Source organism: Meles meles, chromosome 21 (assembly GCF_922984935.1).
Source record: "Meles meles chromosome 21, mMelMel3.1 paternal haplotype, whole genome shotgun sequence".
Lineage (NCBI taxonomy): Eukaryota > Metazoa > Chordata > Mammalia > Carnivora > Mustelidae > Meles > Meles meles.
Genome location: NC_060086.1, coordinates 5,350,543 through 5,422,631, shown reverse-complemented (window position 1 = coordinate 5,422,631; position 72,089 = coordinate 5,350,543).

Below are 72,089 nucleotides of genomic sequence, written 5' to 3'. Positions count from 1 at the left end.
GAGGCAGAGGGAGATTTAACACACAAACAGAGGAGAAGACATGAGAAGGCAGAGAAGAGAGGTTTGAAGATGCTAGCCTTGAAGGTTGGAGAGACATGACCACAGTCCAAGGAAGGCTGAGCCATCAAAACCTGGAAGAGGACAGGAACAGGTTCCCTCCCACTCCCCCTGAGACTCCACAAGGAAGGTCATCTGGCCAACACCACGATTTCACTCCAGTGATATTACTTTTGGATTGTTGGCCTCCAGACCTGCAAGAGAATCAGTTTCCATTGTTTTAAGTCACTAGGGTTTGAATTTGTCATGGTAGTCCCAGGAAATTGTACAGCATGGAAAAACAAAACAAAACAAAACAGGAAAATGTGAAGGCGGTAGAGGGAAAATAGCAATGCTATATCCCTTGTAATATCCATGCTTCACCTCCTTATGACATGAAAGGGGGTTTTGCATGCCAAACTGTGGGGTTTTCAGAATATCCAGGCACGTTATTAAAACTACCATGAAATAGGTATGGGCATAGAGTAAATCACTCCCTAAGCACAAGGAAGTCTGGCAGGGCCATTGATAAGCCAAAATAAAAGGACATCCATCCCAATAAGCTACCTCCAGTGTGGCTTCAGGGAGCGAAGCCAAGGACACAGTGACGTGGAGAGCAGCATGGGTTCTTCCAGCTCCCTGTCCAGCCACCGAAGCAATGTCAAGTTCTGTGTTTTGCCAATGTAGCAGTAGGACTCTAGGCTAGTAGGGTCCACAAGATTTGTTCATGGTATATGATTGCCACCTGCTTTATCGTAAGAAGAAAACACAGACCAAAAAAGTTGAATATTCATAAAGTTTTTCAGTTGAGTCCTTTGGGTCAACGTTGGAAGGTGCCAGATGATACACCAACGAGCCAGGGTTATGACAAAAGTCTGCACGCACATTTTCTCCCCCAAATTAGAACTTAATTCCCCTATGAGAACAGAATTTGAAATCAGAGATTTTCCATGCCATGAGAGAAAAAAGGAGACACTCTCTTCTTATTTATTTATTTTACATTTAAAAAAATTTTTTATACTTTTAAATTTTTTTAAATTAACATATGGGGCACTATCTTCTTAGGCAGAACCTAGGTATTCGAGAATAAATGAAGCAGATAAAAACCAAGTAACTGGCTGCCAGGCAGATGCTCACGTTTCTGTTTGAGAGCTACCTCCAGAATATAGAAGACAACTTTAAAAATAATCAAGAGGAGGGCGCCTGTGTGGCTCAGTGGGTTGAGCCTCTGCCTTCGGCTCAGGTCATGATCTCAGGGTCCTGGGATGGAGCCCCACATCGGGCTCTCTGCTCAGCGGGGAGCCTGCTTCCTCCTCTCTCTCTGCCTGCCTCTCTGCCTGCTTGTGATCCCTCTGTCTCTGTCAAATAAATAAATAAAATCTTTAAAAAAAATAATCAAGAAGAATGTGCCGAAGGAGATATCAAAATATTGTAATTATTTGATACTTTTATTATTATTATGTTTTTACTTTAAAAAGATGATGACATGGACATTAGAATAAGAAGCTCCAATCTGTTAATAAAAAGATTCCCTCCTCCCCAAAAGTGATCACCGTTCCTCTAAAAATAAAGCAACCAATTCAAAATTTTGTCTTTAGAACTAACATAGAAGAGAAAAAATCCCAATCTTATAAAAGATCCGAAGGTTAGAAATCAAGAGGACGAAATAAGTTCAAATAAACAAGACAAATCCCTTCCAAAGATTTTAAATTTGAGGGATAAAAAGACAATCCTGTGAGCTTCAGGAAAGCAACAATTTGCTTTCAGAAGAGCTAAAGCCAAGTTAGTTTCTGATTTTCTTTCTGGCACAATCAATACCTAAACATGCAGTTGCTGAGCATATGTCAAAATCTCAGGCCTTGAAAGGCCTTCTGAGGTCTTCAGAGTCATGGATATGTGTTGCCCCAAATGCCTTTTGGAAACAAATAATAAACAAATGAAACCGGAAAATATTTGAAACAATGCAGAGATTACAGTTTCTAAAGAACAGGAGATGGTTATTGAAATAGTTCTTATATGGAATGGCAAGCTAGGAAAATAAGCCCATTTATGGTAGCATCAAAAAAAGTACTTAGGGGGACGCCTGGGTGGCTCAGTGGTTTAAACCTCTGCCTTCGGCTCAGGTCATGATCTCAGGGTCCTGGGATCGAGCCCCGCATCGGGCTCTCTGCTCAGTGGGGAGCCTGTTTCTCCCTCTCTCTCTGCCTACCTCTCTGCCTATTTGTGACCTCTCTCTCTGTCAAATAAATAAATAAAATATTTTTTTTAAAAAAGTACTTAGGAATACACTTAACAAAAGACGCGAATTCACAATGACAACTACAGAACATTGCTGAAAGAATTAAACAAAATGCAAATGAATGGAAGTTTGTCCTGTGTTCATGGACTGGAACACGTAAGAATCTTAAGATGTCTGGACTACACAAGAAGTCTACAGATTCAAAAATCCAATGACATTTTTTCAGAAATTGAAAAAAACACATGCTGAAATGCATATGGCATCTCAAAGGACCCTGAATGGCTAAATAATCATGATAAAGAAAAACAAAGCTGGAGGACTCACACTTTCTGATTCCAGAACATCGCAAAAGGACAGTAAACAAAACAGTATGGGACTGGCGTGCCAACACACATGTGGACCAACGGGACAGAATAGAGAGCCAGAAATAAGTTGTTGTGTGAATGGTCAAAAGATCTTCCACAAGGATGAAAGGCTGCACAATGAGGAGAGAATATTGTGCCCAACAAATGATGTTGGGAAAATTGGATACCCACACATGAAAGAATGGATTTGGACCCTTTTTTTACACCATACACAAAAATCAACTCAAAATGGATCAAAACTGGAACTCTAAAACCTGGAACTACAAAATCCTTAGAAGAAAATGCAGGCTAGAAACTTCGGGACATGCGATCTGGCAATGATTTCTTGTACGTGACCCCAAAGTCACACGCACCAAAAGCAAAAACAGACCTATGGGTCTACCTCAAATTTTAAAACTTTTGTGCAGTGGAGCAACCCATCAATCCAGTGAGATTGCAACCCAGGCAATGGGAAAATGATCTGCAAGCCACATGTTTGATGAGGAGTTAATATCCAGAATATATAAAGAACATTCACAACTCATCAACAAAAAACAAAGAACCCAGGCACCTGGGTGGCTCAGTGGATTAAAGCGTCTGCCTTCTGCTCAGGTCATGATCCCAGTGTCCTGGGATCGAGCCCCGCATCGGGCTCTCTGCTCCACAGGGAGCCTGCTTCCTCCTCTCTCTCTGCCTGCCTCTCTGCCTGCTTGTGCTCTCTGTCTCTCAAATAAATAAATAAAATATTTTAAAAAAAACAAAAAGCAAAGAACCCAATGGAAAAAACAGACAAATGACTTGAGTAGATATTTCTACACAAAGGACTAGCGAGTTTATGAAAAGACGATCAGGTGTTACTGATCATCATGGGAATGCAAGTCAAAGTCAGAATGGGCTATCACTTCATGCTTGCTAGAAAGGCCACTTTCAAACAAACAAACAAAATAAAATCATAAATGTTTGCACGGATGTGGAAACATTAGAACACGACTGCACTGTTGGTGAGAATGTAAAAAGGTAAAACTGCTATGAAAAGCAGAGAACAGAGATTCCTCCAAAGACTAAAAATAGAATTGCCATATGAGCCAGCAGTCCTGCTTTTGGGTGTAAGTCCAAAATAATTAATAGCAGGATCTTGAAGAGATATTTGCACAACCATGTTCATTGAAGCCTTGCTCAGAGTAGCCAAGAAGTGGAAGCAACTTAAAAGTCCATCAACAGATGGATACAGAGAATGTGGTGTATGCTTATAACGGAGTAGGATTTAGCTTTAAAAAGGAAGGAAGTCCTGTAAAATAGACAATAGACGAAGTGAAATAAGCCAGTCACAAAAGGACAGATATTGCATATTCCACTTAACGAAGTACATAATGCAGTCAAATTCTTAGTCAATACAAGAGTCTTTGCCAGTGGCTGGTGGGAAGTTGCTCTCTTGGCATAGAATTTCAGTTTTGCAAGAGGAAAAAATTCTAGAGATCTGTTACACAACAATGTGTATTATATAGTCAACACTACTGCACTGTCCAATTAAAAATGCTCAAGAGGGGCTCCTGGGTGGCTCAGTTGTTAAGCATCTGCCTTCAGCTCAGGTCATGATCTCAGGGTCCTGGGATTGAGCCCCTCATCGGGCTCCCTGCTCAGCAGGGGAGTCGGCTTCTCCCTTTCCCACTCCCCTTGCTTGTGTTCCTTCTCTCACTGTATCTGTCTCTATCAAATAAATAGATAAAATCTTTAAAAAAATGGTTAAGAGAAAATTGTGTGTTTTTTACTATAATAAAAAAATTGGATTTCATTTGTCCGATATAATTATGATTATGACAATTATGTAAATACCAATCGTGAGGACATGACGTGTTGAGAGATTGCTGGTAGTATTGTAAATAATTTATTTTCACATCTTCGTAATGTTTTATGGCAAATAGTATTGTATACAGTAAGTGTTCAGTAAATGCCTCCTGAATACACGAATAATATGCTTCGTTCATCAGAAGACAAAAGAGATATAATAAAAGAACATAAAATAGGATTAAAAATTTCATAGCAAGAACAAAAGTTATAATCAAGAAATGAAAAGTACAGCGAATATAGTCAATAATATTGTAATACTGCTCCACAGTGACAGTTGGTGACTGTGCTTATCATGGTGAGCACAGAGTAATGTATGGAATTGTTGAATCACTAAGTAGTACACCTGAAATTCCGAAAAGAATTCTTTGTACCTGGACCTAGGTCTCTGTAGTCCCCTAATGAATTCCTTCAATGAAAAAAAAAATCCCTTGAAAATTGTTTCCTTCACTTTTGGTGACCTTGAGATGTCTTGGGCAAAATTAGGTGAGAAATAGACAAGGAATGGGCAGTGACACTTGGCCATGCAGAGTTAGACCTACTAAGAGCTTCTAGAATGAGAAGTTACCTTGAAACTAGTAGATTAAAGGTCATTAAATCAGGAAAATGTCCATCTCATGGAACCATAAAATTCTTTCCTGTCCCTTCAGTCACAGACTATTGAAGGAATTACTGTGGAGACCCCCCGGATGTTGAGAGCGTGTCCCTACACCACCCCCATGACAAATCAAAGGGTCCCTGGCTCTTAGTGTGGGATGCCAGTAGGAGCAGAATTATCCGGCCATCTGCCCCTCTGGGAGCACTGAGAGATGACGGCTGAGTTCTGAGGAGAGCGCTCCGGCTGTCTAGACACTAGGTCGCATTGCCTTTTTCCTTCTAACTCCAGCTGGCCAGCATCAGCACAGCGGCGGTAATGGAGAAAGGCGATCTCCTCCAAGTCTTCAGGGTCAGTGTGACTCCACAGTTGAGGCCCGTTCAGTGGGAATGTCAAGTGGCAAAGGGGCTGGAGATAAGGAAAAGAACTTTGGTTTGACTGAATGTTCTTCTGAGCGAGCCTCTGATTTTTATAGCCACATGGATTGCAGAAATCACTGGACTAGACTCAAATATAAGTAGGAAAGAGATGGAAAATGTGATGTTTGGTCTGGTGGTTCAGCTTTCAGAACAGACTAGCTCTGGGCTTAGCCATGGCTGAGATGACATTCATTGTACAGGCTGATGATTATTACAGTTTTCTTATCATAAAAGTATCACATATTTCCTGCAGGAAATACACTTTGTCATTATGCTTGATTTTTCTCTATTTTTCAGTTGTTAGCTTCAGTTTATCTGAGGAGTTACCTAGAGAAGGTAGGGTCTAGGTCACCTAGGCTAAGATGAATTTTGCTGCCAGATTGAAAGAACCATTGTGCACAATTAATGTTCCTTGACTTTTGGTGATGAAGAGAATCAAGAGGTTGGTTTTTTGTTTTTTTGTTTGTTTGTTTTGCCTTTTTTTTTGGAAGAGATTCATTAGGGCGAAATATCCATGCGGAAAAGTAGGGAAGGAAAAGGAAGTCACAGTCTACCATGGGAAGGCAGAGCAGCATTTCTTTAGAATTTGCTTTAAAATTGCCCCATGGAGGGGCGCCTGGGTGGCTCAGTGGGTTAAGCCGCTGCCTTCGGCTCAGGTCATGGTCCCAGGGTCCTGGGATCGAGCCCCGCATCGGGCTCTCTGCTCCGCAGGGAGCCTGCTTCCTCCTCTCTCTCTGCCTGCCTCTCTGCCTAGTTGTGATTTCTCTCTGTCAAATAAATAAAATGTTTAAAATTGCCCCATGGAGCCCTTCTGAACTCCCTGTGAGAAGACAGCAACTTTTCTTGCCTGAAGTTACATATTTTGAGCTTTGTAACTAATGATGATGAAGACTGTTTAGGAATGTTTAAACTAATTCCTCCAACTCAACTGCGTTGTATAAGTGGACAATGTCATCTAAGAAATGATAGTTCAGAAGCCCTGCAAGTCACTGAAAGATTATTGATAATATACTGGACCCCAAAGGTACTGAATTGCCTAATAGGCATAGATGTGCACTCAGGGATGTTCCAAGGAATACACATTGCCCTAAAATATCTCATTTAATTCTCGCCATGACGCTAGTGGTCATTTTATAGATTACTTTATCAAGGCTTCAAGATATCTAATATCTTCGTTAAAGTCTCCAAACAAGTTAGCAAATCCAGCCCCAAAGCCTCACTCTTAAGGAGTTTTCCAAATATTTGGTTGTGCTATATATAGTCTGGAATAAGTTCTTGCTGCCAGACCGTATTTTAATCTAGAAGCACAGTTATACTCCCTAGAGATCCAGAGCATTATAAATGAAGACTTAATAAATCCAGTCTCAAGAAGGGAGGTTCCTATTGCAAACTTTGGCATAAAGTACAGAAAAGATAGAGTTTCTTTCTTTCTTTTTTTTTTTTTTTTTTTTTTTGCATATCTACCTATGGATGCATACCAGCAAAATGTTAATAGATGAGCTGACTTAAAGTGTTCCAAAGTATCTAGTCTTCTGGACTTCTGTTCAACTTAGCATAAAGCTTTGGAGGTCTCTCCATGTGACTGTGGTTTAAGTTAGTCTATTTCTACTTGTCATGTGTCCCAGATGGAGAGACCACAATTTGTTTCTCCACTCATCAGATCATGGACATTTGGGTTGACTTCAGTCTTCTGCGCTTATAAATAATTCATCTATGAACCCTCATGTACCAGTCTTTATGTGAACTTATGTTTTCATTTCCCTTAGATAATATTTAAAAGTAGAATTTCTGGATCCTCTCAGGAGTGTGAATTTAACTTTGTAAGAAACTTCTAAATGGGTTTTCCAAGTGGCTATCGCATTTTGAATTTCCCGAGGCGAAGTGTGAGAACTACAGTTTTTCTGCAATCTCACCAGTGTGTGATACTATCAGCCTTTCTGAATTTAGGCCACTGTAATAGGTCTGTGGCGGTATCTTATTGTGGCTTTAACTCTGATTTTGCAAATGACTAATGATGCCGGCATTATTCATTTCTCTACTGGCTATTTGTACCTCTTCTAGTGTCTGTTCAACTATTTTGTGCTTTTTTTTTTTTTAATGATGTGCTTTGGGGGACTTGGGTGGCACCATCAGTTAAGTGTCGGACTCTGGGACTTTCAGCTTGGGTAGTGACCGTGGGGTCATGGGATTGAGCCCCATGTCAGAGCTTCACGCTCTGTGCAGAGTCTGCCTGAGTTTCTCTCTCCCTCTCTCTCTGTCCCTCCCTGACCCCCTCTCTCATTCTTTCAAATTACTACAGAAATCTTTTAAAAAGATTGTTTTTTTAAATTATTGAATTAGAAGTGTTCTTTATATATTCTGGATCTTTTGTAAGATGCATATTTTAAAAAATATTTGTTCTCGTTTATGGCTTATCTTTAATTTTTGCTATTTTTATCCTAACTTTCTGTCTGAAACCATCTGACTTACACAAAAGTTACAGAAATTGTACTGACTTTTGTACACTCTTCACCACACTTCTGCTAAGGTTAAACTCTTATATACCCACAGAAGAGTATCTTTTGAAAAACAGGAACTTAATCTTGATGAAATCCAACTTATCACGTTTTCTTTTTAATAGCTCATGCATTGTTGTCTCCTATAAAGAAGTCCTCAACTACTTCAAGGTCATTAAAATTTTCTACACGTTTTCTTTCTAAATAGGTCTATCACTGATTTTAAGTTCATTTCTCTACGTGGTGTGAGGTAATAGTTGAGATTCAATTTACGTGGGTGTGGATATCTCTGTAATGTTTGAGAAACATGAGTCAGATTGTCTTGACACCTTTGTTTGAAATAAATTGGTCATATACGTGAGCACTGTATTCTGGCCCATTAATCTGTATGTCTCTCTATATGCCAATAACGGTCTTAATTACTCTGGTTTTACGACAAGTGTCAAAATCAAGTATGAGATTCTTCGATCTTGTTCTTCTATTGCAAACATTTTGGGGACAGGTTAGGTCTTTTGCCTTTATATATACATTTTAGGGTCAGTATCTAACACCCTACTGGGATTTTGATTGACATTAAACCCATACGTCTGTTTGGGAAGCACTGATGTCTTAACAGTGCTGGGCCATCTCATCCCTGTATAAGATCTATCTCTACATTTAGTTAGGTTTTCTTTGATGTATTTCATTAGTGTTTCATAGTTTTCAGAAACCAAGCACATTTGGTTAAAGGTTGACCCAAACATCCCTTTTTTTCCTGCTATTGTAAATCGTACTTCTTTAAAATGGCATTTCCGTTGTTCATGGCTAGTTCCTAAAGTGTTATTAATTTTCGAACATTGTACTTATATCCTACAAATTTGCTAAACTCGGTTCTAGAACTCTTTTTTTTCCCCCATATTCCCTGGGATTTTGTACTTAGATAATCATGTAATCTGTACATAGAGCCCATTTTGCTGCTTCCTTTCTAATCTATCTGTCTTTTTTGCACCGTCTTCGCTTGCTAGGTTAAGACTTGTAGTTCAATGTTGTAGGAGCGGTGAAAGTAGGAATCTTTGCTGTGTTCCCAGCCTTGGGATGAAAACATTTAGTTTTTCCAGAAGCCCTTTATCAGGTTCACTAAGTTCCCTGCTAAGCCTACTTTGCTAAAGTTTTTATGAACATTAATGAATGTTGAATGACCAAATGATTTTTTTTAATTTTATTTATGTATTTGTCAGAAAAAGAGAGAGAGCAAAAGCAGGGGGAACAGCAAGCAGAGGGAGAAGCAGGCTCCCCCCTGATGAGCAAGTATCCCAATGTGGGGCTCGATCCCAGGACCCTGGGATCCTGACCTGAGCTGAAGGCAGGTGCTTAACCAACTGGACCACCCTCTTTCTGGTTACTTTTAATACTTGGTTCAGAGTTGCCTTTTTTTTTTCCCCCAGAAATACTTCCCTAGCTGCTCCAATTCTACTTCTCACTCTCCTGACAGATGGACCATAAGCTCCTCACCCCCAAGCTTGTGGCCAGTCGAAGCAACGGTTCCTGATTCCATGTGCACAAACTCGCTTCAGAGTCACCACCCAACGGTAAGGTAAGCGTGATCATTTCACTTTCCGTGGACCACTTAACTAACGTTGGGTCCGTTATCAAAGGAACGAGACTGAGACAAAGAGAAAGTTATGCAAAACCTTATTCTATGCCAAGCATTAGAAGTCAGACTGACCAGCCAGGGCCACCTCCGAAGAGAGCGACCCCCCTTTGCTCTTACAGGCTAGTTTTATAGGGCACAACCACAGACCTCTACATACGTGGGTTTGGCTGATTGGATGTCTCCTACCTGTGTGTTTTAGTAATGGTTACCTGGAACCCATACTAGTAACTGCTGAAGTGTTTATTAAACAACAAAATGGCCTTGTTTTAGGTCTGTGTTTTAGCAACAGTTACCTGGAACTGATATCAGTAACTGCTGAGGCATTTATTAAACAACAAAATGTCTACCTGGGCAACATGGAGTCACTATGGCTAAGTAGGCCCAGGCAGGCCCTAGGGGTTTAACAGGTTTTAACGTGGAATCGGCCCCAACACTAAGACTCAGATTAAATTTTTTTTTTAAGATTTATTTATTTGTTTTTGACCTGGAGCTCCATCCCAAGAACCTGAGATCATGACCGGAGCCAAAATCAAGAGCTGAATGCTTAACTGACCCTTGGTGCATGGAGAGATTAAATTATTTGCCCGAAGTATCACATCTGGTGTTACATAAAGACAGGACGTAGGTCCATATCCTCCAACTCTTCACATCCCATATTGCAATACATTACGTATAAAATAAAGGCTTAGGGGGCGCCTGGGTGGCTCAGTGGTTTGGGCCACTGCCTTCGGGTCAGGTCATGATCTCGGGGTCCTGGGATCGAGTCCCGCGTCGGGCTCTCTGCTCGGCGGGGAGCCTGCTTCCCTCTCACTCTCTCTGCTTGCCTCTCTGCCTACTTGTGATCTCTCTCTGTCAAATAAATAAATAAAATCTTTAAAAAAAAATAAAGGCTTAAATGGAGGAAATGGGAGTATAAAAATAGAAGAAAACTCACATGGCTCTTTACCTCTAGATGGAAACAAAAAGAATGGGTGAAAGACACAGGATATTTTGGTGTAAAATCGCACTGGGACACTTGCCGATTTAAGAGGCATTTAAATTGCTCACCATTTTACCTTCTCAGGGACAGTCCTGTGATGAATATCTTTTGGCATAAACTTTCCCTCCCTCTCCCATCTTGCATTATTTCAAGTTAAAGTTTTCAGAATTAGAATTTAGGAATAATATGTGTGTGTTTTTAATATTTTAAACAGATACTTCTGAAAACGTGGAACCAATCAATATCCTCACCAGCAGAGGACACGTGACGATGTGCATTGCTTGTATGTTTAATAAAATGGAGATCGTGGTTTTTTCATCTTTGCTACTTTTCCTAATTTGCACTCAACGATGGCCTCTGACTTTGTTGTAATTTTTTTTTTTTTTAAATATATTTCGGGTGTGACTACATTGTTGTAAAAATTTATTAGGACTTGCTTTATGTTTTTTTGTTTTATGTGAAAAGCTAAGAGGCTTTTCTTTTTCTATTATTGACCTGATAGTGAAGGTAATGAAGCATTAAGGACATTAATTATTTGTTAAATATGTTGCAAAAATTCCAACAATTTAACTGAAATTCTCATGCAAGAAATGAAGCTTGCCTTAGTAAAGCCATGATACTTAAACAAGCAGATTAGAAGAAACCAAGTCAGTATGTTCACAAAATTAACTTCTCTGCGGTCAGTTTACTACATCTGTTAATTCTCCAGATTTTATCTTGTAGGTAACTGGCTTCCCCCGCACCTGGTTTCCCACCCTTCCTTTTTGAGCTGACACTCTTCTTTAAGTGGGATTTGAAGCATAAACAAATGGTAATTGTCTTTGAGTTCCTCCTCATTTCTCCTCCCCCCCACCCAGACTCTTACGCATTTAGTATGATAACATTCACAGGATGGGCCTGCGAACCATCTGCTGTCAGACAGAGAGAGCATTTGAGAAGAAATCATGTATGAATTACAGGCTGCCTCCTTCTGCCTCTTAAACAAGCACATCTTGGATTCTCACTGTAGCATAAACGAGAGAGGTAAGCTGAATGGCCAGGATATTTACGTTGCATGAAATTAGTGCTGGGTGGTGGGACAACTTCTCCGAAGGGATCAGAGGGAGCATCTTTCCTTAGACGGCTCGGTGGAATTTCCTCTACGGAATGAGAGGAAAAGCAGATGACAGCAGTTAAGCCAGGCAGAAAGCTGGAGACAGGGACAGAAAATAGTCCTACACAATCTATTTTATTTTTTAATTTTTTTAAAAAGATTTATTTATTTGAGTGAGAGAGAGTGTGTGTGTGTGTGCGTATATGCTCACACGAGTGCTGGGAGAGCCAGAGAGAGGGGGAGAGAAGCAGATTCTGCACTGAGCAGAGAGCCTGACACTGGGCTTGATCTCACAACCCAGGGATCATGACCTGAACTGAAATTGAGCGTTGGATGCTTAACTGACTGAGCCACCCAGGCACCCCCCAAATCTATGTTAGATGGCCATATCCCTGCCATGTGAAAAAGCCCTTCATTCATCCATGCACTCACTCTTTCATTCAACACACACACATGCATGGCATGTTCTGGCCAGATGTTGATTGGGTTTTGTGTGTGTGTGTGTGTGTGTGTGTGTGTATGCAAAGTCATGGTTTCTGCAGAGCCCCACAGTCTAATGAAGGAGCAGACAAGGAAGTAAAGCGTGGAATACAGTAACGGTAGCCATGACCTTTGTAACTGACACATCTCAATTAGAACCCCATCCTGGGAAACAAACTGACTGCAAACCTGGGCTTACATTTTCTGAGGCTTAAAGCCATCATCTGTAATCCCTGGATAACAACATCCATCATTAAGGAGTTTCTCGGGGTTAAACACATAATAGAAACCTCGGGCCTGTACTTAATAGGCATTTAATAGGTAATTTAAAATAAATGTATGTCCAAAATACAATGGTAATTTGAAAGAGGATATTTAACAAGAAGAGACTTGCCAAAGGGCAAAGGAGATATCTGACTGCATTTTGAAGGAAATATCAGAGTTCACAAGGTGGCTGAGGCAGACGGATTTCAGGCATACAGATAAGCATGCACAAAGTCTGAACAGAAGGAAACTGTCACCAGTCTGGGGTGATGTTTGAGAGAAGGCATGTGGTAAAGGTAGAAGGTCATCAGGGAAGTGCGACAGGATAGATGTTGTGAGACTTCGCATGAAGCCATGGTCTGTAAAAGGACCCTTTAGGCTGAGCAAGCCAAGACACTTGATTTTTGTCAGTGTACAGTGAGGGGATTCACTCTTTAGAGAGACTCACATTAGCTCAACTCCTGAAAGACTGATGTATAACCAGAAAGCCTGTGTTCATTTCCTTTTACAAGTAAGACTGGAGTGTTTCCCTCGGCACATCAGCACTTTGTGCCTCTGTACACACAGCTTCACAGAAGAGAGATTCTCAGCTAAGACAGCTTGAAGCACACTCCTCCCTAACAAGAAGAGGCCCAGGGGTTCTTTCCCTCTTGCTCTCCCAGAGAGGGATGTCACCAAGGCTAAAGGATGCCTCCCTGACTCTTCCCATCCTGAAGAACACTTGCCCCTTCTGGTTGAAAATAGAATGCTAATTTTTTAAATTAATTAATTTATTTTTTCAGCAAAACAGTATTCATTGTTTTTGCACCACACCCAGTGCTCCATGCAATACGTGCCCTCCCTATTACCCACCACCTGGTTCCCCCAACCTCCCACCCCCGCCCCTTCAAAACCCTCGGGTTGTTTTTCAGAGTCCATAGTCTCTCATGGTTCACCTCCCCTTCCAGTTTCCCTCAACTCCCTTCTCCTCTCCATCTCCTCATGTCCTCCATGTTCTTTGTTATGCTCCACAAATAAGTGAAACCATATGATACTTGACTCTCTCTGCTTGACTTATTTCACTCATAGAATGCTAATTTTTTGACATTGCTAACCCATTCATTTAGATTATGGTTGTAATTTGCTTCTGTTGGGGGAACCAGTCAGAACCGTGAAGACCCTGTGTGTCTTTCCTCTGAGCCTTCAGCTATCCTGTTCATCCCTGTACCTACACTTCTTAGAATGGTGTCTCTCCACTATCGGCACACAGCCGAGATCTCTTACGGAGTCAATGAGTTATTGAGTTTACTCTATTCTGATTTTATACCAAATCTTCAAGATTCTACCTTTGAGGCTGAGATGACCTCGACTTTGGCCTCTTTTTTCCGTGCACCTCCTATGACAGGGCAGACCTAGAATTTAGAAAGGCTGGGTGGGGAAGGGGCGGGGCTGATGGGAGACTTGGTGTCAGAAGGTTAGGGGATGCAGACTCTCGTGTTTTAAGCCAAGGAAGAAAAACTGGAGGTTTGAATGTACTGTACATTCCTCTTCTTCCCGGAAACAATGACCTTGAAGTCTGTGCTAGATGAGTCCAGCTTCTGTCACAGACAAACCCTGACTCTCAGAGTTTGTGCACCATGAAGCTGGTTTTTCATTCATGGTCCGGGGTGGGGGCTTGGTGAGTATCTTCTAAATGCCGATTTGAGGGGCGCCTGCGGGGCTCAGTGGGTTAAAGCCTCTGCCTTCAGCTCAGGTCATGATCTCAGGGTCCTGGGATCGAGCCCCGCATTGGGCTCTCTGCTCAGGGGGGAGCCTGCGTCCCTTCTCTCACTTCCTGCCTCTCTGCCTACTTGTGATCTCTGTCAAATAAATAAATAAAGTCTTTTAAATAAATAAATAAATGCCAATTTGGGGATCCACATGCCTTCTGTCAAGGGCTCTGCTGCCCCCGACAGCAGTGGTTCCTGGCCTGCGGCCCCCTGCCCAATGGCAGCCACAGCATCGACCTGGAACCTGCACGAAATGCAGGTTACTCAGACCTAGAGACTGAGCGGCTCCAGGGGTGGGTTTAACAAACCCTCCGGGTGGTTCTGACAAACACAAATGATTTGGAACCATTTCTGAGAGGGAGGTGTGATTTTGGTGACTTCAGTCGGAATTCTTTCCAAAAAAATAATACTGTGAGTGATTAGATGCGGTAGGAACGGTGACTGTACCATTATTCAACACATATTTGTTGAAATCCTTGTGTGTTCCAGACCCCAGGATAGCCAGACCCTGTGTGGGTTGAAGACAAAGGGGGTGATCGGTAACTGCTCTGCTGTGAGAATTTAGATGACATGGCTCTTGCTGGCTTTTCTGGGTACTTAGACTGATACCCGAGGAATAGACATTTAGGCAATTAATAGTTGTTTATTAAAATAAAATGGGGGCGGGTCGCCTCAGTGGCTCCGTGGGTTAAGCAACCACTTCTTGGTTTCGGCTCATGTCATGATCTCAGGGTCCTGAGATTGAGCCTCACATCGGGCTCTGCCCTCAGTGGGGAGCCCGCTTAAGGTTCTTTCTCTCCTTCTCCCTCTGCCCCTCCCCACTCATACTCTCTTTCTTTCTCTCTTTCTCAAAATGCGATGAGTAAAAAAATAAAAATTTTTAAAAAAAGAGTAGAAATGAGAAACTGTTTTGTATGAACCCTCTGTAAGTTTGCAAGATAGCATGTAATTGTAAACACTCATGGGAAATGCTAAAAAACAAACAAACAAAACACCAAGAAACAACACACACACACACACACACACACACACACACACTCTGCCTCCAACGGGAGGAGGGAAGTGAATCCAAATTGTGCCTGATTTATTACCAGGCATAATCAATAGTAGTCGGTCCATATCAATTTTATATCTAATTTAAAAATTTGAGGTCTCAATGTGCTCATTAAAGAATATAATGGATTTACATATTTTAATTATGTTTTATGGATTGTGAACATAATGTAATTAAGAGACTTTTCAGGAGGCATGATGAATGAACGGGGCCCAACATATGGCAGGAGACTGCACATGGCGTGGACACGGCCAGAGCAGCCCAGCCCCACGGCTGACGGCCCAGGCCAGAGCGTCAGGGCCATGTTCACGGGGACGGCAGCCTAATGGCACCTCCAGGCAGGAGCGACGGAGCAGGAGGCTGGGTGCCGGATCGGCGGGGGAGTGCCAGCCTGCCATGGCGTGTCCTTCTTTTCTGTCCCTCTTCACCTTCCTCTCTGTTTCAGCCTCGGTCGCAAAGCAACCCCATCCGCTTTCCTATTTTATTTGTAACTGTGGTAGAAAACCACACACACACGCACACAGTTCAAACACACAAACATACATATAACAGACACACCCACAAGCACAAGAAAGCTGACCATCTTAACCGTTTTTAAACGCACGCTCCGTCAGGTTAAGGAGATCCACGTTGCCGTGCAGCTGGTCTCCAGAACTTTCTTCGTCTTGCAAAACGAAACCGCTATGGCTGGAAAACGACGACTTTCCGCTCTCCCTCCCCCAGCCTCTGGCAGTCGTGACTCTGCTTTCTGGGGCTCTGGGTTCGGCTTTCGCACGGATCTCATACAAGTGGAATCACACAGTATCTGTCCTTTCGTGGCCGCCTTGGTTCACCAAACATAAAGTCCTCAAGGTTCAGCCATGTGGTAGCGGGGGATAGGGTGTCCTTCCCCTTGAGACGGAAGCATATTCTGTGGAAGGGATATGTGACATTGGCTTTATCCCTTCACCCTTCGGTGGCCATGTGATGGTACTGTGAACTCACCTGCTGGTTGTGCTGGTCTCAATTCAGATTCCTTAAACTCACCCCTGCCAGCAGAAGGCTCTTTCTAAGAGGACTGGGGTCACACCCTGGTTTAAAATCTGTTGACCTTTGGACCTTTGTCACTCCTTACAGTACCCTCACCACCTGGCTCCTTTGCTTGCCGTTCTGTCCCTTCTTCAGCCATGCGGGTCACTTGTCGCAGGGAGGGCTCCTGCGAGCTGGCATTCGCCTCTCCCAAACACATTTGTACTCCATGTTTCAGAACATCCGGAGACTGTGCCTGGGAGTCTGAGCCCACCACTTGTGAGGTCCGATCCCCTAGGACATCTCTCAAAAAACAAACTTAAACAAAGACTCTAGAACAGAGATTGGCAAACTACAATCCGGGGGCCAAATTCAGCCTGATTTTATAAATAAAGTTTTATTGGAACACGAGCATGACCATTGTTGATGTATTGTCTGTGGCTGTTTTCCCACCGAAATCCAGAGCTCCATAAAGGAGACCATTTGCTGACACACACCCCGACCCCCCGCCACCCCCGCCGCCCCGCTCTAGGTAATCACTTGCGTTCAAATCTGTCTCTGCTGTTTCCTAGCCATGACCTTGGGTAATTGAACATTCCTGAAAGGCAATAACACATAATACCCACTTCGCAGCTTCACCGTGAAGGCTGAGATAATATGTCCGATGACCCCAGCACATAGAGGCCGGGTGGGCAGACGAAGAAACGAGAGTGTCTGTGTTGGATAAGCAAACGGACACCACAGAAGGCTAACTGGGGCCGCAGCCCAGACTTCTCTTCCCTCGGAGGCGGTGTGACGAGTACCCAGAGCGTAGGCTTCTGGAGTTGAAAAATTGAAGGTCCAAATTCAAGATCACCTCTATTTTTAATATGAACTTGGGACCCTGATTTTCTCCCCCCACGATGTGAGGAGAGTAATGAACTCCTAGCCTTCAGGCTTATTGCGAGGGTTAAAAGCAGCCGGCATTTAAATTAGGATTAGGGGTCCAAAATGTACTTTACACTAGGGCTGGAAGCAGACACTCAGAAGAGGGTAGTCTCTTTTCTCCTTCCCTGCAGCATGTCCCGAGGATGAAGTCCACAATTTCCAGCCCTAACAGCTTGCTTTGTTAGATATTTCTGTGACAGAATGAACTGTGCGTGGGCCTCCAGGCCTGATGCCCCTGGGAGCCCTCTCATCACTTCCCAGGTGTCCTTGTATGTCTCATCTCTCCTCCTCTTGGGGAACTATGTAAGAACTGTCACTCCTACTGGCCTGCAGAGTCTCATGCTTTCCCGTCCTTGCAACTACTCCTGGCCTCTAGGGGGAGCTCAAGACCTCATCATCCTTGGCCTGGACTCAGTCAACCAACAGGTACTCAGTAACTATTTGCCGAATGAAGGGACACATGCAAGGAAGGATGGATGTCGGCAATAAGGTAAAGCATGACATTTGAAGGCTTTTTCTCTGTCTTTATCCTGGAAGTAAACAGAAGGAAGGTTCCCCAGAGGAAAGCCTAACTCATGGTCATGAAGGCACCAAGGAAACTTTCTTGTAGGCGGTAAAGTCAGAATTGAGTTTTGGGCACGAGTGAAGGAGGAGTATGCCAAATGGATTGCATGGGAAGTACGTCCCCACGCGTGGAATAGCATGTACAAACGTAGAGAGTTGTGACAAGGACCAGGACGTGATGTGTTGATGTTAGAGATGGTTGAAGCTTGGGGTCTAAGGGAGGAGTGGTGGGAGATGAAGATGAAGTGACAATTAGATGGGTTTCACAAAATGGCGGGACTGGGATTCATTCTCTCAACTAGTGTTTTTTGAGCATCAACCATATGTACCATTCTGGGGACTATGAGTCTGCAAACAGCAGACTTACTCCTTGCCTTCAGGGAGTGTGACTTCTACCACACGACCCAGGGATGGTGACTACTTCCATCCAAGGGTCCTGGGGGAGTCCTCAGAGAAAATGGTGAGTAAAATGGCCCACGGGATCAGAGTTGTGTTTCAGGAACATTATCGATATTGGCATGGAGGGTGAAGCGAGGATTGGAGACAGCAGAGGTGGGAGGCCCCGCAGTGACAGAGGGAAGAGATTACTGAGGGCAGATTGGGAAGGACAAAACCAAGAGAAAGATTTGGAAGTTATTTCAGAGGTAGATTTCAGAAGTATATTTGGAAGAACTTGATACTGTTTTATAATCCATTGGATGTTGGGTATGAGGACTAAAGGAATAGCCACGTCGACAGAAGTCCTGAGTTGTGATGTATAGGTATAGGGTACGATACATTTGGCACAATATACCAAGTTATATGGTAAAATACACCAAAGTAGACAAGATAGCGGGTAAAGAGGTTTTCTGGGAGAAGAAGGGTTTTGGACACAGTGGGTTTGCCATGCATGAGTCCTTATGGAGATGTATCTGGTAGGTGGTTGGGTGTTGCCCAATGCTCAGGGACCCCTCCAGGTGGGAGTTAAAGACTCAAATTTGAGAGTCATGAGGGAATTGTTCCAAGTAGCTGTGAAGAAGAGCATCAGGAAAAGGCAGTGTGGTTAATGACCCAGAGGAAAGAAGGAAAGGACAGAGGGTCTATGGTGGGGGCAATGGGTGACTAAGGGTCCTATACTCCTTGGAAGGAGTGGATCCAAAGGTAGAAAGGACACTGGTGGCCATGGACGGACATGCCACTGTCCTGGAGGCGGGGAACACCATATTGGCATAGCCTGAGGGAACAAGGAGGGAGAGAGGGTAACAGGAACTTGGGAGAAGAGTATCTCCAAACCGTTGGGTGAAGAGAGATGGAGGTATGGGTTGGTGACTTGAGTGACAGGAAGGGTTAGGGTTGGGAGTTTTTTTTAATGATGGTAGCTTGCCTTCCTGTTCCCGTGCAACCAGGTGAGGATGTCGTCCCGAACATTTGTTTCCTTGCATCGGTCTTCTCCAAGGCTGGCAGCTACAGGTGGAGTAGGATTCTCAACGGGCTCTTGCACTTGTCTGTCTCAAGCGTTGTGTTATGTGGCAGGAATATCTGTGAGAACCAGAGTATCTGCAGTGCTGAGAACCTTCTGGAAAAAAAACTAATTTGTCGAGCGATGGCCTTTCTCACGTGTGGAAATCAGCGCAGATGGAAACCCTGCTTCTTGACTTTCGCGGGCCTCTGAGACCGCCACTTCCCAGCTATGTGACAGAGGGCCAGCTACTTCCTCCCTCTGCGTCTCCGTTTCCTTATTTATAGAACGGTGACAATATGTCATTACAGGGACGTTTTTGGAGGTGTCCATTCCGCACCATTAATTTCTTGGAGCCTAGCACAGTTAGGCGCTCGGCAAATGTTTGCCCGCTCTTTCCCGCACTTTACCAGCATTTGATTACCGTGCGTTTGATTATTTTGGCCTGAGCCAAGTCCCTTAACGAATGTTTCCACCTTAGATTAAAATTAATTCAAAGACAGGGACCAGCAACACATCCTGTAAGGGACTAAGAAAATGGCATTAATTTTGTAAATTAATAAATATGCAAATGGAAGCTTTGTATGAAATATGCTATATAAGCAGGAAGTCAATTGTGTTGTAAATTATGCATTGCCATATGGAGCAGATACCCTTGACTTAGCATGCAAGACAGAGAAAGCTGCAGCCGACCTCGCCATAATGGCTTCTGAGAATGAGTGGCATGCTCGTCCGACGGCAACCCCGGGTGCTGAGTCATGCAGCTGGTCCCGGCGGTGCAGCGGGACCTCCACGGTGAGCGGGCCGTTACCCAGCCACTGGTGGGAATCGTCTAGGGGAAGACCATCCCATAGCCGCCAAGACAATGGGCGAGCATGGGCTCGTATGGGATAGCCTGCTTGCACTGAGCACGATGCCTCGGATCTGGAGGGGGTTTGGGGAGGGGGCGGCATTCGCATCGTGGGAAAGCTGTCCTGGACTTCCAGAGCCTTGCCAAGCAGCAGAAGTACTACAGTCCCAACTCCAAGGCAGGTGTGGCCTTCCTGGGGTTACTGCGGGATTGACCCATCAATCATCAGAAAACAAATAGTCTGAGGACAGGCCAGGTGTTCTACATTGTGCTAAAGAGTTGCTGGAGGGCAGGGGTTCCCCCTGATGACGGCTCAACAGACTTACCCAGGGAACTTTGTAAAAAGAGATTCCTGGCTCCTGCCTCTGGGAGTCTGATGCAGCAGGGCTGGGCTGGGAACGGGAATCTGTTTCCAAACTCCTGGCTAATTCCTCTGCTCAGCTCGATTTAGGGGTCACGGTGGCAGAAAGTGTTTCTCCTTGGTCCCGGGCTTTAAGGGTCTCAAAATATAATTGGGAGAACAAGCTTAGGCTTCCAGACCCAATCCTGGCTTGTGTTCTTACTGCCTACGAGCTTAGTGGTGCGGCAGGCAGTGAGCCCAAGGGAGAATTTTCTCAGAGCGAGGCAGATCAGGGGAGGCTTTTGGGGGGTGTGGGGGGAGGGTTGGCCACGAGCCATGGCTGGCCCTGAGTAGCAAGGGTGGAAGAAGGCAGGGAGGCATTTAAAGATGAGCCAGCTGCCACAGGAGACGGGGTTTGGGAGTTACCCTCTGGTGTGGGGACAGGCAACGTAGAGCCGGACCCTGACTGGACAGGAATGCCAGCTGGAGATGAGCTCCATGCCTCTTGGGGTTTTTCAGGTGCTTTGTTTCTGGGTGTGCTGAGCAGTGCTACCGTCAGGTGTGGTTCCAGGCCTGAGCGCTGTGTCGGGATGCTGACGCTATCAGCCACGTAGTTCGGACCCAGACCGCTCACACAACCAAGAATCATGTAGAAGAACCCCGGGTCTCTTCCAAAATGAGGAAGGACTGGAAAGACCGAGGGTTCTCTTGCGTTGCTTTCCACTCTCTCTCTACCTTCAGCCTTCTCGAAACCACACCTTCTTGCTCTCGCTCTCCTCTTACTGCCCGACATTCTCCTGCTTTCCTCAGGACCAGAGTCAAAGGCTGGTCTAACAGGGATGAAGAAGACACGAGACTGGCCAAGCCCCCGTCCTCTTTAAAGAACAGGGGCTTGGGGCACCTGGGGGGCTCGGCTGTTATGCATTTGTCTACAGCTCAGGTCATGATCCCAGGGTCATGGGATTGAGCCTCCCATTGGGCTCCTTGCTCCACAGGAAGCCTGCTTCTCCCACTCCCTCTGCTTTTCCCCCTTTCTTGCTGTGTCTCTCTCTGTCAAATAAATAAATAAAATCTTGAGAAAAGGAAAAATAAATAAAGAGCAGGGGACTCTTGGAACTCAGTCACGGCTGGTGTGTCCCCCAAGTTGGAAACGATCCCCAGCATTGCACATTCAACCCTGGACGGGCGCCAGGCATGGCGGTTGCAACTCTGGTTCTCAGGGAGGCGCTGGTCAGTTTCAGAAATGCACACCCCCAGCTTCTCCCTGGATTGTGACCTTGGATGTAAGTCCCCAAGACTCAGTTTCCTAGTCTGTGAAATGGGAATGGTGAGAAAAATGATCTTGCGGGCTGGACACATAGACTGAAGGCAGAAATGCGTTCAAAGGCAGAGGGGTTTCTGGAATTAATTAGGTGTTAGCAAGTGTTGCCCTGAGCCAAGTCTCCCCCTGTAAGACTTGTACTGGACCCACGTACCCATTCTGTCCTCTGGGCCAACCCTCGTCCACTTGTGGGTCTGAAGACCCTCCCTGGAGCCTGCCCCTCCTTATCTCCTCTCCAAGCTAAACGTCCCCGAGGACGCGCAAGAGCCGGCTGTGTTTGCCATCCCCGGAGGTATCTCATTTTACAGCTGGGCAAACCCCAGCATGCCAAGTTCACGTCCTTGCAAAGTCATGCAGTTACAGAAATGTCTGGGCAGCAGGTGGCAAAATGGTGTTGTTATCGGAAGCACACAGATAATCACGCTTTGCTTCTAATTATTCTCCATCTAGTCCGTGTTTTATAATTTACGAGGGTCTGGCACATCCCTTAACTCGTTCAGCCCTCCAACGTCCCTGTGCGTGGGCAGTGGGGAGGGGGTAGGATCTAGTACCGTGATCCCCACGCCCTGCCCTCGGGTAGCACGCTGCCCTTTCTGAAACCTTTCTATGTCTCCTGTTGCACTGGGTCTGGGCACAGCCTCAGGAAATAAAAAGGGCAGGCGTTATCAGATGAAGAAGCCACAAAACAGACAGGACAAATGCTGGTCCAGATCTCACAGAGCCACCGACAACCTTCAGGTGTCAGAGTAGGACGTGGGGTCCCTTCACACCTGTACTTGTCCTTGGCCTGACTCTCTACTCCTTTTCTAAACAGGTGAGCTTCTCCCCTGCCTTCTGGGGTGGTAGGATAAAACTAGCAAATAATACCTGAAAATTGTGCTTTAGTCAATAAGAATTTTACAACATCCAGAGCTCCTGCCTCCCCACCCCCGCCTTTTTTTTTTTTTTTTTTTTTTTTTTTTTTTTTTTTTTTACTGAGCTGAGTCATTCCATCCTCTTCTCAAGGGGAAGGTCTAGTCACCAGCACCACAGCTGGGTGCACCTGCCAGCTAGCAGAAAGCCCCAGAACATGCATTTCTGGGCTTTCAGGGCAAACAGGATGGCGACTATGTTCCAGGCTCAAGTCCATACTGAGTACTCCTCCACCAAGTAAGGCTCAAGAGACTTGGCCATCTGTGGGCTTTCTTCCTTTTGCCTTCCGCTCAGCGGCAGACCCTGGGGTTGGAGCTTAGTGGTTGTGAGCCGGTCAGCCTGCCCAGTGACTCCTGCTCAGGACTTGGCTGGCCTGCCATTGCCTGAGGGAAAGAAAAGACACAAAATCCACTTAACCTCGCGAGCCTCCCACGTCACGGATGGGATGGCCCAAGCTGCGGTTGGAATCCCAGCACAAATGATCAGAAGCGGAGCATTCTCCCCTCCCTCCTGGTTGGAAGAAGGGGAGGTGGAAGCTTTTGAGACAGAATTACAGCATGTGGGGAGACCAAAAGGGGTCAAGGACTGGGCAGAGTCTGACTGTGTCCATGGTGATTGCTTCAAGGAAGTCAAGGGATGAAGGGTCATTCCTTCCTCTTTCCCATCCGTATTGCAGGCTTCTGTCTTTTAGTCATTGCGGGCACCCTCCTCTCGCTCTGGTATTTTTGTGGTAAACCGTGGTCTTCAGTAAAGTTTACCTTTTGGATTCTGTGGGTGAGATGATGGGTCAGGATGTGAGTTCAAGAAGCATGAGTGACTCCAGGAAAGGTGAGGTCAGATTGAAGGGAAGGTGGAGGAGGAAACCATGCCCCGTGGCCTCCGGGGAACCAACAGGGAACAGGTCCGGGCAGGCTGAGGGAGGTCTGGTATGCCCGAGCCATGTCTTGGCGACGTTTGTAAGCTGAGATGGACTTTTCCTTTTTCTTCTTTCTCTCAGCAAGGTTTCCCAACCCTTAGTACACTGTCCTCTCCAAGATACACCCTTCAAGGGCTAATGTCTCCAGTGACAACGTAACGAGAGCTAGCCGATTGGTTTCCCGAGATTGGAAGTGCTTTAGACAATGTTCAATCTCCGGCAATGTTGCAGGAAGGGAAATATCTGGGTTTTGCAGGGCTGGATGAAGTCTGGGTCCTACATGGGTGGGACTGGAGGGGATGATGCTGAGTGAAATAAGTCAAGCAGAGAAAGCCCATTATCATATGGCTTCAGTTACTTGTGGAGCATAAAGAATAGCATGGAGGACATTAGGAGAAGGAAAGGAAAAATGAAGGGAGGGAAATCAGAGGGGGGAGACGAACCATGGGAGACTATGGACTCTGGGAAACAATCTGAGGGTTTCCGATGGGAGGAGTGTGTGGGGGGATGGGTGAGCCCGGTGATGGGTATTAAGCAGGGCATGGATTGCATGGAGCACTGGGTGTTATAGGCAAAAAACGAATCATGGAACACAACATCGAAAACTAATAAGGTACTGTATGGTGACTAACATAACATAATAAAAAAAATGTTTAAGGAAAAAGAAAAAAATAAAATAAAAATGAACACATTTTATTTTTTACAGCAGTTTTAGGTTCACAGCAAAATTGGACAGAAGGGACAAAGATCATCTGTGTGTTCTCCGTGCATGAGTAACTTTGCTCTGCTCTGGACATCCCCCACCAGCGTGGAACCTTTGGCGTAACTGGTCAGCCTACCTGGGCACATCATGATCACCCCCAAGTCCATGAATGATGGAGGGTTCACTCTTGGTGTTGGACATTGTATGAGTTTGGACAAATGGGCGATGTCATGTCTCCATCAATCAAGGATCATGCGGAGTCATTTCGCTGCCCTAAAAATCCTCCACGTTCCACCTGTTCCTCCTTAACTCCCCCCAACCCCTGGCGACCACCAATCTTGTTATGGCCTCCCTCGTTTTGCCTTTCCAGAATGTCGTAGGTTTGAACAGCCTTACTTTTTCATGATTAGGCTGAACCACGTGCAATTGACATTTTCTACTGGTCGATGTTGGCCATTCGGATGACTTAATGTAACAGTGCAGGGGGGGGCGGTATGCTGGCTGTATCACAGGGCATCTCCGGTGTCCTCCTGCCTGTATCCGTGGGTCCCACCATGGAGTCAAGACCCTTTTGCCATCCCAGCACCCCAGTCTGTCCCCAAGTCCCACAGTGTCTACCTGTGAAATCTCAAGAATCATGTTTTTTTTTCCTCCATCTTCCTCATGTGGTCTCTGTCCAGACCCTCATCCTGTTCTGGCTGGGCTCTTGCAACAAACCCTGAGCCATTTCCATTGCTCTTACCATACACAGAGGTAATGTTTAAAATCTAGCTCTAGATCAAGAAAGATCCCCGATGGATTATTCCGTGCTCGACACCTTCCATTGTCTTGCCAACGAGCCAAGGCCTGGAAGTCACAGCATGGCCACGGGCAACGCTTCCTGATCTGGACCCTCCTTCCACCTCTGGCTCTGCTCGCTGCTGCCCCTCTGCAGACCTGGGCACACAGACCTCCCACCCTCTCCTCCGTCCCCACACTCAGGGCCTTTGTGTGCGTTCTGCTCTCCCTGTCTTAATGTCCTGCCCCTGCCCTCAGCCCGAGACAACCTACTCATCACCCAAGACTCAGCTCACCCCTCTTTGCTCTCGGTGACCAGCTCTCTCAGCACTTCCGGTCGTCTGCTTGTGCGACTGTATCCTGTTCTTGGCTCTGAGCCGGGAGTGGGGCCTCCGCCTGATTGGTCTCTGTGTCCCTGGGGCCAGGGTTCAGTAGGTCCTGGCTGAACGGTTGAGCAGGCACAGGTGGGTACGTAGAGCCCATGGATGTCTGAGCACAGGGGCCAAGAGCCATTCCTCCCTGAGGCACAATTACAATACTTAGACATCTCCTCTTCTTTTTTGTTTTTTTTTTTTTAAAGATTTTATCCATTTATTTGACAGAGAGAGATCACAGGCAGGCAGAGAGGCAGGCAGAGAGAGAGGAGGAAGCAGGCTCCCCGCCAAGCAGAAAGCCCAATGCGGGGCTCGATCCCAGGACCCTGAGACCATGACCTGAGCTGAAGGCAGAGGCTTTAACCCACGGAGCCACCCAGGCGCCCCCACATCTCCTCTTCTTAAAGCCCCAACTCTATAGTTTCAGAAGAAGTCTCGAGGTTTGATTTCAGGCATGATTCTGAATGACAGTCACAAAACACTTGCAAGGACAAATCTGGGAGGTGGTGTCAGGTTAGATCAGTTCTGGTCAGTGATCTGCCTGCCTCAGGTTCTGGTGCGCCATTGCTCCCAGGGGAGGAAGGGCATGTGTGTGTGTGTGCATGTATGTGTGCGTGCGTGCATATGTACGTACGTGTGTGCTCGCATGTGGGCATGCACACAAGAGGGCCTGTAGGTGTGCACGTGTTTGTACGTGTGCGTGCATGCACACACGTGCACAGATAGTGTATAAGCATGCGTGTGCATGTATTATGTGTGCGTGCACGTACACGTGAGCGCAGGCGTGTGTGCATGTCCGTGTGCGTGCACACACGTGTACACTATGTGTGCATGTATGTGAGCCCATATGCGTATGCGTGCATGTATGTATGGGGTGTGTTTGTGCGTACGTGCATATCTCGGGGACGGTGCGTGGCAGGCAGGTAACCAGAGCTCCCGCTGGGCCCTTAAGAAGAAGCGCTGTGTTTGTACCCGGATGCATGTTCGATACAAGCAGGTTAGCCGGGAGCTGCCATCAGTCCGTCAATCCACCACGGATTCTGGACAACCAGACCCAGAGCTGGCAGAGGAGTGAAGATGAGCGAGGCTTCAGCTGGGTTGATTCGTCCAGTGACCGCAGAGATGTCGAACGTCCTCCCCTCTGTCTCCCTGGCTGCAGTTTTCTCTGTTCTCCTGAGACACCTGGGAGCTGTCTCTAGAAATATCAGTCTTCATGCCTACGGCCTGTTCCCCCTGGTCGCTGGAATGTTAAAGACTACGGGTCACCAATGGGCCAGAAGAGCCTCTCTGTATCGTCCTCGGAGGTGAACACTGTGCACGAATGCTCGGGATTAACCAGCTTGTTCATGGCCTGGCATCTCCACCAGCAGCTGAGGACGGCGCTCCTTTCCTGGGGTTCAGAGGGACGACGCGTTCTGCTGGGGTGGCCGTTGTCTTGTACCTGCTGCTCGATCTGATGTGGGCCTGGGTGGGCTCTGACCAGGAAAGTTTCCCACACAGCGTGGAGAAGAGGGTCCGTCTGATGAAGACAGAATCTAGAATCTACCAGCTGGACTGTTTGCAGCAACCAGGCACAGAGCAGGTGGGCAACCATCAGCCCCATGATCAGAGCACGGGGACCCTGTGATGTAATTCCCATTTGTCATTAACTCAGGGGACCCAGAGATTGTTACTTTTCAGAATCTTCATCTTCAGATCTCGTGGGCTGTGCACAAGCTTATTTTTGGAGGCTTATCCCATAATGTATATAAAAACGTACCCATCTCCCGCAGTAAACACACACACATCCTCACTCTTTCCTTCCCAACACGCACACTGAAAGTTTTGTTTTAAATGACATTTCTGATCTTGGATTGCAGGCACAGTCTCGTTAAAGCAGCCCAAGTTGTGTCAAGGCAACATCCCCGGATCCAGATTGAGTTCTGCAAGGCGCACACAGCAGACGGCAGAGCCAAAAAGCAAGAAAGTGAGCATTATGAACTGAATTACGTCCCCACAGTGTTTCAGTATTGACGCTCTAGCCCCCAGTGTGACTGTATTTGGAGATGGGGACTCTAAGGAGGTAATAGGGTTAAATGAGGTCAGGACGATGACGCCCTAATCCAACAGGACCGGTGTCCTTCTAAGAAGAGGAAGAGACGCCGGTGTACTTTCTCTCTGTGCACACACAAAGGAGAGGCCACGTGAGAAGGTGTCTACCTACACACCAAGGAGGCAGGCCTCGGGAGAAACCAAACCTGCCAGCACCTTGACCCTGAACTCCCAGTACCCAGAACCGTGAGACATAAATGCCTATTGCGTAAACCCCGAGTCTTCAATATTTGGTTACGAGAATTCTGGCAGCCCGATACAAGGAGTATTTTCAGATCTTCTCTCTCTATGTTGGTGGAATGGGCTCAATGAACATTTTCTTATCTGATCCCAGGAGAAGTGGCTTGAAATGGCAAAACTTTCCCAAGGGACCCAACGAGAGACCTATTTCCCAAGGAGGCTCAGGACTTGCCGACTTGGCTCAGCCCAGCAGACAGAAAAGCTCGGAAGCAGCCTCCTCGGAGCTCCCGCCTCCAGGCGAGCAGCCTCCTGGAGTCTTGCAATCTGGAGGGCTCCCACAGGTGCCTGATCTCCTCGCTGAGTGTACTGTGTGTTCCTGGGCCTGCCACCTCCCTATCGTCTGCTCTGACCGCAAGACTTCCGAGTTTCCCAGCTGCCTAATTCCCGTGTGTCATTGGCTTGTCCTTGGAAAGTGAAATCGCAGACCTGGATGGGGGCCAGGCGTGGGGTCTCACTCTCCCCCCCACTTCTCCCTTTCAGTTTAGGCACCTGTTTGCTGACTGATAAGGGGGAAGCACGCCCTGCCTGCATTTCACAAATAATCTGGCAAATCCTTGAGATTTATTTTAGCGATTGATTAGAAAAGTCAATGTTGTACACGAAGGATTAAAACAAGAAATATCTGGAATCTACTTAAGTATCTGTTATCTCAAGGCCAGGTCTTGGCTCCTCCAAATGTCCACTGCCCCAAGCAAAAAGGGGTGGGAAATTCCTCTATATATATATTCTATCATCTGTAGCATGGGAAGAACACTGGGCTGACCCCAGGAGACCCGGTTCCTGGTCTGAATCTGTCCGCTCGCTGACGAGGTCACCTCGAGTTCTAGAATCTCCTCAGGTGCCGGTTTGCTTTTTTTTTTTTTCTTTCTAAGTAATAATTTTTGGTGAAAAAAATAAATGTACCATCATAACCATTTTACTTTTTTTATAGTTAATTTCTTTTTTAAAAAAATATTTTATTTATTTATTTGACAGAGATCACACGTAGGCAGAGAGGCAGGCAGATGGGGTGGGGGGAAGCAAGCTCCCTGCTGAGCAGAGAGCCCGATGTGGGGATCGATCCCAGGACCCTGAGATCATGACCTGAGCCGAAACCAAGAGTCAGATGCTTAACTGACTGAGCCACCCAGGTGCACCTCTACTTTCTGTTGTTAAGATGTTGACTCTTTTTTGGCAAAATCCATCTGCAAAAAGCGAAACCTCGTCTTTTCCACCTCCAATCTGTGAGGCTGTGTTGAGTGAAGCCCTAAGAAACTGCTCTGGAAACCAGATCAGCCTTCCACTGCTGAACCAATACTCTTGATATAAATCTGGCATTGGGCTTAAATCTGACAGTCTGGTTATTTTCAGATGTCCGGAATTCTGATTGTATGCATACCCTAACAATTTCGAGGTGAATTATAAGTATGCATAGAAGGGCTATACTGTTCAGAAATCTTTTGGTTTTAAATACAGATAAGCTGTTGCCGAATGGACAGTTAATCACTGGTCTAGTCCCTTGTCTCAGAGTATCCGAGTTCTGTCCTCAGGACAGTGTGGTTGAATCCTGCCATCCCTCCCCGTGGCCAGCTGGTTCCCAAGGATGAAGGAGGATGTGTCTGTGTGGGTGCAGCAAGAAAATGGGACAACTTTGATGTCCAAGTCTTTTTATAGTTCATTCTTTAAAAGTCTTCTATTTTTTGTTTTGTAAAATACATAGTGTATTGATACTTGGGTCCGTGTAAGGAATTTATAAATAAATAAATGCGCATGTATTGAAGTGGATGTTCTTTCTGTTTGTTTGCTTGGTTCGGTTGGTTTGAAGTAAGGGCAGGGGCGCCTGGGAGGCTCAGTGGGTTAAAGCCTCTGCCTTCAGCTCAGGTCATGATTCCTGGGATCGAGTCCCACTTTGGGCTCTCTGCTCAGCGGGGAGCCTGCTTCCTCCTCTCTCTCTGCCTGCCTCTCTGCCTACTTGTGATCTCTATCTGTCAAATAAAGATTTTAAAAAAAAAGTAAGGGCAGGCAGGTGCAAAATGTTTCAGTCGGTAACTTACCTCTAGTATCAATCATTCAGGGTTCTCCAGAACAATAGAAACACTAGGACAGATACTCATTTATGTATTATAATAAATATATAATTCATTGCATTTACATATTGCAATATATTGTTGCAAAAATATAATATATTGCAAATGCAATGCAATTGTGAGGTGAGGGCTGGCAAGTTCATAATCTGTATGACAAGTTGAAAACCTCGGCAGGATTTCTTTCTTTTTTTTCTGTTTTCTTTTTTTTTTTTTTTTTAGAGAGAGGGAGAGAGCCCAAGTTGAGGAGCAGGGGCAGAAGGAGAGGAAGAGAGAAAGAATCTTAAGCAGGCTCCATACGCAGTGCGGAGCCCGACATGGGACTTGACCTCATGACCCTGAGCCAAAATCAGTAGTCGAACACTTAACTGACTGAGCCACCCAGGCACCCCGACATGCAGGATTTCTATGTTGACAGTCTTGAAGCAGAATTTCTTCTCCAGGAAACCTCAGTTTTGTGCACAGGCCTTCAACTGCTTAGATGAGGCCCACCCACAATATCGCCGGTAATCCCCTTTACTTAAAGTAACCTTATTGTAGATGCTAACCACCTGGACTGGATACCCTTACAGAAACACCTAGATGAGTGTGTGATTACAACTGGATACTATAACCTAGCTCAGTTGATGCTTCACATTATGACATTACCCTCTTGCCAAGTTTCCTATTGATCTCCCGGCTCTAGTCCGTCGTCCCTGCTCTAAATCCCCTCCACGTCATCTCCAGACTCAGCTTACTAGAGGGCATCTCTCCCCTGCTTGATGTCAGTCGCCGCTAGATGAGGGTCAAGCACTGGCAATGTTTGCTGCTCTGTAGGCTGTGGTGTGACCCACCCCGCCCTCACTCCCAGTTTTGTTACCACGAACATCATTCATGTAACTCCTGCTACCTAGTACCCCCCCCACCACCCCTAGGTTTTGCGGACAGTGCTTAGGGGCATGTCTCTCCCTTCCAGATCAGCCTATCCAGATCCTCCGCCTCCTCAGTCAACATGTCCAGTGTCCAGCTCATTCTCACTTCATATTATGTGTCTTCTAGGCTATTTCAGGGGCACAGTTAATATATTCCTTCCCCTTGCATGGGCTAGGAATTCCAAATAAAAATTTAATAGATGGCAGACTGGGGGAAGATATTTCCAAAGCCTAAAACAGTCAAGGGAATAATTTCTAGAATACACAAAGAAATCCATCAAACCAACACACAAAGTGAGCAAAGCCAATAGAAAAATGGGCCAGAGCTATCCCAAGGCAATTCACAGAAGAGGAAGTCCTTGTAAGTATCAAGTCTATGAACAAAGGCTCATCAGGCTCACCAGGAATCAAATAAATGAAAATTAGAACAACACTGGGAGACTGCTTGATAATCGTCCAGACAGCAAGTCAGAAATATCTAATGTTAGAATCTGGGCAAGCTCATGTCTCTCGTTGCCTCCATCCATCCGTCTATGGGTCTGGGATACGTCAGACAACTTAGCTGAGTCCTGTCTCTGAGCATATACCTGCACGTCTGATCCCCTTTTATACATTGTTACTCCAAAATTCCATTGGCTTATGGAACACAACGTGTCCAAAGCAGGACTTGATTTGTGGTTCTCCAAACATGATTCTCCTCCTCTGTGTGCAAAGGACCACCTGCCACCTGCTGCTCTGACTACATCCTTCCAGTTCCTAGTCCCTTCCACCCTCTCCCCCCTCCTCGGTCACAAAGTCCTTCACAGTCGACCACTTTCGTGTATTTGACATCTGTCTCCCACATCCCATCCTTTCCAAATGGCCCCCAGCTCAGACCGTTGTCACTTCTTGCCTGATCACTGAAACTGTTTCTCCTTTCCCCTGCTTACAATCTTGCTAACTTGTGTCATAACGAGTGCTCTCCCGTTGATGACTGCGTGGACATAGGACTGAGTAAGATTGACTCCATGACCTCACTCTTCTCCGGTGGGAGGGAAGGACAAATATGCAAATCATTACAGTCCCCTTTGTGTCCCTCCTTTGAAACTTGTAGAGACAGAGAGGGTGATAGGTAGTTACTATGGGAGCAAAAAGGAAGAAGGCCTAACACTAAGGACAGCCCATCCTTTTCAAGCCAGGCTTGTGATCTTGCTAAAAGGCAGGCCTGATCACGTGCCCCTGGCATTACCATTCTCCCAAGGCTCTCTCTGCTGCTTCTAGCGTGAAATCCTCGACATGGTGTAAACCCATGCATGGGCTATCTTGTCCTCCTTTACAGCTCCCTTATGAACTCTCTCGTTGGGAGACACTCCCCATATCCCGCACACAAACCATCCTTTCTTTTGCCGCTCAGTGGACCAACGTGTAGCACCACTGTACGTTGAGTAGCGATTTGGGTTGGTGAGAACTAGCTGTGGTTCTCAAGAAGTTGAATATTACATATCCACAGTGTCCCCCCAAACCCCGACAGTCCCATGCTTCAGGATGTACGGCTGTCACCCAACAGCCAGTACGCTCATGATATACCAGCGATGTGCCACGTATCTTGATGCTGACTTCACTTAACCAGCTGCCCTCTCCTGCGTCCCTAAACCCACATCAGCTGTCCCTACATGGACGGCCCTTCTCCAACCATATCTAGTTGCAACCTTGGTCTCCCTAAACCACGTTTGCTACCCCCAGGGGAAAGCCGTAATCTCCTCTTCCCACGCCTTTTCCCCGGATGCCTGTTTGTCCCACGTGGCACTCATCGCTCCTGTCCTCTGCCATCCCTGCTTACGTACGGAGCCGACCCTTGTCCCCACCCTGACACTGATGTCCTCAGAGGCAGACGTGCTTCCTGCTTTAGCTTCGCATGACGTCTGGTCCAGGCACTCAATAAATGGGCTAAGTTAATGAAATAGCCCTTGTTCCCTAGGAACTCACAATTCTCTTTGGACTACGGTGTCAAAAATGTCCGCATTTTTCAGTGAAAATTTCAAACCCTTCTAGAATTCGTCTCTACTTTACCTCAGGATCTTCTGGTGTCCCTCCAGCATAGACCTGTGTCAACCAGCCCAGCTCCTTGATCACCCTTCAAAGAGATCACAGTAGTTCCTTCTTTTCTTTTTTTTAAAGATTTCATTTATGTACTTGAGAGAGAGAGAGAATGAGAGTGGGGTGAGGGGCAGAGGGAAAAGCAGACACCCCGCGGAGCAGGGAGCCCGATGAGGGACTCGATCCGAGGACCCCGGGATCATGACCTGAGTCGAAGGCAGAGGCTTAACCGACTGAGCCACCCGGGCGCCCTAATTCCTTTGTTTCCAAAGTGTTCGTTGAGGTGAATATTGAAGACACAGGTTGAGAACCTCCCACACGCCAAGCCCAGGTCTAGATGCTCCGGATAAAGTAATGAGAAAATCAGACAAACCCTGCCCTACTAGCATGTATAGAACGAGACAGAAGCCAAGATTACGTAAATAATAATTCACCTTGCAAAAGCTCTATGACAGAGGCAGACGGCCCTATGAGAGAGCGTAACGGAGTTGTTCAGGCTGCTATCCTCTCTGGGGTGTTCACTGACTCTTCTCTGTGCCCCCCCCCCCAAATCCCACCTCTCTTTTATCTGTTTAACCCCGTGGCTCACTCAGGACAGGTCTTCCAGGATTACTGCATCCTCCTCAGCGTTGGTCATGAGCGTCCCCAGACAAGGGCAGCTCTCCAGGCCCACAAGGGATCCCATCCTCCAGGCCTTTCCACGGGGTCAGAACCAGGCTCATGGGCTGAACCTCTCTCGTGGGTCTCTTTGTCAAGACCACGCGAAATTGTCAAGAACGACCACTATGCCAGGGAATTGTGAACAAACATTTGGGGTTGGGTGTAGAGGGGCAGGAGGAAATTCATGTTTGGGATACGATAGGTCACATTATGTATTGATTATTTCTTTTTTCCTTTTTGGAGAGCGAGAGAGCGAGCATGGGCGCGGTCAGAGGCAGAGGGAGAGGGAAAGAGAATCTTTTTTTTAGTTTTTTTTTAAATTTTTAAATTTATTTTTTTTTTAATTTTTTTCAGTGTTCCAGAGAATCTTGGGCAAGCTCCACACCCAGCATGGAGCCCCCCAACATGGGGCTCGATCTCATGACCCTGAGATCAGGACTTGAGCCGAAGTCAGGAGTCTGACCCTTCACCGACTGAGCCACACAGGTGACCCCGATTATTTCTGATTTTTAAGCATTCCTGCAAGGTAATATAATTTGCCCATTTTTAACAGAGGAGGGACAGTAGGACACAGGAAAGAAAACTGGCGTGTCTAGGTGCTAACTCCTGGAGGACGGCCCTATGTGGAGGCAAGTGCATTTAACACAGCCTGAGACGTGTCCCCGTAGAGGTTTGTGAAGAGGAACAGGTCCCTGATTGAGCTCCCATCAGCAGCACCTGACTCAACCACAGGCTACTGGGTCCTGCCCCAAGAGTTTCTGATCCAGGAGCCTAGGAATTTGCACTGCTAGCAAGTTCTCTGCTGCTGCTGCCGCCGCTGCTCCAGGAACCACACTTTGAGAACCACTGCTGTGAAACGTGACGTGAGCTGCGAGGAGAGAGAAGCTGCCACTGCATTGGGGCAGTTCAGGGGAGGCTCCCTAGGGAGCGTAGGTAGCGCTTGGCTGGGCGGTGAAGGGAGTATGCGAGCCCTCCAACCCACCCACCCATCATCAAGCCCTACAGATGCACCGCACGTTCAGATGCACTGAGTAGGCCGGGGGCGTGAGAAACTGCGGGGTCTCTGCAGGCTTCCTTAGCAGAGGAGGAGCCTGGCAGGCCAGTGTGGGGCCACACAGGGAGCCCCGCCAAGTCTGGACTTCATCTTTTGGGTACTGGGTTTTTAATCAGAAGAGTAATGCAGTTCTCTTTGCCTAATTGTGTTCTAATTGTTCATTCATTAAAGATAAAAAGGCATTAATCACTAAGCCTGCCAAGTAACGCGGAGGGTCTAAAAAAAAAACCTCCCTGTCTGTGAAAGTCCTAAGCACACGGGGTGCCTCCCCAGCCCTTAGCAAAGACCGAGCCGCGCGTGATCTTGCATGCATGATCTCACTCCCAACCAACGGTTCCTGCAGCAGACGCTCCTGCTATCCCATTTTAGAGATGGGGAGATCGAGGTTGACCGAGGGAAAAGCATACTTCTTGAAGGTAGCTGCGTAGGGATGTCGGTTCAAGTTTAAAAGATCCTTTCAAACCCAGTTTTCCCAACGGCATCCTTGAGTGCAAGGACTGTACCTCTATATTCCCTTTCACTCCCCCTCCCCACCCCCAAAACTTGTTCCATCCAAACTGGAGCTGGCCCGAGCTGGCCTGGCAATTCCTTCTACCTCCCGCTACCCACCCCCCACCCCGGCAGGTGCCCTGACCTCCAGGCACAAAGCAGCTGCAGTTTTTATCAGGACGATCTGCGGTCTTCAGACTGTGGGAATGTCATCCCGCAGGGACAGGCGGCATCTGTCACTGCCAAACCCGAAGGCCTTTTTTTATTCTTGCAAACTCAGGGCTTTTCAGATCTTCGAGGCCGATCAGAGATAGAGCACCACAATAACGGCTTAAATCTCAGCAAACGGGGGAGGCGAGGCAACGAGAGGTACCACGCTTAAAATAAAATACACTGACTCTTTCCGGGAAGATAAAACATAACTCGTGTGAGCCCCGCACAATAAAAGCCCTTGGAGAACAGAGAAGATCTTTGTCAGGGATTGTATCTCATTTAGCACCATTGTTTCACTGTGTTCCTTTCCGAGCGGGGGCGATTCATCTTCCTTTTGTTTAACGCTGCCTTTTATTTTTGCCTCTCACAGACGTTTCTCTTCCATTAGCCAGCCCCGGCGCTCCACCGCTCCACCGGCAGGACTTTCATCCTCCTGTAATTCAGGCTCTGCTCTCGCAGGTGGATGCAAGGGTTTTCCACCCCCATTTTGTCAAGGAGGGAGGCAGACAGCACGGACAATTCTGCGGTGAAGTGGGTTTGCAAAAATATTGCCAGAATCCTGTTCTCTGAGGGGTGTGCGTGTGTGCATGTGCAGGGGCGTGAAGCTACCAAAGCCACCGTCATTTATTCGCTCGGGAAACATCTCTGAGGATCTGCTTTGCATGCACGAGGACGTCAGGGACTTGGTACACAAGGCCGCGACCTCAGCAGGTGTGCCGCGAGGGAAGAGGCAGTTAACTGGGGTGCGGGGGTCGAGGAGCAAAGCAGCCAGATGAGAGACGTCTCGGGGGCAAATGTCGTGGCTCTGTTCTCGGCATGTGGAGATGGAAGGATAACATTCGTAACAAACGTTGATACCTCATTCTGCATTTTAGCAGTGGGCTTTCTGATGCAAACAGACGGAACTACCGCGCACCTTGTCCCCGTATCTCCTTGGTTTTCGAGCAGCCTTTGGTCAGGTACGAGGCACCGAGGTTCATGGCCGCTGAAGGATTTTGGAAAGAGCTGTGTATCTCAGAAGTGTGCCAGGAGTTGGTTTCAATCTCGGAGCTCTTGACCACAAAAGCTGGGATGTGGACCGAGGCTGGCAGGTCAAGGGACATCACATCCTTCATGCCCCTGGTTAAGCCCTCCACTGGTTTCCCGGGTCTGACAGTGAAATGCAAGCTCCTCCCCATGGCCCCTAAGACCCTCATCATCTGGTCCCCACTTCTGTCTCCAGCCTATATCCTTCCTTCCCTATGTCCAGTGCACTGACCATCTTCCTGTTCCTCTAAATGTCAAGCCCCATCCTTTCTTAGAGCTTCCGTGTCTTCTCTTCCTCATGTCCGGAGCACCTGTCCCGATCAAGGTGGGTCTGGCTCATTTTGACATTTCCGAGCGCACCTCTGCCATCCCCTGTCTCCCCCCCAGCTCTGTCACCCGAGGCAGCTTCCTGGCCCCTGCGCTGACCAGCCCATCCCCCTCTGCCATGCGTATCTATCCAGTCTTGCCTGCTGTACCTGTGTGTACCTACCATGCCCTTTCCCTTACTTCTGTACCCGGAAGATCTCATCCCCCTGGACTTTTGTCTAAGAACCTTACAGCTTTAGCCTTACATTTAAGCCTTCGATCCAGTTTGAATGAAGTCTTGTATATGATGTAAGGCAAGGGTCCAACATCGTTCTTTGGCTTGAGGACATTCAGTTTTCCTAGTGCCATGAGTCACACACACGTTGTCTCCCTGTTGAATGGTCTTGGCACTTGTGTTGAAAAGCATTTGGCCATCATGAGGGTTGATTTCTGGGCTTTCTGTTCTTTTCCTTTGGTCTGTCTGTCTGTCTGTCTGTATCAATCTTAGGCAAGTTTCACCACTAGAAGACAAATCCCTCGAGGGCAGGTACTGGGTCAGGCGTCCACAGCCCACCCCTGGCTCGGCAGGGCTCAGCAAACTTCCAATGACCAGGTGGCGGGGTCTGTGCTCCCACAGCCAACGTGCATGTCCTGCGTGGTTCCTACTTGGCCAAGTATGCCACCCTCCCCGGGCAGCCTCCCCTGCCTTTGACTTTGGGGTCCAGGGGGCTCCCTCCTTCTGGTCTCTTCCAAAGTGACTCCCACATCTGCTGGGTTGATTTGACCCTGTCTTGTCCCATTCTGTGTCTCCTTGTAACTGGTGGTTTTCCTCCAGCATCTTATTGATCTGCTGTTTCCTTCCCCCGGGTTTCGTCTCCAGCCAGCGTGCGTGGTGACCGACAGACTGCTGCGTGTGTGTGTTCCCGTCCTCTTTGGAGCCCTGTCCAGCAGACCCTCCTGGACCCCCATGGAGGGGGCACAATCACCTGCCTCCTGGGGCTGCCGTGCTCAACTTGAACCCTTGCATCTCGGATGCCCGGGTAGATCAAGGACAGCTCAGCCAGGCTCTGCCTGAGCCTTGTCTGAGCCACATCGAAAGGCCATCCTGTTTTTTTGCTCTTGTTTCCAGTCTCATAAATAAGGCCTCGGTAATGGCAGGAAGGGAACCCAGAGGACAGGAACATAGCATTACATCATCACATTACCTCCGCTGATGCATTTTCAAGGCCAGCAAACTCAATTAGCTTGTCGGTAATAGCTGTACCAGCAGTGGGACTCCCGCAGCAGTTTATTGGGTTCTGAGGAAGGGCACGGGGCCCAAATGACAGTGTGGCTCAGCCGGCGGAGCAGCCAGCAAGCTGACCCAAAACCCCAACAGCCCGGGTAGTTTCCTGTCAATCATTCTGCATCGCTACCTGCCATTCCGTCTCTGGGTACATTTGTAGCTGCAGAAACAGAAGGCGGTTTGGTAACTGTGTCTTAATGATCTGTTAGAGCCCTAGTCTTGTGCAACTTTGTTTCTTTGCTGTAAATGACCAGCCCCGAGACCTGGGGAGATCCCACAGGTCGCTGTGGAAATGGAGCAAGTGTCCTTAATAGAGTCATCATCCTTGGACTCATTGAAGACTCAGCCAAGCTCAAGTCGCGGGCAAGTCAGAGAAGGCAGAGACGTCTTGCTCGGGGTGAACAGAGAGGAGGGGCAATCAGGGTTATGGAGAAGTTGAAAAAATGTCATATTTTGAGGGTGAGAATGTTTCAATGGAACAGTCCTGAGGATCTAATGTGTTCAGCACAGACGGGAAACCCAGGAGAAGAGGCTACGGGATGTCCCTTTGGCCACGTGCCTGGTTTGCAGCCACGCAGAATTACTATAAAAAAGCCACCAGCCACGTGCGCACAGAAGGGACAATGCCCCGAGATGCGTTGGAGTTCAAAGCAGCGCACAGTGGGTCTGCCAGAGCTCTGGACCCAATGCTCATAGGGTGCTGGCTTTGGTCTGTAAGCTCCGAAAGCCCCTCAGTGGGTGAGCCTTACACGTTCGACGCTGAGCTCCTGTGCGAGCTGCTAGGTTCCAGCGTGGTCACCCCACACCAAATGGGAGGCGTCAAACTCTGCTACCGGGAAGTGAAACCATATTTCTCTCAAAGCAGTTGGCATTCTCCAGGCCATCTCTTGTCCTAAGACTGGTTTTCCGTCCCTCTTTTAGAAACAGGAAGAGCCAATTCGAGGCCCCCCCATCTCGGCATCCAACCACGCCACTTCCGTGGAGAACTCATTTAGAACACACGGGGGCTCAGTGCTGGGTTCTCAATGTCTCATAAATCACGCATTTCCTTAAGAGGGATTTTAAAGGGGGGGGTGCTGGTCTGCTGGGTAGAGCTTTCTCCTTCTCACCTCGGGCGGGCTAGCGATTGTTCTGTGGGTCGCACACCTTTTATCTATTGACGACTCCGAGAAGCCACCAAAATGGGGATGCTCGCTGGGAGTAATCACTCCAACCCATGAAGACTTCCCTCCTGCCGCCCGAGGTCAGCACGTGGCAGGACGCACTTTGCCGGAGCTGCACGAAGATGTCGGTCAGGTCAGAGGACAAACTAAACAGCAAGAGCAGTCCCGACGTTCTCGTAGCCCCAGAACTAGGAATGTGCCCCGACGGGTGTTGTTGGCGTCCTCCTCCGGCCTCCCTGCCTGCTTCCCTCTCTCTTTATCTTCATAACAAGGCCCCACGTGGCCCCCAACGATACAGTAAATCAGGAGGCAGGCGTGGGATCACATTGGGGCTGTCACTTGCGAGTCGAGTGACCTCACATGCATCATAGGACCGCTCTGCCTCTCGCGGATGAAGGATGACAACAGGGTGGAGAAAAAATTGAATGAAATAATAGAGATGGAGTTCCTGGGGCAGTGCGTCATGGATTGTAGGCTTTCCTTCGTGCTTTATTCAATAACCATCCTCTGGGCACCTCCTTGGCCGGCTCCGGTTCTGAGTGGCAGGGACACGGTGCCAAATAAAACAGATATAACCCCCCTATCGTGGGACTGATGTTCCAGCAGAACAACTAGTCAGTCTCATCCATACAGTGTGCCCTGGTGACAGTTGCCATGGAGGGGGGGGGGGATGGGCCAGGATGTGGGGGGAGGTCAGGAGGCTGGGGGAGAGGGGTTTGACATTTGAAATGTGCCCTCAGGCAAGGCCTCACAGAGAGGGTGGTGTGGCCGATACCAGGGAAGTGTGTCCCCAGCAGCGCTTGTGGTACAATGAATGTGGATGATTCACGCACGAAGAAAGAAGTGCTGTGCCCACCGCGTATCACACTCGGTATCACAAGGAAACCGAAGCCACGCAGACCCAGGTCAGGAGAACATGTAGGCGGGATGATTTTGCCCGTTGGCAATAAGGGATGAGGAAGGAGGCTAATGGGTCTCCGTCGATGAGTTTATGGTACTAGGAGGTCGTACCTGTGTTCCCAGGACTCGGCACACTGTAGGTGCTCATTAAATGCCTCGTGGACGGATGGAGGGATGGACAGAGCTTCCAAGATGGCAGCGATTGGCGAAGTCGAGGCAGAAAACTGGGCATTGATCTCCAAACCCTTCTGTGCAGAATTCGGGCAGGGAGACCAAATCTAGCGGAGTGGAGGGGATCAGGCAAGGCCTGATTTCGGAAATTCTGGGGAAGTGGATAAGGGAGTAAGGAGCAACCTCAGGTCCAGGGGAAGTCCTGTTGTTGGAGCTGGGGTTCAAAGACAATCTGGTACCGGTCGAAGGTGAATCGGTTTTTTCGTAGGAAATGCATCGGGCGGTCCTTCCCAGAGGAAGTCCGGTCCCCCGGGCTTTGAACTGGACATCTGTCCTTGTCTCATTTCTATGGCAAGGACTCTGTAAACTCAGTATCAACCACCTCAGCAGTACTCAGGCCTGACGCCCTTCCTGTGCAGAAATTCTGGAACCTCCACCTCCAGGGAGACGTGAGCTCTGGGCCTCCAGGAGTTCTTCTCTTTCTCCAGCCAAAGAAGGGCTTCTGTGCTGAGATGGTGGCCATGCCTATCCTCATGGGCTGGATGCCTTAGGCGTGCTGCTTGCCCCCTGCTTCTTCTGTGAACCGACTCAGGCCAGCCACGCGTCTCCGCTCCGAGCTTCCAGGATGAGGAGCAATGAAAATGTAACCAGGAGAAATGTGATGGGACAATTAAGTAAAATGTGAAACAAAGTTGGAAGGACCCAGAGATGGCCTCCTTTCCCCTTACCTGACAGCAGGCAGGCCCACCGGTCCTCCTGGCCATTTTGAGCCCACGCAGAATTTGGTATCCATTGGTTCTGAGAAGCATCCTTGGCCATCAATCCCAGGCCTGTGTTCCATGACAAAGGAGACCGAGTTCCACCCAAGATCACCCTCCAGAGAGTCTCTACGAGATGTGCACACAGGAACATTCTTCACAAGCCCAAGGATGGCTGGAAAAGGTTCTGGAAAGGAAACCAGTGAATGTCCAGATAAAACAGGGGGTTGTAGAAGGAAAGACCAGGTACATGGGGACTCTTTGGTGAAAAGAATAGACAACAGACGCAGATACATTAAAAGGAACCAACTTCTCACGTGGGAATGAGATAAAAGATCTAGGGGGTTGGGCCCGTTGAAGCAGTGGTCTTTCTTTGTTTGTAAGTCCAAGGTCTCCCTGGAGGAGAAGGTCCTGCCTTGGTCCCCAGAGCTGAGGCATTGCCATTTTTGGAATCGACTGGTTGCAGCCAGAATTACCTAATGCTGATTGCCTGCCTTCTTGGATGTCTTTCTGCATACACCTGCTGCTGGGGGACTCATCACTCTGCCTGCCTCTAGATAATACTGTCTTCTCAGAGACCCCGAAGAAAGGAAAGCATCCTGCTCTGTTACCACCAGCAGACAGAGCTCCACTGGGGGTGATTGCTTGGTGGCCAAGTTCAATGTGAGCAGAGTGATCTTCATAGGGTCACTCTGGATAATGTGATGAGCATAGCATTGCATGTACAAGGGGTGGGCCAAAGACCGATGCAGAGAAACAATCAGAGAGACTTCCAGGGAGATGACCGCAGAAGGATTGCAGTAAGTCTTGCTGCAGCGCCTGCCAGTTCATTTCTCGAACGACTCGAAGCAAAGACGGTCCACCGGCCAAGGCAATCAGAGCTGAGGGGTATGGTCCGTCAGCAGGATCAGTGGTCCTGGTCATAGCTTGTCCCAGCTGGGAGATGCTGTCTGAGGCCAGGAGCAGAGACATCAGAAGGGAATCAGATTGTGAGTCCAAAGTGGGGCACGTGCTTGGAATCCAAGACAGGTCTTTACAGCAATTTCGGGGTGCCCGGGGGGCAGTCACAGGCTGTCTGTTTTAAAGGAGCAGGGCCAGGCCTCCTGTGTGGCCTTGGGGAAGTCACTCCCTCTCTGATAGATTTTGCAAGAGTGGAAATGGACAAGGTGTAGGTATTACATGTGAGAGTATAAAGTCGTGATCATGGGGAGCCCCTTAGAAGTACTAGTGTTGAGGCTGCCTCCCCAGAATTTTTGGTTTCCTTAGCCTGGCTGGGGCCTGGGCACTTTTTGGTAAAACCCCCCAGTGGTCCATCCACGTTCCGCATCACCGCTGCCCTTTAAACAATTCTTGCACCCCTTCCTAGGCCCCTTGCCAGCAGCAGCAGGGTTCCTGTTCCCTTCTGCCAGAGAGGGGCACTCATCTACAGCTGGGACGGCAGAAGAGAAAGGAAGGGGTTACCCCAGGCAGCAGCTGCGGGCAGGTGCATGGTATCAGCAAACAGCAGACCCGGCTTCCGCCTGAGGGTTTCAGGGGTCTTCCTAGGAATCACCTTGCCTGCTTCTGCCAGCTGCCAAGGTCATTGGCGACTGCTTCCCTGCTTGCGAGTCTCCTGGAGCAGCTTCTTCATCGTACCCACCTCCTGCAGCCCTTCCAGAGGGTAAGCCCATAACTGCATTTTAACAAGGACTTTACATGGAACACAGGGAGTGGTTTCTGTTTTCCTAGCTGATGCCCCAAAGGATTCTGTCCTGCAATCGGGCCTGAGCACCATTACTGCAAACCTTTGTCAGCCTTTATGCTGGGGGACCTTTATCCTCCCGAGCCCAACCTGCCGCATCACCTGTCACCTGCCGGAAGCCACGTTTGCTGGATTGCTTGGAGGCCGCAGAGTCCTTCCCTTCACAAGGCGAGCTGTTGATCCCTCCACCCAAAGGGAAGTCACTTCCTCTGCCTCCTTGACCGTGGGCTGGCCTGGTGACCAACGTCGGCTTGTAAAACATGGCAGATGTGACTTCGTGGGAGCCCCAGAGCCTGAGGCTGCTTGAGACTCCTGCCTTTGCGTCTGGGGATGTTGGGTAGGAGACCCCCAGGCAGGAAGCCATCTAGCTTTCTGCCAAGAAACTTTATGGCCACGTATGACCTGCCGATGGCTGCTGTCGCAAATTACCACAAACTCGGTGGCTTAAAGCAGCATAGATTAATTAACGTACAGTTGTGGAAGCCCGAAGCCCCAAATCAGTCTCCTGAGGCTAAAATCAAGGTGTTAACAGATCAACATTCCTTCTGGAAGCTCTAAGGGAGAAGGCTGTCCCTGATTTTTCCAGGGTCCAGAGGCTGCCTCGTTCCTTGGCTCATGATCCCATGTCACTCCACCCTATGCATCTATCATCATACGGCCTTTTCTGACCCTGACCTTCCTGCCTCTCCCTTATAAGGACCCTAATGATCACTCTGAGCCCACCAAGATAGTCCCTATCTCTTAATCACATCTGCAAGATACCCCCCCCCTTTTTTTTGACATTTAAGGTAACATATTCCCAAGTTCTAGGGATGAGGACATGGATGTCCCTAGGGGGCCATTAGTCTGCCAAACGTGGCTGGACATGAAAATTTGCATTTGGACTACAGGGAGCAAATGGACCACTGGCCCTCTGTGCCGTGCTCTGGAACGTACCACCATATTAGCACAGAGGTCACCCTTTCCTGGCTGCTCCCAGACAGAGACTGAGGGAAGCAGAATCCCAAGGCAGGCCCACTGCTGGGAGACGTGAGAGTCCTCTGATGGGATTCCCCACGAGCTTCTTGGAAGCTTCCCCAGACACTTGCTTAAAGTTCTGGCCTGCCCTACCTGCCCTTTCTCCTTTCTCTCCCATGGGCGTTGATGGCATCATGGTCTGATGGCTCTCCAGACTTTGCTTCCCTTTTTCCCCCTCACAGAATTTTTCTCTACTAAACCTCTTGTATGTCAAATCCTGACTTGGCATCTGCTGGGAGGACCCGGACAGGAGCGAGTCTCACGGAGGGTTTCACAATGCCCAGCCAGCAGCCCTTGCTACTTGTCCAGCCTGTGAGAGAAGCTGGCATGAATCTTCAGTTTTTCTGACCCTTCCATAAGTCACAGCCCCACCAAGGCCTGAGGAGCCCATGAAGTAACGTCCCATCCAATGCACGGGAGGGTAATTCTTTTAAGTCAGTAACCTTTTTTTTTAGGCAGAAAGGCTATCACACCATAGAAGAAGATTTAGAGAAAATAAGAACAGAAAGTCAAACTGGCAGAAAGCAGGATTTTGTGTGATCAAGAGTAGTAGTGTGACGAGGCCACCTCGTGCCAAGGAGCCCTGCCTGGGCTCTCAGCCAACATTCCCGAGCCAAGCTGTCTTTCTGTGACCTGCTTCTGTCTCCTTGACCTTGCACTACAGATCCATCATATATATGGCCATGCTCCCACTTTGATTCTGGCCTCCCTAAGTCCCACCTTTGGATTCTGGCCCTGCCTCTAACTGGGGTGTTTGGTTCCCACCCATTCCCACCTCATCAATTGCTCTCAAACTTGGGCGTTATAATGAAATTCTCACCTTCTTGTTCCATCTTTGGGCTGCCTGCTTTTCTCTTCAGTCTCTCTGGTCTGGTGCTGGGCGTCACCCTCTGATTCGGTCCCCCATCAGATGCCCAGGAAAATCTCGCATGAAGGAGTTGGCATCAGGGCTGAGCTCTGGGGCTGGAACCCAGCCCCACAGACGGTGGTCCTTTCCTTGTCGACACTGTACTGTCTTTGGCAACCGGCAGCCCAGCTTCTGATGCCCTCCTGGATCCCACCATTCTTCCGTGCGCTCTTGCCTGCTAACCCGTTTTCCAGCACATCAGGACAACACTGACTGAGGTTGTCGACTTCTGCCCCCCCAGTAGCATGACACCAGACTCCGATGCCTCTCTCTGCCTGACCCCACAGCATCGCAGCCTTTCCCCAGTCAGCACTTGCTTCCCCCAAAGGATTACTGTGGCCTTTCCCTGACAGGGGGGGATTACACCTGCAGCAGAACTTATTAACTTGAGAATCCTCTGTGTAGGGGAGGGTTGGGCCTGAAATGGTCTTTCTGGTGGCAAGAATGCACTCGATTCATGGAGAGGCATTTTCTACTTGAGAAGACAAATTTAAATCCCTTTTCAGCCCTGCAGTGAATAAGAGGGCTGTAGTAATAAAAAGCACCAGGAGAAACAAGCTCTTCGGAGGGAAAACCGAGTACTTCCCAATCATGGGGAAACAAAGGCACTGAGAAGGCAACATCTTCTTTTTTTTTTGTTTGTTTGTTTTGGGGAATAAGATGTCCTCGAGATGCCAAGTAATGGGATATTTATTAGTATCTGTCTTGACACAAAGCAATTCTTTGATCTTACACTCCCTTTATACATCTTTAGGGTATTTAAAGAGATGGCGTTAAACAGGTCAGGCACTCAATTGTCGACAAGCCTCCTCTTTAAATTTTCTCAGGGCTCTTTAAGGGCCAAGAGCCCCGTGCGGAGAGTGCTGCTTCCATGGTGAGTGAGGCGGGCAGAAGGCAGCTGGACCTCTCACGAACAGCCACTGGCACGCGCATTCTTTCATCCTTGCACGTGAGCTGGACGATCGCATGCATAAGGCATGATACACATTTTCCCAGACGTGATCGGCCATGTGTATTTCAGGGCAGTCCCGTATCCCGTTATATTTCTGCAGATACCTCCACTCTCATGGAAACGCTCTATTTCTGGAAACAGTGACTGGATGAATCCAGTCTACAAGTGAGAGCAAGCTGAGAGCTTCTGACAACATCCAGGATGATCTCCTCAATCCTCAGGATGTATGAGTGATAAAAGGGGCCAGGCACATTCTTCGTCTACACTCAGAGCTGATCATCGTTTTTGCCATGTACATTTTAGACGAAAGGCGATCAATTTACCATAGGGCCAAAAAGAAATTTCAAGTTTTCATCTTTGTAAGACTGTACTGTTTAGAAATGCTTTTCACTACATGTAGCATAAAATCAGATTAGCGGCAGCCTGAGCAAGAAAGCCGTTACATTTTTCGAGTAACAGAAAGTTGTAGACGGTGCTTCCAAGGCAGGTTCATTGGCGCAGTCAGTGGTGTCAGGGGGCTGAGCTGACATCTTTGGATTCTCTTGGCTTTTCCTCGTGGTCACAAGGTGGCTGCTGCAGTTCCCAGCATCAAGACCACACACAGGAATCTGAAGTAGAAATCCAGTGTCAAAAGCAAAAGTGAATTTTCCTCGGCAATTTCTTTTTGACTCTTCTACCCTCCTTTAAATCAGAGAACAAAATTTTCCAAGAAGTCTTTGTTCTTCTCTTTCATTGAACAGATCTGGATCACATGCCCCTCTCCATAAGGGAAAACTGGAAGGTTAAAATCTAACAAAGAGAAAGGAGATCCCATGGATGCTAGCTGGCCAGCCCCAAACTACGGTGAAAAGGACTCCAAAATAAAGTAACCTCTGAAGTCTAGTCGTTCTCCTGCTCAGTAAATAGCAACATTTTCTTCTTTCTCAAGCACACATTCTCAGTTGAGCATTTCAGGATGACAGGCAGCTGGCCCAGGAGGGGCCACGCGGTGGCTCAGGAATCCAGTAGGAGGGTTTCCAAAGTCACTCTGAACCTCAGCCTTCCTGCAGTGGAAAGGTGGGAAAACTGGAAACTCCAGGGCCGGGATTCTGTCTTCAGCAAGTGAGACGGAAGCGGCATCTATGACTTTAGCGGGAAGTTGAACTGGCAGGAACATCATCCCATATGGGCCCCGCCGCCAAACAGAGCTGGGAAATGCATTCCCAAGTTGGACCTGGGTGCGCCCCAGCTGCAGAAATAGATTTGGGTTTGCTATTTGCATACCTAGCACGCCAAGCCTGGCTGAAACACGCTGTGATCCGTGCCGGCACTCAAAATGGTGGTTTTATTAAGGACGGGCGGGGAGAAGGGTGAGAATTGTCTACAGGTGAAGTGAAAAAGTAAACCCAACACAGCCTCTTCATATGAGTAAAGGTACAACCCAGGGGGTTGGGGGGAGGCAATTATGTTCCCATTTGGGGTTTTGTTACTCCAAGTGTGACACATTGAGTCCCGTGTCAATCTCCAGGACCAGACTGTGCTCTCTGGGGTGAGGACTTTGGCTGTTGACATCTCTTTACTCCCCCTGCCGCCAGTGTTTGGTGTTTGCTAATGACCAGCAGCGACGGAGCTCAGGTTCTTCTACGGTAACCTGTTGCTCTCCAACGACTCACACCTTTGGGAAATAGGAGCCAGGCGTCGGAGCCCTCCATGGTTGCAGCCATTGCTCCCACCGATGGTCGAGGACAGGGACAGAGGGGTAGTTAGGTGAGTGCAGCTGGTGACGCTAATTACAACACAGGGTTGGTATCAACATCCTTGGCCTGAATTACAAGAGCACCGCGGTGTGCAGCGTTGGTTCCATGTCGATGTGTCAGATTTTTTCCCTGCTTCCCCCTTTCATGGCACGCCATATGCTGAGCTCCACATCACGAGATCACGTGGCAAAAATAAGTGGCTATGTGCGTATCCTTTCTCCTTATTTAGGATTGACAAGGTCAAGGGACATTTCTTTCTTTCTTAAAAAAAAAAAAAGATTTTATTTATTTATTTGAGAGAGACAGAGTGAAACCATGAGAAGGAGAAGCAGGTTTCCTGCTGAGGGGCTCGATCCCAGGACCCTGAGTCCATGACCTGAGCCAAAGGCAAAGGCTTAACTGACTGAACCACCCGACACCATTCAAGGAACATTTCTTAATCACAGTTTCGCCCAGTGTCTTCCATATTGCCTGGCAGGACGGGATTAATTTATAGAAGTGTGGAGAAAATTGAATGCAAGATCATTTTTCTCATACTGACTTATTATGTGTTTTAAGTCTCCTGACAGGACTGGCCCGTCATAGTCACACAAACCCAGCATGTCTTCAGGACAAGAAACCATACTGTTGCATCTATGGACTGAGTATGTACTTACCATATGCCTGTTACGTGCAAAAGTTCACCTAATACATAGCAGAGAGAGTGGCTTGAGTGTGAATTTACTGCTTTGAACTCAGGCACTGTCTAACACTCTTCATTATGGGAATACATTCAAACCCTTTTTCTATTTGAAGTTAAATTTAGGGATTAAAGGGGGTACTTGGCAGATTTCTACCACACAGAGAACTTCCCGTAATTAGACACGTCCAAGTAGATGGCAGGTGACCACTTGGAGAGACTATTATACAGGGAATGTGAAAGCCAACTGAAGGAAAGATGTGTTCCAAAACAAAGTTTCCGTGATTGTAAGAAGTAAGGAGTGATCCCTTAGCGACCTTCTACAGAGCCTAAAGTACCCTATCTTGTTCCATCTTTGGTAAAGTGTTTGATCATCATCTTTGACTTGCAATATCAGGAGATGTTGATGGTCTGAATGTGGCATCCTGACACGCCGGCTCCCTAGTCACTGATCAAGATGACTTCCTGAAGGAGATGTCCTCTCTCGGGCAAAGTAAAAGGAAGTGATGAATAATATCTGGGCTTGGACACTGGACCCTGATTACAGAACTCTGATAAGTTCTCCTGGATCACAAGGAAAAAGCATTTACCCTAAGTTCTGAGGCACAGACGTCTTCAAATTAGAGCCCAGTGCCCTACACTGGTCAGTCCAGGTGGAGAAACACTCAATTTTCCAGTACCTTCCCTACCTAGCGGCCACCTGGGAGAATAACAGGGCATGGAGGACCCCATGGGCTTACCCTCAACCGGGCCCTCAGGCGTTGAGGAAGAACAGAGGTAGACTGAGGTTTCTAGGCTAAAGATCTGCAGAGTAGAGATAGAAGAGAGTTGATAAAGAAGAAGCCTGGAGAGAAAGTCATGGTCATGTGAATAAATTTTTAAGGATCAGCCGCCAATATGGCCAGTTAATGTCCTGGTATGTGATTAATCTAGGTTTTCCCTCCTCCGCCCTGGATGGGCACTAGGGGTTTAAGGGGCATGATTGAGGCTCAAATCCGTGGCCACAGACATCGTGTTTAATGATTCATTAGTTGTGTATAACACCCCGTGCTCATCACATCACGTGCCCTCCTGGATGCCCATCACCCGGTTCCATTTGTAATTTAAGGGATGGGTACTTGGAATCAGCCGGCACATACATGGAGCCTTACCCCATCCCAGCGACAAAGGAAAGCCACAGAATCTATCCGTGGCCAGTCGTCTAACCTGGTGGCCTCCAGGAGGCACAGGTGGCCACAACTAACGATGTGGAGTGAAGTAGGAATCAGTGTGAACTTCTCCACTTAAGTTCTGAATACTACTGCATACACATCAAATTGGGGCCTCGGCCAAATTCGGGGGTTTTGACGGGCTCACAGAGTTGTCAGTCTGATGGCTCCTTCGTGTGTGGGCTGTCTTCGCTTGCCCTGGTGAGACGACTTCCGTTTCGAATGATGTGTTATGCAAGGAACCCAGACGACCTATAGGTTGTTGAGAGGCAATTGATAAATGGTATAAGAAATCATATTGGAAAGTGGCAATATTTTTTAATAGCTCACATTCTAGCATTGCAAGGTTCTGAAGACCTACCCTAAAGGGCGTTGGGATTGTTGAATTCCTATCACGGGCACTGTGGTCCACAACGGCGTACGTTACCCACTTTGACCCTCAGGATCCTATTTTATAGATAAGGACGCCCGTCTTCAAGACGCTAGTTCTAGGGGATTCCCCTGCAGTCCCACAAAGCGAGATCAGCCTCTCCATTGTGTCCAACCCGGAAGTACATGCCTCTCCTACTACATCAAGCATTTAACATTCAGTGATTTCTAGAGTCTGTGCTAGGGAAGGATTCTAAACCTGCAGAGTTCCAAGACTCCGCAGACGGGCTGGGAAAGACTGGCATGGGTGGGAGGACGGGAGGGAACGGGAGGTGGTAGGAAGAACAGAGACATTACAAAGGTGATCATTCACTGAACAAAGCATTCCTGTTTATTTCTCTGCATTTCCACCAGGCAGGCATGTGACCTGAGAATAACTCCCTTGTGAGCCAGGGTTTTTCTCATTTCCTGGCTTCTAATCTAATAGAAATGTCTAAACGAGTTGGCCGGCTCTGCCAGAGAGAGGGGAAAAAACAATCTAGGATCAATCATTGTATTCAAAACCACATCTGCAGAAAAGATGTCAGGAAGGGGCAGGGTGAGGACGAGGCTCTGTGTGCCCCCGTGCCTCCCTGGGCCACCACTGGCCCGTTGCTTGGTCTCTCGGCTGCACCCAAAGGAAGGTGTCAGGCAGAGCCTTCCAGAAGGGAGTCTGGCCGGGGTGCTGCCCTTCTGCCAGTTGCCGCTGATTCTCTGCCTTTCTTTCTTTCTTTTATTTTTTTTTAAAGATTTTATTTATTTATTTGAGAGAGAGAGAAAGTGGGAGAGAGCATGAGAGGGGAGAAGGTCAGAGAGAGAAGCAGACTCCCCATGGAGCAGAGAGCCCGATGTGGGACTCGACCCCGGGACTCTGGGGTCGTGACCTGAGCCAAAAGCAGTTGCCTAACCAACTGAGCCACCCAGGCACCCAATTCTCTAACTTCCCTAAATGAAAAATGTATTTATTTATTTATTAGGGAGAGAGGGGAGAGACAGAGAGAGGGGGAGGAAGAGTCTTAAGCAGACTCCGTGCTGAGCATGGAGCCCGATGCAGGGTTTAATCTCATGCCCTGAGATCGTGATCTGAAACCAAGAGTTGGACACGTCACCAACTGTGCCCCCCAGGTGACATGCCTTTCTTTATAACTGGATTCAGTGCCTGTTTGCTCATTGCCAACCCTAGGGCTGGGCCGTCAGCCTCCAGGCTGCAATCTAAAAGAGTCTTTCAGGCATTAAAAAATAATAATATCCGAGTCAGAGCTCACAGGCGTTTTCTGAAGGTGTGGTTGGACAATCAACTCAAGTCCTTCCCCAGTTGGGATCCATGTGGCAGAGTCCTTAAAACACCCGTGCAAAGTGATTCGCTTCCATTTGTGATCATTTTTAAGTTCAATTAGCCAACATAGAGTGCATCAATTGTTTCTGACATCGGGTTTAATGATTCATTAGTTGTGTAACACCCCGTGCTCATCACGTCACATGCCCTCCTGGATGCCCATCACCTGGTTCCATTTGTAATTTAAGGGATGGGTACTGGGAATCGGCTGACATATACGTGGAGCCTTACCCCATCCCAGCGACAAATGAAAGCCACAGAATCTATCCGTGGCCAGTCATCTAACCTGGTGGCCTCCAGGAGGCAGATTTGTCCAATGAAGAGCCTGCCTTACCCTTAGATGTTTGAGACAATCCTATGCAATTATTAATCAAACCATAAACTCTACGCAGATTTCACCAGATTTCTCACTACTGTCCTCTGTTCTAAGACCCAACTCAAGATTGCACTTAGCAAGTTTTATTAATTTAATTTTGCCTGCAACTTTATTGAGGTTTAATGTGTTGTATAAGATAGTAACTTTAGGGGAAGCTAGGTGAAGGGTCTGTAGAAACTCTCACATAGGGCTGGTTTTGGGGTGGGGAGGAGGACGTTGACTACAGAGGAGCATGAGGGAACATTCTGGGGCAATAGGAAAGTCATACATTTTTATTATGGTGGTGGTTACCTAGATGTATACATTTGTCAAAGTTCATCAAACTGTGTATTTAAAGTAAGTATATTTAATTGTATGTAAATTATGCCCCAAGAAAGTTGATATTTAAAAGTTTGATATTTTAAATTTTTTAAATCTTGCATTTTTTGAATATAAGATCACATCATCCCCATACATAAAATCCTCCAATGAATTCCTGTTACACATCAAATAAAATCCAAACTTGGAAAATAAACAAACACATAAAATAACATAAATCAAATGGCTCTGATAAAATGTTGGTTAAGGGGGCACCTAGGTGGCTCAGTGGATTAAGCCTCTGCCTTCAGCTCAGGTCATGATCTCAGGGTCCTGGGATCGAGCCCCACATAGGGTTCTCTGCTCAGTGGGGAGCCTGCTTCCCCCTTCCTCTCTCTGCCTGCCTCTCTGCCTACTTGTGGTCTCTGTCAAATAAATAAATAAAATCTTTAAAAAACATGTTGGTTAAGGTCCTTAAGGTATGAAGAGCTCTTATTAACCAATAAAAAATGGGCCTGGGTCGTGAGGGGACAATTTAAAATGACATAAAAATGGGCTAATAACATTTGAAAAGAAGCTTAGCCCTATTAATAGTAAACTAAATATAACTGGTAACAAACAGAAGATTATCATGAAACCGTTTGCTGGAAGCTTGAAACAAATATTTGTGTAAAGCTTCCTCAACAAACTGCATTTTAGGACCTTGCCAAGTCCCTTTCTATTAGGATTTTTTTTTTCTTGCTTCCCAGTCAGTATCTCCAGTGAAATGAAGTGTCAAAGAGAAATTACGTTTAAGTAGATATTACCGCATGGCTCGGACTCTTTGGCAGAGACCACAAAGGCTGAGAACAGCATGAAAGGTGTCAAGTACATGAGCATCTTTAATTAAGGTCCCAGACCACGTGCAGGATGTGCTGAGAGATCATGAAATTGCCTCAGCTCGCGGTGGTCCCACATCACAGGCTATGTAGGAATTGATTCAAGATGATGTGAATATTTCTTCAGAGAGTGTCTTCAGTGTGTCCTGCCTCTCTTTCCCATCGTGTCCCCATCGTGTCCTCAGGTCAAGAGACAGGGGCTGGAAGAGAACCACCTGCAGCCATTTCTTATGGCTCTGCAATTGGAAACACAGGAAACGAGATGTTTGATCCACTTGGACCTGAGGGAATGGGCTTGAACTCACGCCCTGTCCCCCAAGGCAAAGATGGGACTGGACTGGAATGGTCCATGTGTCCAGAGTGGTCAGGGCAAAGCCTGGCGAATTCTCTGTGTGCCAGATGGAGATGTGCTAAGAGGACAGTAGAGACAAGTGACCCCAACAGAAGTTAGAATGCAAGAATGGACGGGTGAGCTGTGAGTAGATGGGGGAGGAGACATTGCCATTAAGGGACATGCAGATAAGAGGGATTCTTGGTGATGGGAAAGGTTTCCAAAGAACTCTCAAGGGCCCCCCATGAATTAGAGAACTGCCACATCCAGAAGGCTGAACGACAATCACCATAGTATCCTTCAAATAAGAACTCCCCTGCCCCTCATCTCGCCTCCCTGATCCTTTGTAACCCTGGAGGGACCCAAAGTATAGCCAGAAAGTGGTGGGTTGAATAAGAGGGACAGAGATGACCACCACACCCCTGCCAGGGAAGGGTTGACCTGGGGGAAGGAAGAAATTTTTTTTTAAGATTTTATTTATTTATTTGACAGAGATCACAAGTAGGCAGAGAGACAGGCAGAGAGAGAGAGAGAGAGAGAGAGAGAGAGGAGGAGGAAGCAGGTTCCCCACTGAGCAGAGAACCTGATGTGGGGCTCGATTCCAGGACTTTGGGATCATGACCTGAGCCGAAGGCAGAGGCTTTAACCCACTGAGCCACCCAGGCACTCTGGAAGGAAGAAATTTTAAGTGAATGATAGTTAAATAGGATTCTAGACCAGTGTTTTTAAAAACACCTAGAAAATGACATTCTTTGTTACCATGGCTTTTTTTATTTTTGTTTTTTTATTTGTGTGTTTTTTGGTCTGAGTGACGGAGAGGCTGTCTGATTGCCTTAGACTGACCTGAAAAGCTGAAAGACCTAACCAAAATTTCATGGAGAGTGAGGGGAGATGGAAGACGAGTGACAGAGTCAAAATTTGAAGTTCCGTGGCAGATAGAATAATGCTGCTTTCTGTCTAGACAGAAGTCTAGTCTAATGGCAAAACCTAAAATGTAGGAGATTTTAGAACGAAAAATAACTAAGAAGATAAATAAATGCACGGTAAATCAAGAAGCTACATTAATCATAGAATTGGGGCATAAGACATGCAGTTTTTACATACGAGAAAAACTGTAACACAACCTCATGCCTCCCTCCTGCTTCCTGAGTCGTTGTGTGGATGAAATATTCCAAATGAACATTTAGGCCACCTTCGGCAGAATCTCATAATGTCCCTATTATATGCTCATAATGCCTAGCACCACTGGAAATGTTCTGTTCACAGTGTTACATTCAATACCCTATCATTGATTTCTGTAAGAAATATAATAAGGTTTCTCACAGAACACAGCTTATCAAAGCTTTAGTGTGTACAAAAACACACCACAGCCATATTGTTTCTCCTGGTTGCCTAGAATTTCTAGAGGACCTTGGTCTTCCTATTTAATGAGAAATTCAGAATTCACCGCGTTGGTCAAAAGAACCCACTCTTTTCATGTCAAGAGATTTTGTGTTTCCTGGATGTTGTTATGCGAATGGCAGAGAGGTACTCCCATAGCTCACCTGCCAAACCCTGTCCTGTACCAGATGAGATCCATCTCACCATTCTTCTCTCGCATACAGAGTTGGCCAGTGACAGCTTATGATACCTGTATCTGGCATGTGTCTCCCCTACCTGGTCAGCCCCTCCCTGCTCTTTCCCTTGCTATATGTGATACCTTCCTTTTTTTTAATGATTTTATTTATTTATTTGAGAGAGAGAGCATGAGAGCAAGAACACAAGCAGGGGAGAGGGGGAGCGGGAGAAGCAGACTCTGACCAAGCAAGGATCCCAATGTGGGACTAAATCCCAGGACTCCAGGATTATGACCCAAGCCGAAGGCAGACCAGTTGAACCAACTGAAGCCACCCAGGTACTTTTCAAAACTGTTTTTCACATGTGTTGACACTCTACCCATCAGGTTTAATGGCCTTCCTCTTGAATGCGAGCTGGTCTTAGTTGAGTCGCTTTTCACAACAGAATATGGCAGAAGTGGCACTATGCGACATCCAGAGCTACATCATAAAAGAGGATACAGCATCAGTCTAGACTAGCTCTTGGGACACTCGCTCTTGGAGTCCAGCTACCAGGCTGGATCCCAGGCCATAGAGGAAAACCACAAGGAGGTGTTCCAGTCAACAGTATGGCGGAGGCCCCAGCTCAAAACCAGCATCAAGCACCAGGCATGTGGATGAAGAAGTCTTCAACTTGAATCCAGCCCAGCCATGGTCTAGAGGCAACCACATGAGAAACACTGAGTGTCCGACTAGATGCAGTTCCGTGAGCGATACCAATAGGTATTTCTGTTGCTTCATGCCACGAAGAGTAGGGTGGTTTGTGACACAACCATAGATAATTGGGTCATGATCGAAGCAGTACTGGGAACACTAAAAATGTGTCGTCTCTGTGAAACACTGTTTCCAGGGGCACCTGGGTAGCTCAGTGGGTTAAGCCGCTGCCTTCGGCTCAGGTCATGATCTCAAGGTCCTGGGATCAAGTTCTGCATACGGCTCTCTGCTCAGCAGGGAGCCTGCTTCCCCCCCCCCCCCCCGCCCGCCTGCCTCTCCATCTACTTGTGATCTCTCTCTGTCAAATAAATAAATAAAATCTTTTTTAAAAAAAGGTGCAAAAACAATGAATACTGTTATGCTGAAAAAATAAATTAATTAAAGAAAAGAAAAAAAAAGAAACACTGTTTCCGTTCTGAGTTATGTATTGATTCATTTATTTACTTATTGGTTTATTTTGAGTTTTTATTTTAATTCCAGTTAGTTAACAGATAGTGTTACATTAATTTCAGATTATGCCCATGATTTAGAATCCAGATGGAAATAAATTTATGCAAAGAGTGATTTTTTTTAAATAGTAAAATATTGAGAAGAACCATTTCCCTATTACTGAAAACTTGGGCTACATTACTACCCCAAAGTCATACAATGAAGTACCATGAAATGCAATGGAATACTAGGAAGCCATTAAAATATCTAGAATTTCCATTCTAGGAAAATACCAAACTCGTAGCTCCTTGTGCTTCCCAACCAAATACAACAATAAATTCTGGAGATAATACAAGAGTCAACCAACCACAGGAAAACTCTGAAAGTTTGTGAGAGGAAGGCATACTGGTTTGGGACCCCAGCACGGGAGGAACAACACGGTAGTGGGGTGTCTTATGTGCCCCTGACCCAATGGAAAGTAATCCAGACCCGTATTTCCCAATCCCCAGTCTTGTATCATCTTCTCCAGGACTGAATGGGAAGCCTACCTATCGCATCAGGAGAGAGTGGTGTAACTACAGTAGAATGAGTAAGTGGCCAAGGAAAGCCCCCCTCCCTTACCTTTTGGGCCAGAGACTCCCCTCTTTTGGGGCAGGGAGATGGACCAGGCAAGAGGAATCCACTAGAACACGTAGCCCGGTCCGGGAAGCTACTTTGTCCCATAGACCCGAGACTCTGTTTCACCACCCAGCGTACACATGGCAGCAGGAAGTCTTCCACAGGAAGTTCTCTTGGACACCCCCTCCCCCCAAGAAGGAGTAGATCCTGCCACAAATGCTGGGCCAGGAAAGCCTCTTCAGTAGATAATCTCAACAGCTTAATAATCATGAAAGAAATTGAATTTTTAATTTAAAGCTCCCCCCAATTGGGGCGCCTGGGTGGCTCAGTGGATTAAGCCGCTGCCTTCGGCTCAGGTCATGATCGCAGGGTCCTGGGATCGAGCCCCGCATCGGGCTCTCTGCTCTGCAGGGAGCCTGCTTCCTCCTCTCTCTCTGCCTTCCTCTCTGCCTACTTGTGATCTCTCTCTGTCAAATAAATAAATAAAATCTTTAAAAGCTCCCCCCAATTAAGCCACAATACGATATTACTACCCATCTATCAGAATGACCAAAATAAAAAATAATGACAGTGCTAAATGCTGGTAAGACTGTGGAGAAACTGGGTCAGCCAGTCATTGTTGGTGGGCACGTAAAATGGTACAGCCACTCTAAAAAACAATTTTGTGCTTTTCTTATAAAGTTAAATGCCCTAGTATTGCATGATCCCACAATTGTGCTCTTGGGCATTTACTGCAGAGAAATGAAAACTTTGGTCCACAAAAAATCCTGTACATAGCAGGTTTATTAATAATAGCCCCAAATGGGAAATAGCTCAGATGTTCTTCAACAGGTGATGATTAAACAAATTGTGGACTGGATATGAGGTGGGATACCGCTCAGCAACAAAAAAGAGCACATTTTTTCCCCTTATTCATTGGAGCTGAAAATTTGTACCTTTTCACCAACCTCTTCCTATTTCCAGCATGCACCCCGGCCCTAGCAACCACTTTTCTACCCTGTTTCTATGAGCTTGATTTTTTTTTTTTTTTTAAGATTTCACATATAAGTGAGATCACGCAGTATTGTCTTTCTTTGTCTGGTTTACTTAAATTAGTGTAATGCCCTTAAGGTCCATCCATGTTGTTGCAAATGGCAGGGTTGCCTTCTTTCTCATGTCTGGATAATATTTCATATATTATATTATATTATATTATATTATATTATATTATATTATATCATATTATATTATACTATACTATGTTATCCATTCATCCATTGATAGACACTTAGATCTTTTCCATACCTTGGTTGCGTTGAATAATGCTCTTACCAACACGGGAATGCAGATCTCTCTTCAATATACTGATTTCATTTCCTTTACATAGATATCCAGCAATGAAATTGTTGGATCATATGGTAGTGCTCTTTTCTTAATCTCTTGAGGAAACTCCATGCTGTCATCCACAGGAACAAATTAGTGATATAGGCAAAACCTTAGATGACTCTCCCGGGATTATGCTGAGTGAAAGTCTATGTCAAACATCAGAAGGTTACGTGTTCTATGATTCCATGTGTATCGTGAACTTTAACATGACAACAATGAGACATGAAGAACATATTAGAGGATATCGGGAGTTAGGGACTGGGTGGGGGAAGGAGGGAGGTTGGTGTCGTCATAGGGCAACACGGGGGATCCTTGTGGCAATGGAAATAGTTATCAACTCTGATGGATACGGGAATCCACACAGCCAATAAAATTCTATAAGACTATCTGCACACACACACACACACACACACACAGATGAGTTATAAGTAAAATGGGAAATCAGAGTAAGATCAGTGGATTATGTCAAGATCAGTATCCTGGTTGTAATATTGTACTATGGATTTGCCAGCTCTGACCACTGGGGGAAACTCGGCTGAGTACTTCATATTTTTTTCTTAAAACTGTATGTGAATCCATAATTATCTCAGTAACACTTTTAATTAAAAATTATGTTTATGAAGAGGCTGTGATAGTATGCAATAAATTGTTTATACCATAAACTACAGGCTAGACAAAATTAAAATATTCATAAAGTTTATATACAGCATAGTTCCGGCAAGTGGATTCAAATAAAGCAAAAATCAAAACTGTGTAAAATTTGAAATTAAAGGAGAAATGGGAAACCCAAAGGAAAACAAAAAATACTGTGTTAAAATTTTATTTTCCAAATGTTTCCTAATGAGATGATACTTGTACAAAGAAGAAATAAACTTCTTTAAAAATAGACATTTTTATCAACTCGTAGGTTTTTAATATTTATCAATGCTATTAGAGACCTACATTTCTCCATAAATGTTGCTGGTAACTCAATTTGGGTGGTACATCTGTATTTTTAAAAAATATTTTATTTATTTATTTGAGAAAGAGAGAGAGAGAGTGAACAGGAGTTGGGGGCAGAAGCAGAAGGAGAGGGAGAAGCAGACTCCCCGCTGAACGGGGAGCCCGATGTAGGGCTCGATCCCAGGACCCCAGGATCATGACATGAACTGAAGGCAGACGCTTAATAGCCTGAGCCATCCAGGTGCCCCAAGACATCTGTATTATGACCCAAGCAGCAGAAGTCTTCAAAAACTGAGTTTTAATGAAAAAAAATATTAGACATCCGTGAATTCAGAAGAGGGACAAATGGAGATGGTGGACATAATCCTACCCCTTTCTAGGTCCTCGGAACCCATGTCGGTATCACCCACTCTGCTCTTGCTTAAAGGTGGTCACCGGCTTCCCTGGTGGATTCCACTCCTCTTCCACTGCTCATGGACTTCAGGCTTGGCTTGAAATTACTCAGCCGTGAAGACACAATTTCAAATTGGCCTGCCTGTTTCCGTATGCACAAATTCCTCCACAGCAGGGGGATTTCTCCAGGGAAATTTTGAAAGCAAGGAGAGATGCTGAAAGAGTTTAGAAGAAGATTGCTTTCTGCATGGACAGTTCTGAGTGCAATTAAGTTGTACCCCAAATTTGCTAGGCTGGAAAATATTTGGGGAGAAGTAGGATCCCCTCTGCGATATGAAGAACAGTGTTTCATTTCTAAATGAAGGAAAATGATCACTGAACTATAAGACCAGAAGGGCCCTTGAGAGATCCACCACAATGTTGAACAATATCAGGTGGTCCCATTTTCATTTAGCACATAGACATGGTGGCCCCAAGTTGTGCAGTGTACGACTTGCATGACTGTATTAGTTCATTCTGCTAAATCCAGTCATTACCACCACTGCCCCTCCACCTCCTTGCACTGAGATACAGTCCCTTAGAGAGGAGAAAAGCAAGGCCCAGAGAAGGGAAGGAAGTTGTCCAAAGTCACACAGCTAACCACAGAACTTGGATTCTTGAATTTTAGAATAATACTCTCTTTTACTTTTTGAGTAAAAGTATTTGTTTCATATCTGTATGGCTGGAACCTAAACTGGGTTTTCATAATGTTGAGACAGAGTCAAATTGAGTACAGATTCTAAGTGTCGTTTTCTCATATGAAACGGGAATACTAATAGTACCTGCCTCTTAGGGTTGTTTGGGGGGGATAAATAAGTTAATATATGTAGAATACTTAGAACACTGCCTGTCATACAAAAGGTATTATATAAGTTTTAGATATTATTATTATTATTATTAGCTTGTATTTCTATATGCTAATAATTAATAAAATGTAGACCCTTCAGAGAACATGTACTTTTCATTTATGCTTCTACAGGAACTGGCATGGCTTTGAGGAAGTCCTCTATTAATATTGTTTGATGATGGCTGGATGGATGGATGGATGGATGGATGGATGGATGGCTGGCTGGCTGGCTGGCTGGCTGGCTGGCTGGCTGAATGGATGGATGGATGGATGGATGGATAGATGGGTGGATGGGTGGAAGGAATAAATAAATGAATAAATAAACAGATGAATAAATTCATGTTCATATGATTAAGCAATCTGTTAACTCCATAGAATGAGTCTTTCTCACCAGATACCCTTTGCATGAATAATAAAGACATGAGATTGGTCACAGGTGATATGTTAGAGTTTTGTTGTTATTAAATTCTAGAACTGTTAGGTGTTAGACAACTCTTTTTGCACTTTTTGATCCAGTACAGGAAATCACATGAGCAGCTCCCCAAGCAGAGAGCTCTAGTTTGAAAGCTGTGGGGGAGAGAGAGAGAGAGCTCATTCCTTGGCAGGCTAACAGTCTTTTGAGTATTTCACTATAATTGTCATCAAGTTCTTCCTAAGTCCACCTTGTTCCTTGTGTGGATCTGGACCTCATGGAGACACCAAGAATGAGTTTAATCTACCCACCACAATTTTCTTTTGTTCACTCGTTTGACAAAAATCAAGACAGTATACAATGATTAAGAAGTAGATACGGTTCCTACTGTCCTGAAGATTACTTCATCACAGAAGAGACAGAAGAGGAAATAATGAGCTGAACATAGACAGACATACTATGGAAAGTGCTCTAGAGGAAAGGCACAAAGTGGCGCCCCTGAGTCAGCCCTGAGTTGCATGAGAAGGAAATTTCTGGAAGGGACTGCTGCTCTTCGGTGCCTCAAAGTCTGCTAATAGTGTGGAAAGAACAGTCAGGGCCACACATAAACCCAACGATAGATGAATTCTTGCCTCTGGGAGATGAGAAAGACAGTATTAGCCAGACATCTGCTCCCAGATGCTGAGATACTCTAAAGAAATACATCACGGTGAAGCAGACAGACAGACAGACCATGTCACAGATCATCCAAGTTGGAACAGGCTTTATAGATCACCTGGACCATACTCCTTCTCTTTTGGCACACACCCACATCCACACCCCCAATCCGAGCCTCAACAAGAGGAAGGGCGTAAATGTCATGTGTCCTGTCTCTCAGCTCTTGGGTTCTAGGACACAGTTCTCTTTCTCTCTTGGTTATCCTCCTACCAAACTGACTCAGTGGCTGCCCGTTCTTTAGCCACTTTTGCTAGATCCTTCTCATTTTCCTGACTTCAGAACATTCTAGTATTTGGGATTCAGTCCTCCCCTCCCTTCTCTTCTATCCCCATTCCTTAGTGTATATCATCTGTTACACCCTGAAGTTTTCCACGTCATATTTGCATGGTGGATTCTAAATTCATGAATGTATCCCAACCCCTCCCCTGAACTCCATGTGCACACTCAACATTACCACCTACATTAATAGGAGTCGTATGCCAAAAATAGGCTCTTGATTTCTCTTCTCAAACTTAGCTCCTGCCTCACTCTACCCAATCGCAGGGAATGGCTCTCCACCCTTACAGTTGTCCAGGTCAACAACCTTGGGATTGTCCTTGTTTCCTGTGTCTCATTCTGTATAACTAGTATATTAGCAAATCCTGCCTATTCTGTGTGCAAAACATATTTAGAATTGCAATCTCCACCATCCTAGACCAAGCCATCAGCACCTCTTAACAGACTTCCCTGCTTTGACCCTGTCTTCCTGTAGTCTATGCCTTCATAGAATGATCTGGTTACTATTACTCTCCAAACTCATCCCTCACCACACTCTGGCTATCTCATTCTGATCAGCCAGACCAAACTCTTAACTCTTCCTAGGACCCATGCATGGGTCATGGCTCCCATCCTGGAGCCTTGGCACTGACCTCTCTCTCTGGAATGCTGTCCCCAATTCCAAAAGTAGATCTCTTCTGCTTTTCTGGATTCCCTCTTGCACCTTTCACTGCCTTCCTTCTGCTTGTGTGGTTGAGATAAGGACACCAGTATGTTAGCTAATGCTGGGTCTCTCTCCCCTCTGGAGGTCAGAAAGTTGACCATGAAAAGGCAACTTGTTGGGACATCTTCTATCATGAGAAAGAACTCTGCATAACTCTCAGTTCATGTGTGGTTCCTGGAATATTTCATAAGATATAAGGTCTGAGATATAGTCCCTAAAGTGTACATAAACTTACCAGAACTTTTCATCTTCTGTGTTTTCATTATTCCCATCTTTTGAGCTCTGAAACCCAAGCTCAGGAGTCATTTCTAGTTTTTATGCTTCATTATGGTTATTTGTGAATAAACTTTATTTCACACTTTGGACTCTGGGCGTCTGAAAGCTGGGGTTTCACGACTTTATAATCCCTCCGATCTCTGTCACCGCATATGATAGAGAAGACGTTCAGGCTAATAGTTAACATTTACGGGACACGATGATGGTCTCATCATATGGGCTGTTGGCCAACATGGCTGGGATCATTTCCTTCCTGGATGCACTCCCCTTTGCAGTGTGATTCTACAGCTCTTTCCTCAAGTGAAGAGCCACTTCCCCACCCCACCCCCATTGAATCTGAGCTGGCCTCGTGGCTTACTCTGACCCACAGAAAGTGCCAGAAGCCCCGACATCATGCCCATGGCATGCGTGGACCTCCAGAGACCTTGCGTGTATCTGCCGAGGCCCTTGGAGCTTTGCCCAGTCTCCACTGGCACGAGCCCAGGCTGGCCGGCTGGAGCGGGAGAGACCACCTAGAGCAGCTGAGGCCATTCCAGACCAGCCAGCCCCAGCCGGCCTGGAAGCGGGCTGCAGACACATGAGGAAGCCTAGCCAAGTCCAGGAAGATGACACAGTAGATCCCCATCCAAGTTGTCAACCCACAGAACTGTGAAGCAAATCATCGGCTGTTGTTTGAAGTCGGGGTTGGCAAACGACGGCCCATCCGCTGAATCTGGTGTGCCTCCCGGTTTTGTAAATACAGTTTTTCTGGAGCACAGCCTCTCTCAACTGTTTATGTATTGTCTAGAGCTATTGTCCCATTACGAAAGCAGAGGTGAGTAGGTACCACAACGCTTGAACGATTTGCTCTCTGTCCTTTTACAGAAAAAGTTTGCCAACCCTGTTTTAAGTCGCTATATCTGGGGGTAGGTTGTTATACCCAGGAATGAAGCCACACAATTCAGATTATTGTGTTTTCATTGCAACCCAGGGAGGGTTTTTAATCATGCCCATTTTACGGATGAAGAAACAGAGACACAGGGAGAGAGTGTCATTTGAGCGTGGCGGGGTCGGGGAGGAAACACAGTCTGGCCTCACAGACGTGTGACCTTGGCCTATGACGGAATAAATATCGTTAAGGAGATGAATGAGTGTCTGAGGGAAAGTAGGGCTGAGTAAACAGGAACCGAGGGGATAGTGACCTTGGTGTCAGTGGTGTGCTCCTTGTGGGCTAACCTGAACTCCCCACAGAAAGGGTTAGGGGAGTCCACATCTAGATCTTCAGAGTTCCTGACCATTCTTGCAAGGAAGAAGATCACAGGATCCCATTCCTGACACCCTTAATTGATGTCCCAGATGAATCACTGATGTACATTCCAGGGGGTGGGGGCAAGAAAGGGGTGTAAGGATGGAAGGCTTAAGAAAGGGAGGGGAAGCCACCCACATTCCATGGTGCAGAGAGTCTCTCATCATGTTTCTGGCATTCATCTGATTTTTTTTTTAAGATGTTATTTATTTATTAGACAGAGAGCACAAGTAGGCAGAGAGGCAGGCAGAGGGAGAGGAGGAATCAGGCTCTTTGCTGAGCAGAGAGCCCGATGCGGGGCTCGATCCCAGGACCCTGAGATCATGACCTGAGCTGAAGGCAGAGGCTTTAACCCACTGAGCCACCCAGGCACCCCGCGATGTCTGTTTTTTGATACCTGATATCCGTAAGCCAACCATTAATATCCGTGTTGAAGGTAGACTCAGTCTAGAATTCATCTGCTAACAAGGAGATTTGGAGGTTCATCAGGAGTCATTCTTGCAACAGGGTAAGGAGAACCCCCAACTTGTCTTAGATGGAAGCTGGGGTCTTTACTGGCACAGCGTCCAGCGTCTTCTGGAACAGGTGAGGAAGGTCATCGACTGGCACCTTCCCAGGACACTGGAGCCGCCTCCCCAGCTCACGTATTTCCCAAGAGCATGAGCATGTGTGCAGCTGCTCACCCCAGACGGAGCAGAGATCCCCCCTGACTTTCTCAGCGCCCTCCCCCACCCCAACCACGCTTATACTATTCAATAACCCACATTGACTTTGGGAGGAGGAAAAAAAATGTAATTGTTAAAGCATAAATCCCTTTAAACGCTAAGATCAAAAGGAAGGTTTCCATCGAATGACACATAATTAAACATGCAGACGTGCCCAACTTTGATTCATGAATGCGTATGCACTTCTAAATTGTTGCCAGGGAGATCAGAGCCTGAGAAAATTAAAACCATTACGCCTCAAAAGGATACATGATTTTCACAGCTTTCTAACGTGATTTCCTGTTGTGCAGAACTTTGTGCTTTCCCATTTTCTCCTCCCTGCCTCTGTAGCGATGTTCGGGCCTGAACACAAGCAGCTTTGCAAACATCCTTTGCTTCAGAATCCCTGCAGGCCCAGCGTGGTGTGAGCACAGAGCCAGGCCACAAGGCCCGCAATTTTCCTCTCACTTTGTGGTTGACCAGAGGGCAAATTCCTGTCTTATGGTCCCTGAGGATGGTCTCAGATGCTTGGATGATGGGGATGGTGACACGGTTCTTAAAGTCCTCAGACATAGGAGGTAGACTGCTCAGGGTTGTCTAGAGGAAGAGAAGCAGCAGGACCCATATCTGTGTCTGTGTCATCCGTCTTTATAAAGAGAGCTGTGATAAGAATTGGCTCATGCCATCATGAAATTCAGACCGCCCAAGATCTGCCATGTGCAAGCTGGATACCCAGGACAGCCAGTGGAGTAGTTCAGTCTGGGCCCAAAGTCCCCAGATCTGAGGAAGCAGATCACAGGATCCCAGTCTGGGTTGGAAAACCCAAGAACCAGGAAAGCTAAAGACCGAGAATTTAATACCCAGCTCCACCACCAGGCAGGAGGGACCAAGTTCTTCCTTTCTTCACCTCTTTGTTCTATCCAGGCCCTCAAAGGACAGAATGACACCTGTCCACACCGGGGAGGGTGAACCGCTTCACTGGGTCTCCCGATGCAAGGGCTACCGCATCCAGAATCACCGTCACAGACACACCCCACAACAGTGTTTACTCAAATATATGGCCACCCTGCGATCCACTCAAATTGACACATAAAATTAACCACCTCACGGAGTCTCTCACTTTACATCAGGGTGGTCTGAACAATTACATTCTCTCTGCTTCGAAGTCTTCCGTTGGGTTCCCCTTGAAGTAGACCCTGAGACAGTACTTGTGTGCTGGAAAGTGCAAGAAACACCACAGGGGCTTGAGGGATTGAAACAGGGAAGGGCAAACAGCTGTAACGAAGGGGTATCGTGGACCCTGAGAATGTCTCCAGAGGCTGTGGTTATGGGTCTGTTTCAAGGAACAAGTAAGATGGTGAGAAGTTGCCAAGACTGAAAGAGCCCCAGGGGAAGAAACAACCAAGTAGCCTCAAAGCATTTTTTTTTTTTTTTTTGCTTGCACAGTGACCTTCAAATGCCCTTCAAGCAGACAGTCACACAATTGGGGCCAAGCAAGTGGAGAGGCATAGAGAACCCGCTGGCTCTTACAGAAAGCATGGTGGGACCCTGGCGGCTCAGGCTGGTGTAGCTGACTGGCCCTAAGCAGTCAGCAGGCAGCTGGTCCGTGATCAACAAGGCCAGTTCAGGGGAGCATCCCCGACCAGGAGGATACTCGGAATCAGAAGACAGCAGGATCATGCTTGTCACAGCAGGACCGGGAGCAGAATCCAGTCCCGGGGGGGAAGAGGTTGGACTGTGTATAGCAGACCTCTCAGAGAAGGCTGTCACATAGGCCAGGTGTACATTTCTGGCAGGTACGAGTGGGTCTGGGCAGGGAAGCTGAGCCGGGAGCTGGGGGGCATGCCTGGTCCGGCGAGATCCAGTGAGCACCCGCTACCAGGGGCTCACGCCCGTGCCCCAGGCGCCTGGCCACAGCAGCTTGGTGAACCCCTCCTCCAGCTGCAGGGTCCGGCCGTGATATTCTGGCTGCCTCACGCAAGATCATCACAGGGACCGATCAAGGCTGATGCTCTAGGGAAGGGACCAGAAACCCCGGGGTGGGAGGCTGAGGACTGTGAGATTATACCATCCTTTTTGTGGAACTGTGGAAAAAATTAGGTCATCCTCCGGCAGGGCACATCTCTGCCAAACACGGGCAGCAAAGGCTGCGGCACCAACCCAAAGCGCTCTCGCAGAGGGGTGAGTGCGGCTGCTCTCCACCCGGGCCTGCGGGATGAGATACTAAGTAAACATGTTGCCCAATAATGATTTTGTTGTAGCATTTTATTGATAACTAGAAAAGACTAGCTCACGTGTTCTCCAGTCGACCCAGCAGACCGCCCAACTCCCCACTTCCCACAGGTAATTACCTGCTCCTAATTGGGTCTGAAAGCAGCAGGCTCGTATTTAAAGGTAGGAGTACAGCACACTTTGTATTTTCCCAGCAACCCCACGGGTGAGATTTTAGGGATCCGCGGAGCTACGGCTTAAAGAGCCCGAGGACGACCTCTCCATGGGACCCAGGAGCTTCGCTTAAGCTGCGTCCTTGGACAAAACACATCACTTCTCAGAGCCTGTGTCTCCTCATTTACCAATGGAAAGGAGTGATGTGATGGTTCAATGAGGTTGGGGACACAAGAACAGCCACCCCAGTGCGTGGCACACGTGAGCTGCTCAGGGGACAGCTCATGGAGTTGGTATGGCGTGGCGTGGGGAATGGCGTGGTTTTGAATGTCCACCTCTCGTACCTCTGGTGTGTGTTGTAAACAGTTCCATGGTGATTGCTACCTCTGTGCATGATGCTTAATAACTCAGTTGTTTTTATTCCCTGCATTTGATTTTGTATTTAGGTATATTTAACATATGGTATCCTACTAGTTTTAGGTGTACGATACGATACATTACTCAGCGGGCGTCACAGGTGACCTCCCCTTTATCTAGTTCACCCGCCCCCAACCACCCCCCACCACCAGCTTGTTCTCCATATTTGGGTCTGTTTTTTGTTTGTTTGTTTGACTCTTTTTACACCTTGTGTGTCCATGTGTTTTGTTTCTCAAATTCCACTGCCGGTGGGAACGCAAATGGGTGTTACCATCGTGGAAACGGTATGGAGTTTCCTAAAAAAAAACTAAAAATTGAATTATCCTCTGCTGTCGTTAATTCCAGTACCGGATATTTATCCAAAGAAAATGAAAACTCTAATTCAAAAAGGTATATGCACCCCTACTTATTGTAGAGTTCTTTACGACAGCCAGATTACGGAAGCAGCCCAAGCGTCCATCAGTGGATGAATGGATAAAGAAGATGTGTATAGAGACAATCGAATGTGACTGAGCCATTAAAAAAAAGGAGTGAGATCTTGCCATTTGCAGCATCATGGATGGGCCTGGAGGGTATAAGGCTAAGTGAAAGAACACATTTGATTTTCAGCGCAACTCTGGCTGGTCATGAGGACAAGTAAAATTACTATCAGTTTACAGATGGGGAAATTGAAGTCAACAGAGGGGACGTGGCCTGTCAAAGGTCAGGTGCCTTAACTAGATGGCAGTGTTGGGGTTTGTTGCAACTGAGACCAAGAGGATATTGAAGCTCAGGGAAGGGAAAGTCAGGGAGAACTGGCAAGGATGCAGAGGTGGACCGATGGGGATAGCTCTCAGCCATTCCTTGAACAGGCAAGGGCAAGGGGGACCACAGGCAAATTCTGGTTCCTGGGAAGGGAGGTGAAAGGTACGGAGGTTAGCTGGGGTGCTGCCGGGGGCTCCACTTCCCAAGGGACTAGTGCTCTGGGGAAACCCAGCAAACGGATAGCCCAGCTCCAAATGGAATGGGTCTGGAGACCGGCCACCATCTAACTGCAAAAGGAGGACCCTGGATGTAGTAGTTCTGAGAAGAGGCAGAATTGGCCAGCTGATTGCTGTGTGCTCCTTGAGACAGCAAATTTGGGACTAACACGGAACAAGGACTGACACGACCTCACGCTGAACTCGGCTCTGTTTAAGGACATCTCATTCACCTGACACATTCACGGAAGTTCGCTTCAGGGACAACGTAAGACAGAGGATTTCGTGGGTGCCTGCCCGGACCCAGGGCATTCTGCTGGACCGTCTCCCTTCTTCTTCCCTGGTTTCCCTGCTCTCCTAGCCCATGTTGGTGCTGGATCTTAAGTCCTGATCTCTTGGTTTGTTCTTACATAAGGCAGGGAGAAGTTTAGGATGAGCCTGACTTTGATCCCAACCACAAAAGGGAGGTGTGTTTATTGACAATGCCTTACTTTCCTGCTGACATTTTGGCCTCCAGGACACGTTCTCATCTTTGAAACCCCAGTATCCGCCATTGCACCTGTAACATGGCAGCTCCTTGTTTGAATGAATGAATGAGCAAGGGAATGGATGAATCAGGCATCACAGGAGACACTACCAGCTTCACAAGAGCAACAAGGAATGTGGTCCGTGTTGCTTGTTGTTGAATTCTACTCCTGGTACGTGATGGGCATTTGATACATCTTCCTGGATGAATGAGAGATTCACCTCTCTGTCTTAGCAACATTGACCCTCTCCCTTTCTAACGATTCCCATAGTGTTTAACCCGGGAGAGACTTCAGAGATGAACAGGTCCCGCCCGGGTCATTATTTTAGAGACAGGAAAATGCGACCCGGTGAAGGCAATGACTTTGCTCATGCACACATGCCTGAGTTGGGACCAGAACGTGGGGATTCTGGATCCCAGTTCAGGCCTCTTGACCCACTACCTGCCCCGTCTTCATGAGCGTGAACCTAGCGGGTGGATCAGACCTCCAGAGTCCCATTCGCTCAGAGCCCAGCCCACTCCAGAGCCACGAAACTCCCTGAGCACTAGATTCAGGCCAATCTGCTCCTTTTCCTCAGCCAATGAGCCCCGTAGGCTGGGCAGCAGGTGCAGAGCAAGGCCAAAGCCGGAGCAGGGATTTGAGCTGGGACGGCCGTTTTCCCTGAGCTGTCTTACCTGGATAGCTGACTGCTCACTCTCCTGGGGTCCTCAGGAGACTTTGGTTCATGCATTGCTCTGCCCGTTGGGGGCTTTTCCTCATGTTGAGCTCCCTGGGCATGCCTCCTCCGTCCTTCACACAGGCAGCTGCCACAGAAGGAAATGCATACGCCGCATGGCCGCCTCCCCAAGTGGGACAACCCAGCTCAGCAGCGCTGGCTTCAGAACACCTGGGTTTGAAATTGGCTCTGCTACCTCCGGCCAGCAAAACTCGGGGCCAGAGATCGACCTTCTCCATGTCTCATCTATAATAAGGTCTGGGGGAATAAAGGAACAGAAAACACGGGAACAGATGGAGCGCCACGCCCGGCGTGTGGTAGGCAACCGGCAGAGAAATGTCAGGGATCCGGCGGATGCTCCACTGGAAGGAGGGGTGACTGTGCAGAGCTTCGAGCCCCTGCAATCAGACTTCCTGGTTCCAAAGGCCAGCTTGGCTCCAGGTCCTATGTGAGCCCTTTAGCTGGCTTTTCAATCTCTCTGTGCCTCAGTATCCTTATCAATAAGACGAGGGAAACAATGGGGCTGTTTCGTTGGGTTTCTGCCCGATTCAAGTGTGTTAACTCACAGACACACTTAGAACCATTTCTGGCACAAGGGAGGGGCTAAACAAAACTCCCACTCTTCCTATTATCTAGGTCTAAAAGCGTTTAGGAAAGCCAGGTTGTTTTGACGGAAAGCCTTGAGCTGCAGAGGCTCATGCAGGCACCGAGACACAGTGCTAAGGCCCAGCTTATTGGCTGGTAATCTCATTTGTTTGTCCTTGCTGTCCCCAAGCACAGCCCACAGCCAGCAGAGCATGGGGCTTGTACGATGCTCACGAGCCAGACGTGCTGGGCAGTGACTTCTCCACCGTAGGCTCTAAATGGCTGCCAGCAGTGAAATTGCATTTGTATTGATCTAAAGAACATTTTATTGATCAAAAGCAGAGAAAGAACCCTTTGAAACATAAGCCCATTATTTTAACAATCCGTTGCCAGGAATAGGCAAAGGCTGCTTTTCCTTCTCTTTTTGGTGAGCTGGACTTCCCAGGTCAGAAATGGTCCGGAGACCTACCCTCCATGAATATCTCATCAATGACCACCTTCTGGTCTCCAGCTTTCCATCCTCCTTTCCTCCTCCTTGTCTATGTCCCCTCCCTCCTTGATCTCACCGGCTGAACTGAAACACAGCTGTCATCCTCCGTGCTCCTGAGTCATTCTGAGCAGTTGGGGGTAATGGTGAAGGTTACTGATCGCCAGGGTATCTGTAGGAAGCGCTACAGACTGTCCTGTTAGGTATGGAGCACAGATTCATCTGAAGTTACTGTCCACCATTCTCCCTGGTACGGAAATCCAAGTTCAGTGGCCAGAACCTCATTTGATGGGGAAGGCATATGAGCTTGATTCAGGAAGCTGGCTACCTGGGGAGAAAACAGACTCTTGTCCAAATGCCAACTCTGTAGCTTCTGCCTGATCGAGGGGTTTTTAAAGGAGCCTAGGGCAGTTAATCAGTAAAGGAGGTAGAGAGGTCCCTAACGTTCTTTGATTATGTGCAGACTTGATGGTACCAGCTATAGACATTATCTTAGTGTTTGAAGGTTGTGCAAGAGGGTTTGGTGATGAGCAGAAAAGCTCTCTTCTTTTTTTTAGCAAAGAATGCATGATCTATAGATATACGAAGAAAGGCTTAGTTAATCAACCACATGGGCTAAGGGTAGCGGCTAAAGCTTGAAGACTACTAGGTTGGCCAGGGGAGCCAAGGCAGCTTCCTCCCCATGCCATCTCTGGACCTGGCTTCATTAACCTTCATTAAACTAAATTGACATTGAAGTGAATTATACAGGAAACTCAGGGACACTAGGTGGAAAATATTTGGAAGGCAGTAGTCACTACAGCAATGTCCAGAATGATTTAATAAGGTCTGAGGGTTTGAACCCTGTGCCCAACCTCATAGGCTATCCAAAAATTTGTTCCCATTTCCTACCCTCAGTGAGCTGACCATTTAGCCTGAGAAAGGAGAAACCCACACTGAGGGGTGAATCACAGGAGGCAGGATTTACTAGGAATTACAAGACAGGCACAAGAATTCAGTGGGGAAAGAAGTCTCTTCAACAAATAGTGCTGGTATGACTAGGTATTCACATGCCAAAGAATGAAGTTGGACTCCCTACCTCACATCATATACAAAAATTACCTCCCCGTGGATCGAAGATCTAAGTGCGAGAGCTAAAACTATAGAAGTCTTAGAAGAAAACGTGAGTGTAAATTTTCACGGCCTTGGAGTAGCAATGGTTTCTTAGATATGACGCCCAAAGCACAAGCAACCAAAGGAAAAAAAAGTGGATTTCATCAAAATTGAAGTCACTTGTCCTTTAGAGGACACCTGTAGAATGGAGAAAAATGTACTCAAATCATGTGTCTGATGAGAGTTGAGTACAGAGAATATATAAAGAACTCTTGCAACTCGCAAATAAAAAGACAAATAACCCAATTTATAAATGGGTGAAGGACCTGAGTAGACATTTCTCCAAAGAAGATATGCAAATGGCCAATAAACACATGACCCAGCATCATTAGTCATTCGGGGAAATGCAAACCCAAACCATATTGAGATACCACTTCACACTCACTAGGATGCTTACACTCAAAAAGACAGACACTCTGGGGCACCTGGGTGGCTCAGTCATTGGTTGTCTGCCTTCAGCTGAGGTCATGATCCCGGGGTCCTGGGATCAAGCCCCCCATCAGGTTTTTGCTCTGCAGGAAGCCTGCTTCTCCCTGTCCCACTCCCCCTCTTGTGCTCCCTCTCTCGCTGTGTCTCTCTCTGTCAAATAAATAAATAAAATCTTATTTTTTTTCTTTTTAAAGGCAGAAACTCCACGTGTTGGTGAGGCTATGGAAGAACTGAAATTCTCATCCACTGCTGATGGGAATGTAAAATGGTGCAGCAACTTTTGGGGAAAAAAAAGCCTGGCTGTTTCCAAAAAGTTAAGCACAGTGTTAACCATATAGCAAAGCAATTCCACTCTTAGATATGCACCCTGAGCTGAATATACATTCACACAAAAACTTGTCACACACATGGTCATTTCAGCGTTACTCATAATATGCAAAAGGTGAGAAAGACCCCAATGTCTGCCAACTGAAGAATGGATCAATGGAAAAT